The following is a 72,089-nucleotide window of genomic DNA, read 5'->3' as shown; positions in this document are numbered from 1 at the left end:
TTACTGGCGGAGTGATACGGTCAATATTTTATGGTATTCATGGTGCATACAGGGAGAGGAGTGGGAAAAAGGGAAATGAACGCTGCTTATGTACATCAATTTGTCTATTTTCCACAAGTGAGCCTATTTCTCTCAATACTGGATGGAGTTATAGGTGCAGACTGTTGCCCATAACTAAAGGAAAACAAGAAGGTACATAGAAGATAGTACAATTACTGTTTTGTTATTATGCGCTGTGTCCCTTAATACCCATTGTGACACTAAAGAATAATCAAAACAGAAAAAGCTGAAAAAACGCTTTTACAAAACATATGCTGCCTTTAGTAATGTAAAAAATCTTTCTCTAATATGGCTATATCAAAATAACAGATATGCATCTGAAAAACTCAGTTTGGTCTATCCAGAGCTCAAAAGGGCATTTTTTAGGCTTTTAAATTGATTTATATAGAACCCAGCAGACTTATTTAGATTGTGATTTTCCATAAGAAAAGTGATGCTAATATTGTGAAAATCTCAGTTGGATTAATCATATGCTTACAAGACATTATTTCGTTTTTTTTTTAAAGGAGTGTTTATATTGGGGATTACCTTAATTGAGGGGTTGTTATTAACCCCTGGGAAAACGAGAGGATAACAGCATGCAAATAAATGCCTGATGGTAAAGAGAATAACAAGCATTTGCAATGCAATCGGTCTCGTATTTGTGAAAGTTAGAGCCATTGGCGTTGTAACTGGCATTGCTTTCTACTAAAGGATTAAAGATGGATATTATCAAGAAACGGCGTTAACATTATCGCCGCTTTAGCAGCAGAAAACTGCTGCTAAAGCGGCGATAATGGGCTTGATAATACGCCCTTGTGAATTCCCATAGAAGCCAATGTTCTGGTGTGAACATGGGCTTCAATGGGAGTTCTCTACGGTGTATTATCAAGCCCATTATCGCCACTTTAGCAGCAGTTTTCTGCCGCTAAAGTGGCGATAATGTTAACGCCGTGCTTGATAATGTTCCCCGAAGATTTGCCACTGGGGAGAGCGACACAGCTGCAACACTGCATTAAGTATTTAGAATGAGGAATAGCCCTTCTGAAATGGAAGTTATATAACCTGGGCAGAGCCGAGTACCCTATTAGCTGCATGCCCTCCTCTGTCTGCACCCAAAAGAAGCAGAGTTCTTGTGGCCTGTCCAATACTTACACTAGCACCAGAAACAGGAACCTGCGTTAACAACCTCTCCCTAGCTACACATACGCTTAAGCTCAGTTTAATTAAAAATGTGTTTAAACAACACTCTATTTTCAGAATTCTTAGTTTAATAGTCACCATAAGGAGCAGAATGTCACCTTTGGGTTCCCATCATATAGTAAAGCTTGATACATGTTTTCCATGCACATATGATAATAGCTGAGTTAAAACTGTATATATATTTAAGAATGTAAAAAAAAAATTTTAAAAAAATAACTATTAACTAATAAGACAGCAACAACACGTGTTATGAAACAAAAAAAAATGAGTGTGAGGATGGTACAACAGCGACATGTTTTGCAGAGATCCGAGGCAATCTTAAGGTCACATAAAGCGCTAAACAGCTAACTAGCTGCCCATAACGTCCTGCCATAAAGAGGGGAAGGGCACATTTGCCCAGAACGAGCTTTTATCATATAAAACGTAATTCTCTTTTTAAAGTCTTGTTTTTGAGCCAAAACTCGCTGTCACTGTATTGTGAGCAGTGAAAGCAACGTAGTCGTCCTGCTGGAAAGAAAAATCACACTAAAAACTCAAGCTTAAATAGAGGTGGCCTCATCTTGCAAGAACCGGCTTTATAAGAAGCATTTACTGCAAAAAAAAAAATATGAAATGAACCCAAATGCGAAGAAAATGCATGGAGTCATTGCACAGTCTCGTCCTAGCCACCCTCTAGTGTGAGGTTTGAAAATGTGAGCTGATGTTTTCACTGCATCACAAATATGTTAAATGAAACGAGAGTGAGCTATACAAGAAGCATTTGGAAAGGGGCGACCGCTCGGTCCCCCCGAACGTATGGTGGAGTACCCCGATCCCCCCGGGAAACCATTTTTGGGCGGGAGGCGAGCCTCGGCTGGTATGCCCGAAGCGGCGTACCCGGGGCGTGCCTTTTTCCCGCCCAAGGAGGGGTTGTCCTAGACACCTACACCGTTGGCCACGCCCTGGAGGCGGATTGGAGGAGGGTCCACGCCCGCCCGAAGGAGGATAAGAGGAGCGACGATCCAAGGAAGCATCCTCTTGTTCTTGTGCTCAGAAGCTGCACCTCCCCGTTGCACGTGAGCTTGAGACAGAACAAAGAGCCAATTTTGAGAATTTGTAATTCTTGTGTTTTCTCTTCTAGCGCTTCGAACTCTGGTTCCAGGATCCTTCGATCGACTATCGTAAGAGAATGCCGGGCAAAAAGGTCGGAAAGAAGGTTAGCACCGACCAAATGCTCCGTATGCTGGTGAAGGACATGGCGGACATGAAGAAGCAGATGGCGGCCATGAACGGTACGGGCCGGCCTAAGAAAGTCATCGGACCAGCATTGCCGGGGTAGTCCCTGCCGGGAGAGGTAAAAGGGCCAGGAACAGGGCGGCAGGGGGTGAGGCTCCGGTTCCCGAGTCACCTCTGGCGAGCCCGGTCAGGCCAGTAGAGGCCCCAGTTCCGATTCCGGATGCAGGACAGCCAATCCCTGTCGTAGTTACACCTGTGAACGAGGGGGATATGCCACCCGAGTTGGCCGCACAGTTGGCAGCGTGGTTGGGCAAGAATAACGAGGGTGCCATAGCTCCAGGGGATACGGCCGAAGAGGCCAAACTAATAATGAAGCAGTTGCGGCAGTCTCGAGATGCTGCGAAGGCACCTTGTCCTTTTGTTCCTCCTCAGGTTCCCGCGGAACAGCCGTCTTCGGGCGTTGGAACAGCGGCAGCAGCGAGTTCAGCTACTGATTCGGGTAAGAAGGCGTTGCCAATGGCTGGGGAGGGGTCGGTACCCTCACGAAGGGAAAAGCTGGTACAACATATCCCGTTGGCCACAAAGGAAATGATATGGGCGGATAAATATGTAAATATATTTTCGCTATTAACTGATCATTATGAAATAGAGCACGTTAAAAATCAGAAGGAATTGTTGCATCCAAATGTATGGCGAGCAAAGATGGCGGGTTTCAGAGTTGATGAGACAATCGCTAATTGGGCCAGGGCTTTCGGGATGTTCACTGCAATCATGGGGGAACGTAGGCCCGAGGTATTGACTGAGTTGGCTTGTTACCAGACACGAATAATGGAGTTTTATGAATCTTACGATGGTGATCAATGGTTGGGTTATGATAACAAATTTCGTAAGGCCAAGGAGCACGACTCATCCCTGACGTGGGATTGTTTCGACTCCATTTCCTGGCAGAAACAGGTCAGGTCAAACCCGACAAAGCCGTCTTCATTTGGCGGGAATGGGACAGAGCCATTCCCCGGCGGTGCCCTTTCAAGCGGGCGCCGGTGGTGATCAGCACACAAGGAGTAATGGGAACTCTGGCAAAAAAGGGGTCTGTTGGAGCTTCAACAGGGGCAAGTGCACTAGGCCACAGGGGACGTGCAAATTTAGGCATGAGTGTGCAGGGTGCGGACAATCTTCACACCCCGAGAGTTCATGCAGAGTCAAGAATGGCGATTCAGGGGGCAGAGGCGGCGCCAAACAGGTCTAATGACGGCCGAGGGGCGCTGCTACCTACTCCCATCTACATCATGGCAATGATCCCTTGGCTGAACGAATACCCTGATCATGTCTCCGCTGGGGTGTTGAGGGACGGTTTCTCATGTGGTTTCCGCATCCCGGCGGGGGATTTTCGGGGGGAATCGCTGTGTGAGAATCAACTGTCGGTTCGTCAGAATGCGTTTGTAGTACAGGCAAAGATTGCAAAGGAGGTGGCCCGAGGTCGGGTTGCGGGTCCATATGCGAATCCGCCTGTCCAGAATTTTGTTTGTTCACGTTGGGTGTAGTCCCCAAGAAGGACCCAGGTGAGTTTCGGTTAATACATAATTTGTCCGCTCCTAAGGGTCTTTCCGTGAATGATGCGATTGACCCGGGAGTTTGTTCAGTGCGGTATGCTTCCTTTGATGAGGCTGTCGCCATGTTGAATCGCCTGGGGCCCGGAGCGCTGATGGCAAAGTCGGATATCGAGTCAGCGTTCCGGTTGCTCCCGGTACACCCGCAGGATCAGCGTCTGCTAGGTTTTGTGTTCCAGGGACGCTATTACATGGATAGATGTATGCCAATGGGTTGCTCCATCTCTTGTGCGTATTTTGAAAAATTCTGTAGTTTTTTACAATGGGCGTTCACCAGAGCCACAGGCTTTACGCAGGTTATGCATTACCTTGATGATTTTCTGTTTCTGGGGGCAGCTGGGGACACGGAATGTGCACAGGCTTTGAGTAAATTTTGTGATCTCATGAGAATATTTGGCGTGCCACTGGCACCGGGCAAAACAGTGGGGCCGTCTACTTCGCTCGAGTTTCTAGGAATTGAGCTCGAATCCGAAGAGGGGTGCTTCCGTTTGCCTAAGGAAAAGGTATTGAAATTTATGGCCTCACTTGAGGCATGTGTTGACCAGACGAAAGTAACATTGCATCAGTTGCAGCAGGTTGTGGGTCAGCTTAATTTTGCTCTTAGAGTGATACCAATGCTCGCCCCTTTTCTCGCTCTATTGCTCAAGCCATGGTTGGTATTAAGGAAGGGCATCACCGCACAAGACTCACGGCAGAGGTTCGCCAGGACATGCGCATATGGTTGGCATTCCTGGCGGAGTTTAACGGTCGTGTCCTGTGGAACAAACCAGCGGTTTCCTCCGAGGAGCTGGGTTTGTGGACCGACTCGGCAGGGAGTGTGGGTTTTGGCGCCATCTTTGGTAATCAATGGTCGGCACAAACATGGCCGGCATGGTGGCACGAGAGTGGACTCACAGGTAACATTGGGTTTCTTGAACTGTTCCCTATTCTAGTGGCCTTGAAGACATGGCCGGAGGGATTTCGTGATCGCACTGTGGTGTTCTAGTCGGATAATATGACTGTGGTAGAATGTGTCAATAATCAGGCAGCACGCTGCAAATTGATCTTGAGATTGATGAAAGAAATTGTCCTGCTATGTATGAAATTAAACGTCCACTTTAGAGCAAAACATGTGCCTGGGGTACTGAACCAGGCGGCTGATGCACTCTCTCGTTCCCACATGCAGGCCTTCCGGGGCTATCTGCCCTCTGCGGACTTGGTGGCGGCACCATTTCCCGAAGTTCTCTGGTCTCTCGGTGCCCCGGATTACAAAACCTCGTGGGAGAGAGTCTAGCCCCCAGGACGAGGAAAGCAAATGAAGGGGCGTTCCGTTCCTATTGGGTGTTTTTGGGTCCAGCTAGGGGGAGCATTGGGGGCAGGAGGAGTATGTCCTGAAATTTCTAGTCTCATTGCATCAGGCAGGCCGATCAGTGGCAACAGCCAATAGACACCGAGCCGCCATTGCATTCATGGCGCAGGCTCATGGCATTCAGGACCCCACAGCGTCCTTTCTAGTAAAGAAGGCGTTGCGCGGGTGGCAACACCTTGAGGGTCGTAGGGGGGACGAGAGGCGCCCGATAGGGCTAGCAATGTTGTCCCAGTTAATGTCCGTACTCCCTGCGACTTGTTCATCTCAGTCAGAGACAGTGCTGTTCCGGGGCGCCTTCGCATTAGCGTTCCATGGGGCGATGCGGATAAGCGAACTGGTAGCAAGGAACAAGTGAGATACGGGGGGAGGTCTGTGTCGAGAACACATCCAGATCAGAGGTGACGCGATGGTAGTAACCATAGCCAAGTCCAAAACCGATCAGGGAGCGATCGGAGACAGTGTGGTTGTTCAGCGCATGCTGGGATCCCACATGTGCCCAGTGAAATGCGTGGAAGAGTACTTAACGCAAAGGGCGGCATCATGGGGGGGGAGCTTGCTGAGACATACCGACGCCACCCCACTGACGAGGTTTCAGTTTCAGCGGGTGTTAACAATGGCAATCGCGGCAGCGGGCTTGAACCCGGGCGATTTTGGGACCCACTCATTCCGGATAGGTGCTGCTACAGAGGCTACAGCCAGGGGGTTGAGTGTGGATAAGGTGAAACAGTTGGGGCGTTGGTCCTCGAATTGTTATAAGAGGTATGTGCGGTTGCACATGTTGTGAAGCTAATGTCGTGCACTCACGCTTCTTGTTTTTGTTTGGTTTTCAGTTTCGTGAGCAGGCTTTGCGGGGCGGACTGTGCAGTTGACCCGACACCTGGGATCCAGCGGTCAAAGATCACCGGCTGAGAGAAGAGTGGTGTGGGTCGTCGGCCACTCATACGTGAGGCGTTCCGCAGACGTATATAAAGCAGGTGATATGATTCACATGGCTGGGGAATACGGGTACAGGGTGACCTTCTATGGAAGGGGCGGGCTCTGTATTGACCAGTTTCAAAATGTTATGGAGGGTTTGTTAGGGCGGACAAGGTTACCGCCATCTGTAATCATAGTGCATCTTGGGGGCAATGATTTGGTGACCACTGGTCGACGAATACTTCTCGAATTAGTCTTATCCACAGTGAGTTGGTTGGCGAGAAGGGTTCCGGGGTGCACGATTGCATGGTCACACATGATTCCGCGGAAGGTGTGGCGAGGGGCGATCTCGGTGTCAGCTTTAAATCAGTCGGTGAAGAAAGTAAATAACAAACTTGGTAGGTTGTTTCGTACAGGTACATTGCATTGTATTCCTCATGGGTGTATCCAGGGGGACCATATGTATCTGGAGGATGGGGTCCATTTGTCCCGGGAGGGGAATGTTTTACTCATAGGAGATTTTGTAGCTTGGTTAAAGAGTTTGTGCAGCCATGACCTTTAGGTAGGAGTTTTGTGGGGGAGTCCGGATAGCCGGTCAACTATCCTGCCTGTGGCGGTAAGGTCATGATCGGTGAGCAGTAATTGGAAGATCCCTAGAGGTGGGGGCGTCACCCATTATGGATGGGAGCGCCCGGGGGGAGGCGGCCATTGGCCCCTCAAACGGGGAGGCGGTCCCCTCTAAGGATGGGGCCGCCGAAAGGGAAGGCGGTCAAGGCCCCTCCCTGGGGAGGAGGGGCTATGGGCTCCTCCTGGGAATTTCCCGGGGCCAGGACATCTGCGACGGCAGATGTGGTAAGCAGTGTGGGGTGGGAGGGGGGTCTACGCTACCTTCTAGACACCTCACACGAGTCCTCGGACGACCACTAAAGATGGCGTTGAGTAAATATGGGGCCCCCGTTAAGACAAGGGAAATTGGAAGTTGGCACAGAGGAACAGTCCTCTGTGCGCCCGCCCCTCACAAGTGAGGGGGGAGTTCTGGTTTAGGGATCTGACACCGGTTACGACCTTGCCGTTGGCCCGTAATGTTAGGATGTACAATTTGAAGTTTTGAAATGCATTTACAGGATGTTTTAGAATCGGCTAGGAGAACCTTTGTATTAGAGATGTGTTAAGGTTAGCCCATGAAACATCGTAATGTGTAAATGAAATTGTACATGATATGAAACTGTTAATTTTAAATGTTTTAATTTTGTTTCATATTTTAATAAATACGGCCGGGAGGGTAACTCCCTCCCGCCTTCCAAAAGTTCAAGAAACGTTTCCGTCTTCCCATTCTTGAGGAGAGTGTTGGGAGGGGGTGACGGGTATCCCAACCATATGGAAAGGGGCGACCGCTCGGTCCCCCCGAACGTATGGTGGAGTACCCCGATCCCCCCGGGAAACCATTTTTGGGCGGGAGGCGAGCCTCGGCTGGTATGCCCGAAGCGGCGTTGCCGGGGCGCGCCTTTTTCCCGCCCAAGGAGGGGTTGTCCTAGACACCTACACCGTTGGCCACGCCCTGGAGGCGGATTGGAGGAGGGTCCACGCCCGCCCGAAGGAGGATAAGAGGAGCGACGATCCAAGGAAGCATCCTCTTGTTCTTGTGCTCAGAAGCTGCACCTCCCCGTTGCACGTGAGCTTGAGACAGAACAAAGAGCCAATTTTGACCCACCCACCAACCCCTGATGACAGCGATTTGTTTTGGAATAAAGTCGGGTGACACGATACTGTTTCCTTTTTAGGTTGTTTTCAAATAAAGTTCGTAATTGTGGTATATAAATAAAGTGGTTGCTCTTTCTGCATGTATGTCGTCAAAGCTTAGTAGGAGTTTATACTTTGAATGGCAGTATGTCTGTCTTTTTCCATCCTCTTTAGTTAAAAAATGTTGTATTTATTTTGGTCGGGCGGTAAGGTCATGATCGGTGAGCAGTAATTGGAAGATCCCTAGAGGTGGGGGGTCACCCATTATGGATGGGAGTGCCCGGGGGGAGGCGGCCATTGGCCCCTCAAACGGGGAGGCGGTCCCCTCTAAGGATGGGGCCGCCGAAAGGGAAGGCGGTCAAGGCCCCTCACTGGGGAGGAGGGGCTATGGGCTCCTCCTGGGAATTTCCCGGGGCCAGGACATCTGCGACGGCAGATGTGGTAAGCAGTGTGGGGTGGGAGGGGGGTCTACGCTACCTTCTAGACACCTCACACGAGTCCTCGGACGACCACTAAAGATGGCGTCGAGTAAATATGGGGCCCCCGTTAAAACAAGGGAAATTGGAAGTTGGCACAGAGGGACAGTCCTCTGTGCGCCCGCCCCTCACAAGTGAGGGGGGAGTTCTGGTTTAGGGATCTGACACCAGTTACGACCTTGCCGTTGGCCCGTAATGTTAGGATGTACAATTTGAAGTTTTGAAATGCATTTACAGGATGTTTTAGAATCGGCTAGGAGAACCTTTGTATTAGAGATGTGTTAAGGTTAGCCCATGAAACATCGTAATGTGTAAATGAAATTGTACATGATATGAAACTGTTAATTTTAAACGTTTTAATTTTGTTTCATATTTTAATAAATACGGCCGGGAGGGTAACTCCCTCCCGCCTTCCAAAAGTTCAAGAAACATTTCCGTCTTCCCATTCTTGAGGAGTGTGTTGGGAGGGGGTGACGGGTATCCCAACCATATATTGCACAGAAATATGAAAATGAACCCCAAAGCGAAGAAAGTGCATTGGGTCATTGCTTAGCCTTGTCCCAGCCACCCTCTAGTGTGAGGTTTGAAAATGTGAGCTGATGTTTTCACTGCATCACAAATATGTTAAATGAAACGAGAGTGAGCTATACAAGAAGCATTTATTGCACAGAAATATGAAAATGAACCCCAAACCGAAGAAAGTGCATTGGGAAATTGCTTAGCCTTGTCCCAGCCACCCTCTGGTGTGTGGTTTGAAAGTGTGAGCTAATGTTTTCACTGTATCACAAATATGTTAATCGTGACAAGAGTGCGCAATACAGATGTTCTGAAATATTCATGACCTACATTTTTCTATTATTCACCGCAAAACCAAAGTGAAAAATTAACAAGGTCCTTTAAAAGTAAGAGCAATTGTAAACAAAGTTTAGAAAAGTACATTTAATTTTTTTTCAGCAGAGACATAAGTATGAAGGCAAACATGAATGAAAATGGAGATTTTGCCGAAAAAAATGAAAATAAAGTGCACTGACTTTATTTAAAAAATTCCATGTGGTATCTTTTGTAGGGAGGAGGGGTTGAGGCCGAGGTTTGAGAGAGCATGAAAGGCGGCTGTTATAAGAGGGGCATTGTTTGAAGGCAGTGTGTTTATTTTAGCACCAGGTTTGAAGGCCGGGCCCAGGCGGCGATCAGATTGATATGTCACAGTCAGATAAATGAATGGGGCCACCTGGTGCCAATGTCTCTGCTGGTGCAGAGACAGAATATTGAGTTTAAAATACTGAGTTGCACTAATATCGAATCATTAATATTGTGGGTCAGAAATAGTGACAGCAAGAGTATTGGGGTTAAGAATATCGACTTAGGGTAAGTAATATCGATTTAAAAAATATCGAAGTGTTTAATATCGTTTCCAAGAATATAATTGTTAAAAATAGTTTTTTATCACTGTTATGTATTTTAGTATATATTTTATATATATGTGATGTATTTTTTTTGTATAGGAATTGTTTGTATTTTTATTATATTTGTTACATTTTATGTATTTAGTAACTTTTTTTTATTTGAATTTTGCACTTTTAGCTCCATATTGGGTTGTGGGTTTATAGGGGAATTGGGTGGAAAGTAATTTAATTATGCCCTGCTTAAAAACGCTGGAATCGAGCGTCTTGTGTTAGAATCTGTATCCTCCTGAGGCGGAAGCCGGGAGTTTTGTTGTCTAATTTTAAAACTTTATGTGTCACTGTTAAAATTGGTGATTTTACTAGCACTCACCTCTCTGGCACCACAGGACTCTGCTCACTAACTCGCCTGCACAGCTGATTTCAGCGCTGGCTGCAGAATCGAGTTGACAAACACATCACGCCACCATTGACGGCGAGCCGCGAGGCCACGCCCACTCGAGGCCCCGCCCCCCCCGCCCTGCCCTGCTTAAAAACGCTGGAATTGAGCGTCTTGTGTTAGAACCTGTATCCTCCTGAGGCGGAAGCCGGGAGTTTTGTTGTCTAATTTTAAAACTTTATGTGTCACTGTTAAACTTGCTGATTTTACTAGCACTCACCTCTCTGGCACCACAGGACTCTGCTCACTAACTCGCCTGCACAGCTGATTTCAGCGCTGGCTGCAGAATCGAGTTGACAAACACATCACGCCGCCATTGACGGCGAACCGCGAGGCCACGCCCACTCGAGGCCACGCTCCCCGCCCTGCCCTGCTTAAAAACGCTGGAATCGAGCGTCTTGTGTTAGAACCTGTATCCTCCTGAGGCGGAAGCCGGGAGTTTTGTTGTCTAATTTTAAAACTTTATGTGTCACTGTTAAACTTGCTGATTTTACTAGCACTCACCTCTCTGGCACCACAGGACTCTGCTCACTAACTCGCATGCACAGCTGATTTCAGCGCTGGCTGCAGAATCGAGTTGACAAACACACCACGCCGCCATTGACGGCAAGCCGCGAGGCCACGCCCACTCGAGGCCACGCCCCCCGCCCTGCTTAAAAACGCTGGAATGGAGCGTCTTGTGTTAGAATCTGTATCCTCCTGAGGCGGAAGCCGGGAGTTTTGTTGTCTAATTTTAAAACTTTATGTGTCACTGTTAAACTTGCCGATTTTACTAGCACTCACCTCTCTGGCACCACAGGACTCTGCTCACTAACTCGCCTGCACAGCTGATTTCAGCGCTGGCTGCAGAATCGAGTTGACAAACACATCAAGCCACCATTGACGGCGAGCCGCGAGGCCACGCCCGCTCGAGGCCCCGCCCCCCCCGCCCTGCCCTGGTTAAAAACGCTGGAATTGAGCGTCTTGTGTTAGAATCTGTATCCTCCCGAGGCGGAAGCCGGGAGTTTTGTTGTCTAATTTTAAAACTTTATGTGTCACTGTTAAACTTGCTGATTTTACTAGCACTCACCTCTCTGGCACCACAGGACTCTGCTCACTAACTCGCCTGCACAGCTGATTTCAGCGCTGGCTGCAGAATCGAGTTGACAAACACATCACACCGCCATTGACGGCGAGCCGCAAGGCCATGCCCACTCGAGGCCACGCTCCCCGCCCTGCCCTGCTTAAAAACGCTGGAATCGAGCGTCTTGTGTTAGAACCTATATCCTCCTGAGGCGGAAGCCGGGAGTTTTGTTGTCTATTTTAAAACTTTATGTGTCACTGTTAAACTTGCTGATTTTACTAGCACTCACCTCTCTGGCACCACAGGACTCTGCTCACTAACTCGCCTGCACAGCTGATTTCAGCGCTGGCTGCAGAATCGAGTTGACAAACACATCACGCCACCATTGACGGCGAGCCGCGAGGCCACGCCCACTCGAGGCCCCGCCCCCCCGCCCTGATCTGCTTAAAAACGCTGGAATTGAGCGTCTTGTGTTAGAATCTGTATCCTCCTGAGGCGGAAGCCGGGAGTTTTGTTGTCTAATTTTAAAACTTTATGTGTCACTGTTAAACTTGCTGATTTTACTAGCACTCACCTCTCTGGCACCACAGGACTCTGCTCACTAACTCGCCTGCACAGCTGATTTCAGCGCTGGCTGCAGAATCGAGTTGACAAACACATCACGCCGCCATTGACGGCGAGCCGCGAGGCCACGCCCACTCGAGGCCACGCTCCCCGCCCTGCCCTGCTTAAAAACGCTGAAATCGAGCGTCTTGTGTTAGAACCTGTATCCTCCTGAGGCGGAAGCCGGGAGTTTTGTTGTCTAATTTTAAAACTTTATGTGTCACTGTTAAACTTGCTGATTTTACTAGCACTCACCTCTCTGGCACCACAGGACTCTGCTCACTAACTCGCCTGCACCGTTGATTTCAGCGCTGGCTGCAGAATCGAGTTGACAAACACATCACGCCGCCATTGACTGCGAGCCGCGAGGCCACGCCCACTCGAGGCCACGCCCTGCCCTCTTTTCTCCCTTTATAATATGTGCTTACACCGTACGTGCAGCGGACGGGCGCAGCGGGCGCGCCTAAAGCAAGCCCGTCTTCGCCCGTCATCGCCAAGTCATCGCCTCTCGCCGGTCCCCCTGCTCAAAGTACACGGACAGCATACCACTACGATAAAAACTATCTCTTGCACTTAACCCGGGCCAACGCTATGACAAGCTAGTGGGTTGCATTGGGCAGACTGGTCTTCAGTGTAAACCCTGTAACTTTGTCATATCTGAGCCGAGCCTACTCCGACACAAAGCCAGCATAAGAAAACACACTCCGCTCACGATTTCTCAGCTTAATGTCAGGTCCCTGGTAAAGCACCATCTTGAGGTAAATACTCTATTGACCGATGAGAACCCAGACATACTATTCCTGTGTGAAACCTGGCTCAAGGACGAGTTAACCAGCATCCCTAACCTTACGTTACCTGATGGATTCTCTATGACATCTATTAATAGAGACTCTAGAGGGGGTGGCATTGCCGTTATGTACAGAACGCCATATTCTTGCTCCTTTTTGAAGGAAGACATCACAGGATGTGAGTGTGCCCGTTTTAAAATCACCACAAGCCCTCATTTCTCCCTCTCTGGCCTTTTCATTTACCGACCCCTGGGGCCTACCTCTGAATTCACGCAGGAACTCCTAGAGGTAGCCCACGCTCTGGTTATGAGCTCCGCCAACTTCACTATTTTGGGTGATTTAAACCTTCACTTTGACTCCACGTCGGATCCCACTATCAGCAATCTTCTAGCGGACCTAACAGCCTTACAACTGATCCCCCTTATACAGTCCACTACTCACTCTGCTGGTCATTTGCTAGACCCTGTATTCACCAACATCACGGAAGCCAGAGCTGATCCACCCAAACCTATGAGTTGGACTGACCACTTCCTCGTCAAATTTGTGATGTTGGCCGATATCCAAGCCAACAAAGTCTCGCCTTCCTCCTGTCTTAAACAGCCCTGGCACAAACTCCAAAACAAGGGTCTTTCCGCTATTTTAGGATAGCCTAACTTCGCAAGCAATAACGACATTAATACGTCGTATGCCGCCTTTCAGGATTGGATCACTAAGGGACTCGACACACTTATACCGGCCAAATGGACCAGAAGACATAGCACCCCCTCTAATCCCTAGTATGACGAGAACTTGAAACTTCTTAGAAGGGAATGCAAAGTAGCTGAACGTTACTGAAGAAAAGATTATAAGGACAAGGACAAAGCCTCTTACCTGTCTAAACTTAAACTGTATCATAAAGCGATACGCGCAGCTCGCGCATCCTATTATGCAAAGGAAATTGACTCCAGCTCCAACCCTACGAAAACTATTTTTAAACTGGTTCAAAAGCTGCAAAACTGTGGCAACTCTGCCTCATGTATCTCTTCTACTCAGCAGTGTGAGGACCTCGCCATTTTCTTTATTGAAAAGGTGAGGAAAATCTATAACACCTTCTCACAAAACCCCTCTGACGGCACTAGCTCCCCCAATTCCCCCCTGAAGGGCAACAGACTCACCTGTCTGCCTGCTATCTCCCACGAGGATCTGGCAAAAATCTGTAGAAAGGTGAAATCCGGTGCCCCTTCAGACCCCATGAGACCTGCTCACTTCTTAGAAACTCTGGACTTCTTTCTTCCATCCCTGGCCATGCTGCTTAACCTCTCTTTCTCATCGGCTACGGTGCCTACATGTTGGAAACTGGCATGGGTCACTCCTATTATTAAAAAGCCCACCTTGGACCCCACAAAACCGGAGAACTACAGGCCCATCTCACTACTCCCCTGGGTGTCCAAACTGGCAGAAGCCCATGCTAACACCGTACTATTGGACCACATGGCCCAAAACAACATCTTGGACCCCTCCCAACACGGGTTCAGGCCTGGGCATAATACATAGTCCGCCCTCCTATCCACCACCGAACACCTCCGGAGGGTACTGGATACCGGCCAAAGTGCTGCGCTGATATTACTCGATCTCAGCGCAGCCTTTGACACGGTCTCCCACAACATCCTACTGAGTCACCTGGAAAACATTGGGATCAGTGATCTGGCCCTTGAATGGTTCCACTCGTTCCTGATGAGCAGGTCCTTCCGTGTCTCAGCACCCCTGTTCACCTCCCAATCACACTCTATCGGCCAAGGAGTCCCGCAGGGTTCGGCCCTCAGTCCATCCCTTTTTAACTTGTATGTGCAACCTCTCGCGGCAGTGGCCAAAGAATGGGACCTCACGCTGGTGTCGTATGCCGACGACACATAGCTGGTAATCACCCTCACTGAGGCACCCTCAACCTCTGCCACAAGATTCAAGGATGGACTGGCTGCAGTCGCTCATTGCATGACGGCTAACTGTCTACAACTGAATACAGGGAAAACCGAGGTGCTGATCCTGGGTAAGAACCCCGGGTGCTGGAACGACCATTGGTGGCCCCCCCTGCTGGGCCCCACCCCTCCTTCTAAATCTCTGGTTAAAAACTTGGGAGTGTGGTTGGACTCCTCGCTGAGCTACCAAACCCACACCAAAAGAGTAGCAACAACGTGCATCGGGCTGCTGAGAAGCCTTAATTCCATTCTTGGGTTCTTCAACCCCAAAACTCGGCAGCTCATAGTCCAATCCACCATCCTTTCCCGGTTAGATTATGCTAGCGTACTCCTGCTGGGCGCTAACAAAGCCGAGACAACCAGGCTTCAGCGAATTCAGAATTCCGCAGCTAGGGCAATAGTTGACCTTCCCAGAAGATGCTCTGCTAGAGCCACCATCCATAAACTCCACTGGCTTCCAGTGGAAGCCCGTATACAATTTAAGGCCCTTACCATTGCCTTCAAAATCCTCAAAACTGATGGCCCTGAACTCCTCCGTCCGCTTCTAACACCTTACACCCCCCAGCGCAATCTTCGCTCCTCGGGTCAAAACTTAGTAGCGGTCCCTCGCACAAAACTCTGCCGTGTTGGGGGTCGCTCCTTTAGACTATTAGGAGCTAAACTCTGGAACTCCCTTCCCTTGAACATCCGCTGCCTTGACAACTTGTCTGCTTTTCGCAAAGCTATAAAAACTCACCTGTTCCCGCTACTATAAAGCCTCCGTCCCCCCCTTCACCTCCAAGCAGGTTGTGCTATGGATTCTTAGCGCCGGGACGCCCCATTGCTGGGGCAGCTGTTGCGCTCAACAAACCCGTAACATAACAACAAACCCGTAACATATTAAATGTATTACATTTTTTTATTTGAATTTTGAGATTTTAGTTCCGTAGTGGGTTTTGAGTTCATAGGGTGGGAAGTAATTTCATTAAAATTAATTCATAGATTTTTTTTATTTAAATGTTGCATTTTTAGTTCCGTGGCGAGTTGTGGGTTTATAGGGGATTAGGGTGGAAAGTAATTTAATTATATTAAATGAATTGATTAATTTTTATTTATTGATATTTGTTTAATGTAGATCATATAGTGTTATATGTGTAAACTATTGTTTTATGAATTAATTAATAACTGGTTGTTAATTAATTTTATTTAATTAAATGGTAATTAATCATGGTAATTGTGTAATTCATTTTAGGTGTGTGTTGTGGTGCTTATAGGTGTAAAGGGTGGCTAGTAATTTATTTTTTAATTTATGAAGTAATAATTGGTTGTTAATTAATATTGATTAATTAATTTCTAATTCATTTAGTAATTGTGTAATTCATTTTAGGTGTGTGCTGTGCTTTTTATAGGTGTAAAGGGTGGGAAGTAATTTATTTTAATTGATGAATTAATAACTAGTTAATTTGTATTAATTAATTGGTAATTATTCATAGTAATTGTGTAATTAATTTTAGGTGTGTGTACTAGTGTTTATAGGATAAAACGGTGGGAATTAATTTGTTTTCAAATAATTAAAATATTGTTTGGTAATTAATGTTCATTATTTGATATTTATTTTGGGTAATTGTTTATTTTTCTGTTTGGTATATTTACTTTTAAAGGGGTAGAGGGTGGGTATTGAATACATTGTAATTATTTAATCATTAGTTGTTAATAGTAATGGTTTATAGTTTTAAAATTAGTTTTAAGTGTACTTTATTATTTTATAGTTTCATTTAAGGTGTGTGTTGTGGATATTCTAGTGTTAAAGTGTGTGTAGTCAATTAATGTTTATTAGTTTTATTTTATGAAGAATATTTCTTTAATTGATTATTAATTATGTTAATTACATAAATACACTTAATTAAACATGTTGAAGTGTTTTGTTATTGGTATAGTGTTATAGGGTAGGAAATGAAATAAATACATTTATGTTTTAATACATTTTTTTGTTTGTAAATATTTTCTAGTTTAAAAGAATTATTTTATTGTAAATGTGTTTAATATTTTATTGTATATAATATTTGTAAGCTTTTTGTTATATGTAATTAATATTACAATATGTGTTCTTTTTATATGTTTAATATTTTTTAAATATTCTTTATGATTTTTTTATTTTACATTTTTATATATATATATTTTACGTGATTGATTGTGAATAGTCATTTTTTGTTTCTCTTGTAGCCAATACTTTCCCTACTGTTGCATTTACTGGAGTCGGAATAGTAATTTTTACCCCCCCGCCATCCAGCAATGTCCCTACTGTTGCACTCACTTGAGTGGGAATAGTAATTTTTATCTCCTTGCTATCCTGTACTTTTGCTACTATTGCACTCCCTGGAGTGGGAACAGTATTTTTTACCCCAGAATTATGCAACACTTTCCCTACTGTTGCACTCACTGGAGTGGGAGTACATTTTTTTACCCCTCCGCTATCCAACACTTATCCTACTGTAGCATTCAGTGGAGTGGGAATACTAATTTTTACCCCTCCACTATCCACCATTTTCCCTACTGTGGCACTCACTGGAGTTGGAATAGTAATTTTTACCCCTCCGATATCCAGCACTTTCCCTACTGTGGAGAAGTGTGGCTCAATGGTTAGAGCGGCAGACCCTGATGCAGTGGTCTAGCCCGGGACCAGGGTTCAATTCCCTGCCTCGGCGGGTCTTGGGCTCAAAATTCCACGCACCTGATAATTCTCGCCTCGGTGCCTATTCCAATCATGGAGTCCCACTCTGCAACTCTGGGCAATAGTTTGCTTAATCTCCACAACGGCCCCCACAACGCTAAGGATGCCTGGCCTCCACCTTGGGGGTGCCCAGGAGTGGACACCTCACAGGGAAAGCCATGATGGGTTCCACAGCGGTATTCGTACAAGCGCCTTGAGACCCTTGCGGGTGAGTAGTGCGCTATACAAGTATCAATTTACATTTACATTTTACAATTTACAATTTTACTATTGCACTCACTAGGGTGGGAATATTAATTTTTACCTGTCCGCTGTTCTACACTTATCCTACTATTGCACTCAGTGGAGTGGGAATAGTAATTTTTACCCTTCCGCTATCCAACACTTTCCCTACTATATCTCTCACAGGAGTGGGAATAGTAATTTTACCCCTCCGCTATTCAACACTTTCCCTACTGTTGCATTCACTGAAGTGGGAATAATAATTTTTTCATCTCTGCTATCCAACATTTTCCCTACTGTTGCACTGTTCGGAAGGGAGAATAGTAATTGTTGACCCTCCGCTATCCAACACTTTTCCTACTGTTGCACTCACTGGAGTTGGAATAGTAAATGTAATTATTTTGCTATCCAACACTTTTCCCACTGTTGCACTGATTGTATTAGGCAATTTAAGTTTAAATATTGTGTCATAGTTTAATGTTTTAATTTATTATAGAAAGTTTTTTTTATATTTTAGATGATATCTATATATATATATATATATTATTTTTATATAATTTCTAAAGTTTTTAAATAAATTAAAGTTAATAGTAAATTATCTTTGCATGCTTATTTTTTAAATTAAGTGTATTTTTGATACTTTGTAAAAATGTATATTAAATTCAATATAGTTTGGTAACATTAATATTTAATATATTTAATATATAATATTTTATTTTATCTATATTTAAATTGATATTCTTTGCATCTATATTTTTACATCAATATTTTAACTCAATATTTGTGTACTTACCTGTGTAGGTATGGGAGTCATTATTGTTTTATAGTCTATATTTTTTTGGGAAATTTTGAACATCAATATTTTGAATATCAATATTCTATCTATCGAGGTCCCTTGATTGTCTTGTTAGCCCAGGAGTGGTCCATGAAACTAACTTTATTGACCATAACCCCATAGAAATTGTACTAGGAATCAATGCTTGCCCAGGCGACATAGAGTGGAGTTGTGCAGAGAAAACTGGAGTTGCCTAAAATGGAGTGGTGTAGTGAGCAGCGGTGTAGAGAGCAGTGGTGTAGAGAAGAGTGGCATAGAATGCATTAGCCTTGAGTAGAGTGGTACAGAGGAGAGAGCTGTAAAGTGAATTGGCGGGTTTGTAGAAAAGAACTGTCACTGAAGTATACAGGGGGAGCTGGTGTGAAAAGGCTTTACTCCTTGGGAGGGACAAACCCATGCTGGACAGCCTATAACATATAAAGCCAGCACACAGAAGACCAGAAAATGTGAGTTATAAACCACAAAGCCAATGGTAATCAATGGGCCGAGTGCATTTCCAGGGAGGCTTTCTGAATGCCACCAAGATGTCTTTAGCAAACCATACAGCTGCGCTGTCTGGTAGGCTTCGACCTAAAAAAGGCACTCACTTATGTTGCAGTTGAAAACAACGCAGTCATCCCAGCAGCTTTAATTCAGCCTCACAAGTACATTATAAGTCAAGTACTATAATTACCTCATTTGGTCAAGAAGTGTCAGTCACAGAATCATAAACAGGAGAAGGGTGAACCACAAAATCGGCTAGTAAAGCACTTAAAGTTTAAATGTACTGAAACTATTTAAAATAGCGAGAGTAAGTGATTCTATGAATAAAAGATGAGAAACAGTCCCAAAAGGAAAGGAAACAAGAGAAAGTAAAGAAGATTTTCCTCTCAGTGCCTCAGTGGACATCCTTTGTGGGCTCAACCTATTTGTTTGACTGCCAATAGAAGAGTTCATTGTTATGATCCTCACCATGATTATAAATGTAATCAGCACCCTGTCTATTACATTATTATTATTATTATTAGTTATCATTATTGTTGTTGTTATTACTGTAATTGTTATTATTATTTGGTATTATTAGCATTATTGTTATTGCATTTAGAGTCATCAGTACCATTGTTATAAATATGTTTGCATTCTACCAGGTGAGTGAAGTGTAGGAGCTTAGGTGATTTGCCAATTACTACAATACTAGTACCCAAAGCATCACAGTGAAGGGAACAACCATTTCCTGCTTTGACTGGCGCCTACTGCTGCTTGCACAGTATTTGTCTTATACCGGAAGGGATTGTAACAGTACATGAACTCATCATCACCTGGAAAATACTTTTCTGGTGTAAGAACAAGATGCTTAGAGCTGTTGTGTGGTGGTGGGCATGCAGGAAAGGTCACACTTTGACCTTTGTCTCTCATACTCAATGGATTTATTTCTCCACATTCAAACTATGTTTTTCATATTTCTGTTTCCCACATAAATATTCTACAAAATTTACTCTAGGATATTTCATCATTTATGGTGTGTTGATTTCCTGTAACACACTGTCAGACAGACTTCTCCACAGCTGTCAGGATTAATGCGATCACCCAGCTGAAAACCAGAGTAAAAAGGTCAAAGAATCAGGGCTGGGGAACACAGAAGAAACGTCTTGGTAAAGTGTGGCAATATCAGGGTTCAATTCTGTTGCTTTGCCACTGTGTCAAAAGCATTTAGCGCTCCTACGCAGGAAAGACGGAGCGGACGCTACTGCCTACTTTCAGGCCAGCGGTCTAGTATTGCGGGCTTGCGATCAGTGGAGCTTGTTATGCGCACCTTCAGTGAAGGCAACTGTGCACTTCAATCCGACTTCGGGGCGAGGAGCAAGTGTCACCTCCTCCCACTGCGAACTTGTGAGGAGAATATTAATTTTCAGTCAAGACGCGAGTAGAGTCTCATAGTTTTCAGTTTAGTTGTAGTTGAAGAGCAAATAACCCATGCGCAACGTGGAAGTGACTTTCTGACATCGCGGAACATCGAGCTGTAGCCGTAGAGTTACCCAACTGGTGATTTGAGGTAACGCGTGCATTACAAGGCTGTTGAGTGAAGACAATCAATATCCTAGTGATGAAAAGGTAAAGAGAACTTTCCTATTATATATCTGGTACAACTTATCGTCTGTTGAAGAAAACTGCAAGGTTTAAAAGGAAGAGCAGTTGTTCACAATGTTTACAGTTTCAGAGAGAGAGAGTTGAAATAAAGAAATTAAAATAGTTACAGGGTAATAGGATGCAGAGCAAAATAATTAGTACATGTATTCTGTTAACAGATACCTGTGTTCAATACCCAATTAACCACAACAATAGAGAGCAGCAATAGCCCGGGTCTTTTAGGGTAAATATAAAAAAACAGACAACCTAATAAGTACTGTCAGGAAAGGTTACTGTGTATATGTATGCATGTTGTCTCCACAGGTGCAGTGACAATTCGCCCAGCTGAACAGACCTGAAGCGGACGTGTTCTTCTATGCGGAGGCTGTCTCTCTGTTTTCTTGCTTTCTCCCATTCCCCTTTCCCCCCGTGTTTTAGCTGGAACTCGGAATTGTTAAATTGTTCAGGTGACGGTTGAGACAAGGGGGTTTTGGGAAACATCATCTACTCCTGTGGCCTGGCTTTGAAATCTGACAACAGCATGCTGGAATAATGAGCTCCTCTGAAAGGAGAAAGTAGAAAGTCTCTTGTGACCAGTATCTAAGAGATCAAGGGGATCATTTAGAGATTGGCAGATCAGGATTGTTGCCAAATATTTATGGTAGTCCCATCCCACCAATTTTGCAGGCCCGCCTGGCACAAAGAGTCATATGACATTCCAGCACATGCCTTTCCCATTGCGCGAGCTTACGATATGGCTAGCTCAGGTAACCATAACTGCTGAACTTCTATGGTTTTGTACGAGTGAAATCTGAGCCTAACTATAACATCTCTATAACCTTTGTTTTATCAGTGAATTTCTATTCATTTGATTTTATTTCTTGGCTATAACGTACCTGTAACCTTTCAATGGTTTTAAATACTCTATTTCCTAACTATGACGTCCCAGTACCTTTGTTGTTTAAGTGAATTTCAATGTTTTTTTAACAAGTTTGCAGAATGGTAAAGAAAAGTGGCGGGACTCTGCCCAGCTCACAGCAGTCCTGCTATATGGGAACTACTGGAGGTGACAGGTGGGTTCTTGGCCCTCATGGACCCTCAGCATCCAAGGGGACATCACCCACCAACTAGTAGTGTGGCAGGAGATGCATTTTCAGAGTGGTGGAGAAATGGGCAGGGTTTCTGATTAGCTCTCAGCAATCCTGTTGTGTAGGATCTACTAGAGGTAACAGAAGGGGTTTTGGGCCCCAAGGACCATCAGCATTCAAGGGAATGTCATCCACCAACCAGTAGGGCCCCAGGAGGATGTTTATAGAGTGGTGGAGAAAATGGGCATGGCTTCCGAAGACCTGTCAGCAATCCCACTGTGTGGGAATTACTGAAGGTAACAGGAGGGGTTTCCTGACTCCCAAGGACCCTCAGCATTTAAGTGGACTTCCTCCCCAACCAGTAGTGTAACCAGGAGGTGGGTTTTCAGGGTGGAGTTTCCAATGACCTCTCAGAAATCCCGCTCTTTGGGACTTGCTGGAGATAACAGGAGGGGTTGCTGGCCCCCAAGGACCATCAGGAGCCAAGTGCATTTCATCTCCCAACTAGTAGTGTGCCAGAGGGTGCGTTTGTAGAGTGGTGGTGAAAGGGTACAGGGCCTCTGATGATCTCTCGGCAATCCCACTATGTGGGATTTACTGTAAGTAACAGACATGGTTTTTGGACCACAGCGGAGATGGTTTCAAAGGAAGCTGACTGGTCCAGGAGGATGAGGGCTGCAGTTTCGCCACATTCCTGGAGGGCCTTGAAGTCTTTGGTAGCTACAATCATGGCTGTGTCAGTGCTGTGGTTTGCTCAGAATCTGTATTGAGAGGGGTACAGGAGATTGTTCTGTTCCTGGTGTTCGATGAGTTGCTGGTTGATAGCTTTCTCAATAGCCTTTGCAGGGAAGGGAAGCAGGGAGAGTGGCTGATAATTCTTTGGTTCTGCTGGGTCGGCGAATGGTTTCTTTGGAATGGGGCCTCACTTCGGCATTTTTCTGGTCTTCAGAGAATGAGGTGATGGAGGTGTTCAGGACTTTCTTCAGCTCTTCGCTAATGATTTTGCTCCCAAGGTTAAAGATGTGGTAGGGACAGGAGTTTGATGGAGATTGTGGCTTGAGGTGTGAGAGAGACTCACTGGGTGAGCAGTTGTTCAGTGTTTGTGGGTGTGAGCAGGCTGATGACGTTAGCGGTGGGGGTTGGGGTTTGAGGTTTTTGTACATGACTGAGATCTTGTTGTGAAAGTAGTCTACCAGGTTGTCACAAGGTTTTTGGGAGGGGGTGATGTCATTCTTTGTAACTGTGGGGTTGGAAAACTCCTTCACAATAGCAAAGAGCTCATTTATGCAGTTTATGCTGAATTGCATGCAGTCTGCTAAGGAGTTCTTTTTTGTTTCTTTCAGGAGGTGGAGGTACTGGTTGAGTTGAGTGCTGTCTCGAAGGTGGTATGGTCTTCTATCTCTTTGCTGCTATGTCACTTCCATTGTAGTTGCTGGCAGATGCATTTGGTGGATTCCAGCTCCAGAGTGAACCAGCTGGCTCTTCTGGAAGGTCTTTTGGATTTAGCTGGCTTGGCAGGGGCGATTAAGTCAGCATATTCTGTAATTGACTGGGAGAATTTCTGTGCAGCCTGTTCTAGGTTGGATATTGTGTCTGGGACGTGGGAGTTGGGAACTGTAGTGATTGATCCAGGTGAGCTGTGAGACATGGTTGTACTTGACTCTGTCAGGGGACATAAAGATAAGGACGAGCATGTGTCCTGCAATGTGGGTAGGATTAGTACAAAGTGGCTTGAGGTCGGCGATGTTGCTCATGTTTTCCAGGAGGTCGGATCTGTTGGTGTTGCTGGGATCTTCGATGTGAAAATTGAGATCCCCTAGAAAGATGTAGTGTTTGAAGTAGATGGTGATCTGGATGATGAGGTCAGGGACTGTGTTGCAGAAGATGGGGTGTGGTCCTAGTGGTCTGTAGGTGAGGGTGACTCTGATGGCGCTTTTTTCATCTGGGTGAAGTTTGAAGTTGAGATGCTCTATTATCAGGCTGAAGTCATCTGAGGAGGTCATGCAGCAGATGATGACCTTATAGATGATGGCAATTCTACCCAGTGTTTTTTGGTGCGGACCCAGTGTATTATCTTGTATCCTTTGTGGGTGGCAATGGTGAGGACTGGCATGGAGGCAGGGTTCAGCCAGGTCTTTGTGAGGAACATGATGTCCGGGGTGAGGAATTAGATTGGGTCCCAGATCTCCGTGGCGTATTTGTCGAGTGATCGTACATTGAGTAGAATGCCCTGGAGCTGTGCTGTGGTGATCTTGGGCGGATAATGGATGCAGACATGTTTACAGTGTCTCAGGTGTTAGTGGGTTCTTCGGTGCTGCAGGTGAATTGGGAGTGGTGGCAAGACAATGGTCAACTAGGGGTGTGTGGAGATGTGTGTAAGCAGTTGTTGTTGTTGCACCAGGGATCTAGGGCTCGGAGATCTGTAGTGGTGTACCTTTTGTGGGATTGAAGAACCAGGGTTCCTGGCTGTGGGCATGGTCAAGGCATAGACAAGCGCAGACTGGCTTGTCTTTGACTTGCCGGCGATACGGTCACGCTGTGACCTCCATTAAGTTAGTTGTAGGAGGGTTGCTATGAGGTGGTAGGTGGGACCGGTGGGGTGCAGGAGGGACCAACGGGATTCAAGCAGTAGTCGAAACACACAAAGCCCTCAAAACAAGCCAAAGAAGGGCACAACAATCAGGGTATGGAAAAAACAACCAGGAGAAGGGCACCACAGCAAAATATGGTTGGGGACCTGCTCAATGGGGTTGCGCTGAAACCTCCATTAAGTAGCTCCAGGGAGGTGGGAGGGTCCCAAATTGCAATAGTGACGAGACCATCAACACAATTACATGTACCTAAGGGCTCAGATACATGTATATTATCATTTGCAAAGTCAAGATATGGATTGCAAACATAAGAGCTGTATCCAATGCGTGAAACTGATGACAAAACTAAAATTCCACTGTTCTGAAGTGAATGTCTCCATCATAGTATATGGGGATGAATTCATGCACTGCGTGTCCAACTATAAGTGTATTCGATATCTTGACTTTTAATTATCCCCCCAACGTCATACTAATCTAGAGATTGTGAAGAGGCATAGGTCTGTCCTTGACTATGCAAGGTACAGGGTATATGACTAGATCCTTTAGTGTAAAGACCCACTTTTATGTGAAACCATGAAGTTTGCACTGACTTATTGTGTGTATGGTGAGTGCCTTTTCATGTATAGTGTGTGCATAGTGTTTGTAATCAATTAGATTCTATCAATTTCTTATTTTTTATTTTATGTAGATAAATAGCAAGATACAATTATAGTGGGTGTTGCTGATCCTTGTATTTGACAAGAAAAAGCACTATGTGTTTTTAATATACCCCTCACACACTATGAATCCCATAGTGTCATGCTGCCTCTATCATGGGGGTCTTCCCGTCCCTCTATGGGGGGGGGGGGGTGCTACTACCTACGGAATACGCAGCAAGAGCACTTGTTGTTGTGGAGTCAGGCTACGTGTGATGTGAAGAAAATGTGTGAGTGGTAGGGGGTGAGACATATGTGAGAGATTAAGATATTAAACATTCCCTGGCTAGTAGAAAAAACAATGTATTCACTTCTCTAGCTGAGAATGTTAAAATGGGGTTGTGGAAGGGGTATCTACTATGCCCTAATTGGTCGACATGTTTCATATAGCAGTCCCCACTGCTTTACTCATCAGGACCTAAGTTGATCCCTACTACACTCAAAATATATTCTAAGTATTTGTATCAAATGCCTACTTTCCTAAAACAGACTTGCAAAAATAGGCTAGTCTGCTATTTCTAGGGCTTGAATGAGCCTCTCCGTCGGCACTGAGGCATAACAATGGAGAGGTTGTATCTTTGGTGAATGACCATCAGTATAAACATTACCTCTGATGCCAGGCTCATGGGGCTCTATCACAAATAGAAAATAGACCACATTGGGTTATTTTTATCTCAAAACGGCTCATTCAAGCCCTACAAAAAAACAGACTAGCCTATTTTTGCAAGTCTGTTTTAGGAGCAACAACAAGTGCTCCTGCGTATTCCGTAGAAATTGATAGAATCTCATTGATTGCAAACACTTCTACTGGAGGTTGATTCTATCTGACATACCTCTACCCTCCCCCTCTTGTTTATTTTGATAGTGTGTGCATAGCACACGTTTGGTAGTAGCGGTCTGTGTGTGTATGCATCAGACCACTTAAGCCATTGGGATCTGCTTGGGATGCCACTTGGTCATCGTGGCTCAAGGTGGAGAATGAGGGCAACTTCCCTGCATAATGGAAGTATATTGCCTGCCTTCTAGTGGCTGAGAGTGGAGATTCAGATACTTGAGTCAGGAGGATGGAGAGCTACTTTTACAAATTCATTGAATGCTTTGTTAGCAAGAAACTGCTGCTTAGTTCTTCCTGAGCACTGTCATTTGAATGATAATAGGCACAGGGTAAGACTGAAGTTTCTGCTGTTCTATTGGAGAATGTTTCTGGGACATGTCCGCACTTTTAGGTGTCCCCATTTACTTCTTCAGAGATGATGATAACAGTCAGTTGTAGAAACCTCCCACTACTTTGAGCCTGTGTTTTAGGTACTACAGTTTGGAAGCAGCAGAAGTGATACCTGCTGTGAGGAGTATCAGTTTACACAAAGAATGTGACTTGAGAGTAGCCTGAGAAGGACAACTGAAAGACCAAACCAGCTCTGAAGTATGAGACAGTGGATCCACATAACTTTTCAAGAAATTGCGAATAGAGGTGGAAACCGAACTGATCGACTTTACTCCAATTCTATGTTCTTCATGACAAAGGATGAGAGTGCTCCACAGGGCACTCGAAAGACCACTGAGTGACCAAGACCGGTGTCTGTCTGACAGCTATTCGCCCAGTGGTAAGGGAATATCAACTGAGATCTGCACTTTCTGCTGAAGGAACTGAGGGTCTGCCTAGTGCCTCAAAGTATGCATTCCAGCTCAGAGAGGGAAAGGTTCTAAGAGCACCCAGAGAAATTGGACTGCCTGAGAGAGAGAAGCCAAATCAAATCTAATCTAATCAGGCGTTTGCGGATGTGAGGGGGTTCGTAGATTGCAGTTCATCAAGGAGGGGGTCTGTCGAATATTCAGGTTTTGAGGTTTCTTGCAAAGATGGGGAGCAATGTTATCTGTCTGTGGTGTAGTGGAAGGTCGTTCAAGGCTCTGGCCTTGCTGAAGGAGAAAGAGCCGCCTCCTGATCTGGTCTTTGAGGTACAGGGGACCATGGCGTAGGAGAGGTGGGCTGATCGCAGGGTTGTTTGGGGTGCGTGGAATTTGAGTCGGCTGTTCAGGTATGCTGGTCTGGTGTCGTGGAGGACATTGTGAGGTGGGTTAGCATCTTGAAGGTGACTAGCTTCGATGGGGAGCCAGTGAAGTGTGCGCAGGTGCTGGAAGATGTGGCTGTGTCTTGGCAGGTTGAGGACCAGTCTTGCAGCAGCATTTTGGATGCTCTGTAGCTTGCGGGTGAGGTTTTTGTTTATTCCAGCATAGTGTGTTGCCGTAGTTGAGCCTGCTGGTGACCAGGGCGTGAGTGATGCCAAGAATGACCTGTACTACAAATGTTTACCAAGTTTCTCTCTACAGTTCCTGTCAAGAACTGAAAAATGCTAAATATCTCAGGATACTGGCCTAAGGCATGCTACAGGTTGCATCTATCCTGCTATGAGCATCGGCCCTTGTTGGTACTCTACAAACCTCCTGCAGTGTGTAACGGCATGAGGTGGGCTCATATTCCTTGCTATGCTTATCTGCCTTGGCCACAACTTCAATGGAGTGCCTTGTGTATTTGCCTGGGGTGGGTCTCATCTTCCTTGCTTTGTTTGTTGTACAGGTCAGAGATGCAACTGCTAGACTGTGTGTACCAGCCAGGGGTGGGCTGCAACTGCCTCATTGTGTGCAGCAGTGAAGGTTGGTCTACAGCTGATTTGCTGTGCTTATGCAACAGTCAAAACAAAAAAGGTGGTATACTTTTGGGATAAATTAACAGAAAGGCACTGATGCTGTAATGAAATAATTAATTTCCACTGGGATTTAGATTATATCATCATCAATTGCTGTATCACTTAATTACGTGAGTCAGTCTGCATAAATTAATGGCTATGTCTATCCTCACACTATCCTCAACATTGAGGCCTTCATTATGATGTTGGTCAGAGTTGCCCCTGACCGACACTGTTTCGTGAGGGAACAGTCAAACCATATGTCAGCGAGCGGTTGTAAACACCTAATTACAATGCGACCACACATAGTGCGGCTGGAAACTTCCATTTCTCTATGGGAGCTTGGGCAGTGGGTGGACCCTGCCCACAGTACAAGCTCCCATTGAGAAATGGAAGTTTTTGAACATCCCTTGACTTTGTGGCAGGCAACCCCTGTGTCTGTCACTAGGTCCAGGGATGTTTAGGGGGAACCATTGGTGCCCTTAAGGCCAGAATGTGGACGCCACAGAGGGAAAGTAGCTTTGCTAGGGGCTGCCAATGTTGCTTTCTGACAGCCTTTCCATGTCGGAAAGGCCACCATGGAATGGTTTCTCCGGCATTTAATAAAAGGCGATTCACTAGCTCCCAACTCGAGAATCCAACACGGATCTCGGAGAAATTAATCTTTGCATCAATGCCTATTAAGAGCAAAACCGTGAGCTCTATCACTATAAATAAGCCCTTGGTAGAATACCTCCCAGGCGCAGAATAATATGGGCCCCATTTTTACCTCTCAATACCACATTAATTACCAGATTTAGATACCTAAAGTTGAGGTTACTTCTCACCATATTCACAAGCTGGTTTTTGTGCTCAGTCCTGATGAAGACCCGGGGTGGTGTTTTTGAATTATACACATAAAGGGTTGAAATATCAATGATAATTATTGGTGCTCCTTATTCCTGTCAAAGCGATACCAAAGGTGTTGATGGCTGGAGCGTTGGAGCAAATCAAACACTCACCCCCAGTCAAATGATCTGGGTTTAATCTATCATCATTCTGTAGCTCACTCCACCACCCCAGTTAAGACATGGCCATATGCAAATCAGTCTGACCCTGTGCCTCATGGGAACAGTCCAGCCCGAACTGCCAAGCCAGGTCTTCCCTGGACCGGAAACAAGCATCCTGGGACTGGTTTCTGGCTAATCAGCCGTCATCAACCTGGCCTGCTTGAAACCACTGGCAAAGTGAGCAAGAGACCCACGTCTGGGCATACCCTACCAACATAGGGTGAACAAAGCGATACCAAAGGGGATGATGGACGGAGCGTTGGAGCCAATCAAACACTCACCCCAGTCAGCTGATCTGGCTTTAATCCATCCTCATTCTTTAGCTCACTCCACCACCCCAGTTCGGACATGGCCATATGCAAATCAGTCTAACCCTCTGCCTCATGTAACAGTCCAGCCCGAACTGCCAAGCCATGTCTTCCCTGGACCGGAAACAAGCACTCTGGGACCGGTTTCTGGCTAATCAGCCATCATCAGCCTGGCTAGCTTGAATCCAGTGGCAAAGTGAGCAAGGGACCCACGTCTGGGCATCCCCTGCCAACTTAGGGTGAACAAAGCGATACCAAAGGGGATGATGGATGGAGTGTTGGAGCAAATCAAACACTCTCCCCAAGTCAATTGATTAGGGTATAATCCATCATCATTCTTTATCTCACTCCACCATCCCAGTTCAGAGCTGACCATATGCAAATCAGTCTGACCCTGTTCCTCATGGGAACAGTCCAGCCGGAACTGCCATACCCTGTCTTCCCTGGACTGGAAACAAGCATCCTGGGACCGGTTTCTGGCTAATCAGCTGTCATCAGCCAGGCTAGCTTGAAACCACTGGCAAAGTGAGCAAGAGACCCAGGTCTGGGCGTACCCTACCAACCTAGGGCAAACAAAGCAATACCAAAGGGGATGATGGACAGCGCGTTGGAGCAAATCAAACACTCACCCCCAGTCAACTGATCTGGGTTTAATCCATCATCATTCTTTAGCTCACTCCACCACCCCTGTTCGGACATGGCCATATGCAAATCAGTCTGACCCTCTGGGAACAGTCCAGACCGAACTGCCAAGCCATGTCTCCCCTGGACCGGAAACCTGCACTCTTGGGACCTGTTTCTGTCAAGCCAATTTTATTTCCAAGTTAAAAAGGACATATTCTTGTGCAGTCACCTGTTTCTTTGGGACACCCTAAATAGAATAATTTATGTAACCTTTGCATTATTGTGTGAGTTTATTCTGTTTTAGTCTTCATTTTTGTTCGTTCCTGTAGTTTAACTTCCAATATTGTATATGTTTCATAACAGCCCTGTGTGTTTCTGCGACATGTTATTATTTACATCACTTCGCGATATATGATTGATAATATACTGTTCTCTCTCTCTTTGGTGTCCTAAAGAATGTTTGGGATTAATTAATGTTTTTGTAAAAGAATGATAACTTCACAGACAGAACCAATTGTTGTTGCATACTACTAGATTTCCCAGGTTCTGAGGGATACTGGGTCACTCCAATACACTTAATGATCATAATCCCGATGGCGGAAACACCGTCCTTAAGGGATTATAGTGAGTTTCGGACTGACAACCCATTGGAATGCATTGATCGGTCCCTCCGACTGCTGTCTCCAACTGTGCACATTGTAATATGTTGGTCGTATCGCAGCAGTAGAAGCCGGTCGGACTGCAATCGAAGAACCGTCAGTTGCGTCCAACTTGTATAGTAATGCGGCTCAGAATGTTTGCATGTTGTGACGCACGCAACTCCTTGCTTGGAGTTCATCTCTGGACCTCATGGACCTCAATCAACATCTTCTATATAGGGCATACTGCATCCAATACCCTACCAACAATGCCTTTCTAAAAGGAGCAGTAATAAATCAATGGACATTGGATAGATGTGTGGCATCAGCAAGGATATGAAGTGCTATACATATGCTTCAATATTTATTTATTTTATTTATTGAATTTATATATGGCGCACAGCTACCCGGAGGTTTCCCGGTGCCAGGGACAATGCTGGACAGGAGGCAAAAGCTCACAGAAAGATAGGAGTATTACTGATTGAAAAGCCATGTTTTCAAATGTTTAGGAAATTTGAGGTATTGCTTTTCAAGGCGCAGATAAGTAGGAAGGGAATTCCAGAGGGAAGGAGCCAAGAACGCAAACAAGCATCCTCCCATTCTGGCTTGTTTGATTCTAGGCACCTGAAATTTTAATTGATTCGAGGATCGAAGTAGGCGTGAAGGACGATAATGTTGCACCAAGGCCTTTAGGTAGTGGGGAGCAGAGCCCATGTTAATTCTATACGTGTAGCAGAGGGCTTTAAATTTAGAGCGGTTGTCAATTCTCAGCCAGTGTACTTCACGAAGTGCACTCGAAGTGGGAGCAGTTCTAGGAATTTGACAAAGAAGTCTTGCAGCGGAGTTTTGAATAACTTGAAGCTTGCTGAGCACTTCCTTTCCGGCGCCCAGTTAGAGTGCTTTGCCTTAATCCAATCTGGAAACTACTAGGGCCTGGATGACCGTTTTTGAGTGGCAGAAGGAAGCATCCAGAGGATTTTCCTGAGCCACTTTAAAATGGCGAAGCAACTTGAAGCAACTTTAATCACTTGCTACTTCATCGACAGTTGGTGGTCAATAATGATGCCAAGGTTACGTGCCGATTGAGATGGGAGCGTTAGTAAACGTCAGAACTTTTCTTATGGGGAGAAGAGTGGTAAGCTTTTAGCCTGGAAGGCTAAAACAGATAGAGTCCGAAATCAAATCTGAGGGAGGGCGCTACGGGTCAGATTTTACTCACCAATGTTGAAATTGGAGCGGAAGTCTGGGGATATATGGCTAAATTATATAACGAGGAGATGGAACCTGGGGCAGAAAAAATTAAGGAATTTTTGGAAAGCATTGAGCTTCCATCTCTTAGTGATGATCAGACCTCTTCTTTAGTTTCTTGAATAAGGGAGGAAGCACTTTGGGCACAGCTGAGAAGGATGGCAAGAGGAAAGGCAGCGGGCCCAGATGGCCTTCCAACAGAGTTATATTTATTATTAGAGGAGAACTTAATATCAGTATTTAAGGAACTCTTTGATACCATATTGAGGGACGGGGATGATACCCCGGCATCATGGGATGTGATTACGATAGTTTTCGTTTTAAAACCAAATAGGGACCTGCTCGCAGCCGAATCCTACAGGGCTACATCCCTTTTGAACACGGACTACAAGGTGTTTCATGGGGATATTGGCAACCAGGGTGGCCAAAATTATAAAAAACATTATCCATACTGATCAGAGGGGATTCATTCCTGGAAGGCATCTCAATGACCTCACTGCTATAATGTTGGGAATAATAGATTTGGCAGAATGCCATAATCTTCCAGTAACTATGGTGGCAATCGATGCTGCCAAAGCGTTTGATCAAGTCCACTGGCCATACCTATGGGCATCCTTGCAAAAGTTTGGTTTAGCTAAGAATCTAATAAATTCCCTCCAGGTAATTTATAGAGCACCTAGAGCTGCAGCGTTAGTCAATGGGGAACTAACTGAGTTGTTTAAGATTATGTGAGGAACTAGGCTGGGGTGTCCGATGTCTTCACTGTTATTTAATATTTATGACACACAGGACAAAAGGTCAAGGCACTAAAGACTTGCACTAGTATGTATGTACTTCCATTAATTTAAGCAAAATTGGTAGTGCAGGAGCTGGGAACCTGACCTTCCTAATTCCCTGGACTTTTGGACAACTCGAAAAGGGCTTACGTACTGTACTCATAGAGCCCGTTTTTTTAATTAATTGTAAGCATATAGAAGCTATTCCAATATGGCCGACATTGCAGCATCATTGCGTAAACACATTACGTCTAAATCGTTCAATTGGAGGGATTTACTTGTTTTGAATATATTTATTTATGAGGATATACACGTAATTAAGCACAGACTACTTAATCGTTAGTAATAGCCATTAAATTCAAATTCAAATTTTTATTATGTTTTGGCTCTCAACGAGGGCCACATAAAATACATACTACAAATTCAAAAACAAGTACAAACAAAAGCATAATATTCAATAAACCCATTTAAATCAAATACCATCCATTGACAGAAATACAACAAAAAGCCAGGTCAGACCACTCCAATAACATATTAATAAATAGCTAAAAAACCTTTAAAAAAATTAAAAATGTGGGAGCAGAACATTTCATTCGGAGGCCAATATAAGGATTGAACAAAGATATTCACATTAGAAATACCTAAACGGAGGCATATAGGTTTTACCCATTTGAGTCGCAATGTACGGAGTGCAGGGCAAATCAGCAAGACATGCATACGGTCCTGTATACTCAGATTACAGAGATTACACATTTGAGACGATCCATACCATTTGGATAAAAGTACATTTAAGGGTAATAAGTCATAGCGTAAAAGGAACCATAATCTTCGAATGCCATGGGGCAAATTCCATATAGCATAGGGTTGGGCCCTCTTAATGACATATGAATTAAGGAGAAAATCACAACCCCCTTTTCCTTGTATTGTAATCTTATCTGTCAGAAAGCATAGTTCCCACGAAGCCTGTTTTAACAGGAATTTTAGTTGAGTTGGTGAGTGCAGGAACAAAACACTTTCATCTAACTTTAAAACAGTCACGGCTCTTCTAAAGTTCCTTACAAGTTGTGAAAACTCTTTAAAATTGCCCAGTAATTCATTTTTAAGTAGGGCTCTCATCGTCCCCGGTTCCGCTCTAGCCAGGGAAACCACCCATCTTACTAGGGCACATACAGCCTTATTCATGAAGGCTAAATCGGCTCGCAAAGGGCCGGATTCTGAGAATCCGGCCCTTTGCGAGTGCGATTTTTGCTTTTGGGATTCAGCATCCCAAAAGCAAAAATCGCTAATAGCGATGTCGCAAATGTGCGAGGAAATGACATTTAAGGAATCTCTATTTGAGATTCCTTAAATGCTATTCAACAACCTATTACAATTTGGGATTTCGCTATTTCTAGGCGCAATTTACCGCGAGGTCAGACCTCGCGGTAAATTGCGAAAACTCAGAAAAATGCATTTAAATGCATTTTTCTGAGTTGCATGTTACACACACACATGTCCTTTGGACATGTGTGTGTGCAACACCTGTGCCACAGATCATTTGAGGGGTGCTACAGGGTGTCCTGTGGACACCCCTGGCACCCTTCAAATCGCAATCTTATTTGCGATTAGCTAATTGCTAATCGCAAATAAGGAATACTCCCCATTCATTCCTATGGGGCTTTTGGCCCATAGGAATGAATGGCGAGTTATTCCTTATTTGTGATTAGCAATTTGCTAATCGCAAATAAGGAATCAGTAGGAATCGCATTTTATTATGCGATTCCTACATGATTACCGTTTTGCGAGTCCTTAATAGCGAATCGCTATGATTCGCTATTAGGGGCTCGCAAAACGGCCCCTTCATGAATAAGGCTGATAGTCCCTGTACCCAGCTGCTCCTGAGAACAAAATCGACTCTACAAGCGGCCAGAGAGCAAGAAGTGTTTAGTGAAGATAAGGATCTTAGGAGTTTCCCTTCAATTTTATGACAGAAGTCCCAATGTTTCAAATTTACAAGTTCGATGCCATAAAGTAACGTAGCGGAGATCTTCGCCCTATAGACCTCTAGCAAGCAGGCAAAGTGCCTTTTTCCAGTCGCAAGGTAAAGGGAATTTAAACCTTTACCATGGGCGAGGGCTTTCCATGAGCTATGTTCGATGTGAGGCCTCTCACTCAGATTAGCCGCAATGATTTTCCCCAAAAAAGTGTAAGATTTAACAACCTCTAGTTTTTGGCCACCAATATACCATCCAAAGTTTTCAGAGCGGCACTTCTTTTTCCCAACTATGCACATAATTTTACTTTTAGATATGTTGATCTTCATAGAGTGGGAAACAGCAAAAGCATAAAGAGCTTGCAGCCTATTTGCAAGACCTTTTGGCGTTAGATCTAAAACAAGAATGTCATCGGCATACATCAAACAAGAGATAGGGGCCCTCCCTATCACTGGAGCAATACCCTCACAGACAGACAAGGCGGCAGGCAGGTCCTGCGTGTATAGGGAGAACAAAAGAGGTGCCAAAAGACAGCCTTGTTTGAGGCCGTTTAAAGAGGGAATTCGGTCGGAGAGACCCCTTTCGCCCCCTTGAAGCACCCTACACCAAGTTTCCGTATGAAGTGTACGAACAAGGTCTAATAAGTAAGATGGTACCCCAAGGGCTGCTAATTTTCTCCACAGCGATCTACGATCCACTTTATCGAACGCCGTGGAGAAATCAATAAAAGCAGCGTACACCACCCCCCCTCACTTGCGTGTATTTATCCGATATCACATGTAGGGCGGTGAGATTATCTAGGGTGCCGTGGTCCCTACGAAATCCAGTTTGTTCGAGTGGCAAAATATTGTTCTCTTCAACCCAGTCAGAAAGTAGATTTAAAAGACATTTCGCAAAAACCTTACCGATTGAGTCGAGGAGAGCAATCAAACGGTAATTACTGGGGCTATCCCTCGTTCCCTTCTTAAAAATGGGGACCAGAATACTTCCCCTCCAGGATGCTGGTACCTTTTTAGAATAAAAACAGGATTTAAACAATGGGTGAAGAATTTTACTCCACAGAGAGGGATCCTGCTTCAAAACCGTCATAGGGAGTTTGTCAGGACCCATTGCGCCGGAGGAGCGCATATTCTTTATGGCCATTTCTATTGTTTCCTCCGATGGATACTTAATCACTCCTTCAGATGTTAAATCAGGGGCACTATCATCCCCAGAAATGCCATTCCCTCCATAAAGCTCCCGAATATAAGAGGTCCATACCTCTTCAGCTATAGGAATTGGGCAAGGATTTAATCTAGTGCCACATCCCTTCCCAATTATGGACCAAAATTCACGAATCTTGCCATGCACTACTGATTCCCTCAGGTTAATCCAAACTGTATCTTCCTTCTCCTTTTTTATTTTCGCTTTTAGTCTAGGTCTCTTTCTTTTTAACCTAGCTATTTCTTTTTCCCGTTCACCAGATCTACCTAGGAATTGCTCTCGGACTAATTTATTTATTTCTTTATTCAAGGTGCGCAAGGCACTAGGCAGAACTACCCTTTTCATGGGACAGTTAACCTTTTTCACATCCAGGATAATGTTCCGCATAAATCTTTCAAATTTAACAATTTCCAAACCGTGCCAAGCATTTAGTTCTAGTATGGTTTTACATAGAATGGTATGCACCCCAGAAATGGCAGATGGGTTCCAAAAGCATCTTCCAGAGGATGCATGGAAAGTAGCATCATTACTATTAAGGGGCCATGATGCTGTAGGCGGCGGTTTTAGAGAAATAGTTAGGAGGATTATGTTATGATCACTCAACGTTGTGAGGACTATCATGAGATCCTGGATGCAAGGGAAAATGTCATAGTCCGAGATCGCATAATCAAGAATAGAGGGCCTAAAAGGGGACTTATGAGTAAATTCCGCAGGCACGTCTGAGGGGAATCTCCCATTTAAAATAAGCCCCTCAACTGCCGATAATTCTTCTAGCAGAATCTTCCCTCTTTTATTGGTTACTATTTTATCTGGAAAGAGGGGTTGTGGTATAAAATGCGCCTCTTCTTTGGCTTTATTTCTAAAGAGATTCAAACTAGTATTAGATATTTTACAGTTTAAATCTCCTACTAGGATAACTTCTGGTGAAGGTGAAGTATTTTTGATCTGGCCGATATATTGGATGACATGCTTCAATAAACCGTTAAAACGCTCTTCTGGAGGAATATACACATTAATGATTACGACAGAGGGCTTCTTTAAATATGTAGGGAGATTTGCTATTGTTATAGCTTGAAAGAGGTTACTTGGGTCAATATAGTGGGAGAATTTCCAGTGAAATTTATTAGATAATAAACAAGCGATGCCCCCTTTAGCATGACCTGTCTTGGATGGGGCAGCCGGCACTTCCAACACATAGCAGTCCTTTCTGACATCAATATTATCGGTACACCAAGTTTCTTGTATGCAAATCACGTTTGCTCCCAGCGTAAATAGAAACTCAAGTTTCTCTGGACTACTATGTATCCCAGCTGCGTTCCAAGAAATGATTTTCAATTGATTGTTAAAGATGATGAAACAATTTGGGGTTATCTGAGGTCTTAGACGATAAGGCATTATGCAGCCAATTCCACCGATTAGTGTCCTCTATTAGAGAAGAGTTCTGAGTCAGTGGAAGTGGCTTTACCTGGGAGACCAAACGTTTCCCTTTAGAAACCCAAATCTTTAGATCTTTGAGTGGTAAGGATACCCCATTTTGTCTATCACCCTTTTGAGACATCCTATGGGGAGAGTGGATGTAACCAAAGCTAAGAATAGGCAGGACATCAATACCTGTACATTGGAAATTCTCTGCTTGCTGTAAAATAGCCATTATAATTTATCATTATGGCTTTGGTGATGTTTGTGGCTCAGACATGAGATTAATATCAAACAATTTTCTAGTACAATTATTGTTCTTATAACTTAAGTGCATTATATGCAGATGATCTAATTTTAATGTCAGTCTACATACTTAGTGTGCGATGCCTGGGCAAGGTTCACTATAAGATGGTCACCATGCATATAAAAAGTGTAATTGAGCATTTGATAAAAAACTATGTAGTTTAAGCAGACAAAGCAAATAGAATCATCATATAAGTGTATGCATCTCATAGTAAAAGATGCATGTTACAATGGACGGTAGTTCTAATATCTGTACCGAGAGAATGCCCAAGCTTTCTACTAGTGGTTTGCGATTCCATGGAGGAGAACAATAATATAAGATAAAAATTCGGATAGCCTAGCCGTTTTTAATATTTGTGTAGAGAAAAATTAACGGTAAAAACCATAGCGCATACTTACAAGGCAAGGCAAGATGAAAATGCCAAACAGCCAAAAACAAAGGGGCAGATTTATAATAACTGGCACATCCCCAGGGATGCGCCAGGTATTTTGCGCCGCTGCTCCGCCACCCATGGTGCAACGGGCAAAAACGGCACAGATGCGTGATGCATCTGTGCCGTAAAGGTGCCGCATTGCTGGAGTTGCATCACAAGCGCGACGCAGCTCCAGCAAGGCTCGGGGGTGCCCCATCTTTACAATGCTGCATCAAGACCTACGCCTGCTTCAAGCAGGCGCAGGGTTTTGACGCAGCATTTGCCTGAAAGTGACTGAGTGAAATCTTATAGATTTCACTCAGCCACTTTTGCGAGGCGCACCTTCCCCGGAACGCCCACCCTGCGCCGGAACGCCCACAAGTGGCGCAGGGCTTTACAATGTGACGCATCTGCCTAGATGCGTCACGTTGTAAATGGGTCGTAGGGATGCGCCACGTTTACGCCGCAGTTGCGTGACGCAAACGTGGCGCATTCCCAACATAAATATGCCCCAAAGTGCTATGTAAAAAAGTTTATTTAGACAAGAGCCATAGTAAAAGCTACTCTTGCCTACTCTCCATTCAATATACACTCGAAGAATATCGCCATATTGGCATGTGCCATAAAAAGTGAGTGAACAATAAATATAGCGCATTTTAAGCTACCTAATTTGTGAAGCCGCAAGCAATACGGTTTCAAATTTCGAAAACGAAAAAAAGAACCAAATGCTCTGCACCGAACAGACGTTAGTTAGAAATCCGAGCAGTGATATCAAAACAATATACGATTGCATCCTCTTCAAATGCGGCTTTAATCAATATGGACTTACTTCTATTCAAAACAGCGTTCAATGACTCGTCCGAATCTGTGAATGCAGCAGTAAAATTTAGCTGCATCCAAACCATATATTTATACTGAAATCACATCGCCAAACACCTGTGTTGGCTGCAGCGATCATCAACATCAAGGACGGTTCCATAATGAAGCCACCGATGTGATAGTAAACGGTCAGCCATTTTATAGTTAGCTCGAGAAGCAAGAGATATATTTGTATATACCAATCAATTACGCATACATATCGATATTTCAAAAATGCACTTATTGGCTTTATTTTTTTTTTTTTTACAGAATAGGGGTTACTATACCCCCGTGAGAGGAGTTTCGCAAAATTAGGCAATACTTTGGCCTTTATAAAACACAACAGTATGAGATTTTTTATTGATATAGTAACTCACAGCCCAGTTGTGCATAATATGAAGACTAAATATATTTGCGGATTTAGGATAGCGATTACAATTTAGTACATATTCTTGTTTCAGATTTAAATCATAAAAGGACAATTATATTTCACTACCGAAGCTCTTCTTGCTGTTGGTTTACCCTCTTTTTGTGGATTTGATCAGGAAGCAGATTTAATTACACGAAGGTATGCAAGGTGACATTACATATTTGACTTTATCGGTGGCAACAATGCTGAGATTGCCTAATTCTGAACAAATAACAATGCACTAATGTTGTGTTAATTTGTGTAATGTTGCTTAGCATATTACTAAATGAGGTCTATAAAAAATGTAATTGGTCTTCTGTGTATCTCACATTACAGAATAATTTTAAGCACTTTTTTTCCCTTTAAATGGGGACAAAATAAACTAAACCCCGTTCAAATTGATGCTAGTCACTGTTCATGCTAAGTAACGTGTCACTATACTTATAATGTATAGTACTGTATAGGTATTCTGTCAATAGGTCTCCCTGGATGTTAACATATTTTCTCTCCACATATGTTAACAGTGACATCAAAAAGAAGACACATTTGAATTATGTATATATTAGCTAGAATGACAAATCCCTGTGTATATTTAAAAGTGTTTTTCTATTGATCATGCCAATATAGTTTTGAATGTCATAAAAACATTTAAAAATTGTATGAATATTGGTTAATGAAATTTTCTTATATATGTTTTATGTATGTTTTTATAGCCTTGAAGAAGTCTCATGGAGACGAAACACGTCGGCAATGATGCCTATGACTATGTATTCTATTTTAAATGAATGATTGTCTGTCCAACAATTGAAATAAGAAGAAAACAAATATTTTGATGTACAAATTTGGAGCTTCATATATTTTCTCCGGGGAATTTGTTTATATTTGTGAATAGGATTGAACTTGTGATTACTTAATTCACGATATATATTATGAATAGATAACATGGTCGTATATGCTGAGCTTATATGGATTTTTATTTAATATTTACATTGAACCATTTTCGGCATCAATTAGACAAGATCTTACTATTTCCCCATTTAAATATAATAATTTCGAGGCTAAATTGGCATTATATGCGGATGTTCTAATTTTATACACATAAAACCCTGCAGACTCTATTGGTAAGCTCCTGGCAAGAGCAGAGATTTTTGGGAACGTCTCTGGCTATAGTGTGAATAGAGACAAAACAGAAATAATGGAGTGGAATCAAACATCTGAGACCCATCCCAGATGCAATACTTGGGCATTCAAATTATTCCAAAGTTAGTAGATGTTCCAAAGCTTACTCGTGAAACAGTTGAGAACTTACTTGATAGAGTTAAGTCAGGGTCGCCCCTCGATCCCTGTCCCTTAAAAGTTCTGAAAATGGCTACGGCGGCGCTGATCCCGCATCTCACCACGGTTCTAAATTTTTCCATTCACAAGGCCAGTATCCTCTGATTTGGAAGGCGGCAGTTGTTAGGCCACTTTAAAAAAAGCCTGATTAGACCCGTAAAATTTGAAGAATTTCCATCCCATCTCCCTTCTACTGGTCCCGGCAAAAATCTTAGAATCCCACCTGAACTTTCACTTGAGTACTTACCTGAGGGAGTATCAGATTCTGGATGGCTCTCAACAAGGATTCAGAAGGTCTCCCAGCATGGAGACTGCCCTCATTGCGGTTTTGGATAACATACGAGTCCAGGTGGATGAGGGTCATACCACCCTCTTGATCTTACTCGATCTCACCGCAGCATTCGATACCCTGTCTCCCCAGAGATTGGTGGAGCGTCTTAGGGAGATAGGGGTTGGGGGCTTGGCCCTGGACTTACTGGCTTCCATTCTGGGTGAGCGGTCTCAAACAGTCAAACTGGGAAGCTCCTCCCTGAGCCCTACTTTATTCAATATCTATGTGGCCCCGCTTGCAAGGGTAGTTAAGTCATTTGGGCTGGAAGTGCTGTCCTATGCGGACGACACCCAGCAGTGAGCAGTCTCGTTATGGATGGTACAAAACTGAATGGCGAGAAGATGGAAGTACTGATTTTTGGGGACAAGTCTGACATTTGGTCTTGGGAGTGGTGGCCTGACTCCCTGAACACCTGTCCACCTCCGTCTCCCATGGTAAAAATTTGGGAGTGGTTGTGGATGACTCCTTATCCATGAATTTGCAGGTCTCTAGGACAGTGGCCACCTGCTTTGGCTTATTCGGATTATAAGGAGCATTTCTCAGTTCCTTTCATTCGAAGCACGCAAAAGAGTGGTGGTTGCATTAATATTGTCTAGATTGAACTATTGCAACGCCCTCTATTTAGGCATCAACAAAGGCCAGCTGCGCCGCCTGCAGTTGGTGCTAAATGCTGCTGCAAGGCTGGTGATGGATCTACCCAAACATCATTTGTCTTGTCTTCCCTTGGTTCGTTGCACTGGCTCCTGGTGGATCGCAGAATTGTGTTTAAGACCCTCTGCCTCACTCACAACGCATACTATGGCCTGGGCCCTTTGGGCATTAAGACCTTATTCCAACAGTATGTGCCCTCCTGGAACCTGAGGTCCACAAAAAAGAATCTCCTAGTGGTTCCTAGGGTCAAAGAAATGAGATGGGGTGGAAGGGCCTTTTCATTTGCTGCTGCCAATGTTTCAAACTCTCTCCTGGATTTTCTTTCGGGGCAATGAGTACACTCAATCTTTCAAAAGACTCTGATGACGTGGCTGTTTCCTGAGAGATGGGTTTGAGCAGGAAATCAGTTTTGCTCGCATGTTGGTCTGTATTGCAGTGCCTTAATGTCCTTGGGCTAAGTCTGCGCTTTAAAACAATTCACATTCTTTCTTCAGACAGTCACTGAGGGGGCAAGGTGTGTCCTGGCTTTCCTGGGTGAGTCAGGGTTGAACTGAGTAGACCTGGCTGCATTCAGATTAGTTGGGAGGTGATTTCCTTGCACCTCAATGGGCCTGGTCTGCCTTGGACATTGCTGTCTCCACCTCCTGCATGGAAGCTGGACCAGAGAGGACAGACCTGATTTGGCTGAGCACAGACAATCTCTCCCCAAAAGAACTAAGAGAAGCTGAGTATAAATATTGGAGCCCAGGCCCCAGAACATTAGAACTCGCTTGGATGAAGGAACCTGCCAAGAGGAAGAGCTGGAAGATCTGCCAGGAGGAGTACTTCCCATTTGCTTTGTTAATGCTAAGCTGGGTTCGCCTGCAGTCGCTCCTTCTACTTCGGGTAGTGAAATGACTGGAATTAACTTTTTTCACTTATCGCTGAGTATCTCCAAGATTGTGAAATAGAGCTTGCCTTCTGTACACGAAGTCTCAGGGACAGCCAAGACTTCACTTACCGGTGGGTTCCAGTTGCCAGAGAGGGTGAAAGCAGCCTACACCGCCACCAACTCCGCTCCTGGCTCTGTGTCCTGAAGGCACCAGAGAGGGCACCATTGCAATTTGCACTACATCCCTGGCCTCAATGACGACGACCATCACCAGCGCCACTGAGCTGCTGCTTGCACTATGACCTGTGGGCACTGATCTTAAGTCACACATGCACTGCCCCATCCCACACTGCAGTCTGGGCCGATCGATGCCTGCTTCCATTAACCGGCACTGCCGCTTGCACCGTGACCTGTCAGCACTGCAATGAGCACCGCCTCACCGATGCTGCTGGGTGACCGTCACCGAGAGCTGCCTGCACCCCGATTTGAGGGCACAGCACTGCTTCACTTCACATTGCAACTGCAACGGTTGCTGCGACTGGCCCGCACCAACGCGATCGGCCACAACCTAAGGTACTGTTTATGAGTCTGCTTACACTGATACCAGTCAGAACCATCGTGGTCAGCGGCTACTGTTGGATTCTGTTGTTTTCAGCACTACGGAGGCCCTGGACTAAGCTGCAGGCTTTAAGGAACTGCATTTTAAAGTCATTCTTGCAAAGTGCATATTTTTGATAACTGTATGTTGGTCTTTTATAATTTTGGTCTTGTTTGCACAGATAAATATTGGTTATTTTTCTAAAACTGGTGAGGTGTCCGTTTGTAGTGCTTTCACTGCATTACTGTGTGTTATGTGCAAATGCTTTACACATTGCCTCTGAAATAAACCTGACAGCTTGTGCCAAGCTACCAAGAGGGTGAGTGAGGGGGCCAAGGAGAGGTCAGCATTTTCAACCCCAGAGGGGCAATACCAGTTTCGGGGGATGCCCTTTGGAATGAAGAATGCTCCTGCCACCTTTCAAAGTTTGGTCAACCAGGTGTTGACTGGGCTGGAGGATTTCAATGCCGCCTACTTGGATGACATTGCAGTGTTCAGTTCAAGTTGTGAAGAATACTTGCAACATCTCAAGAAAGTATTGAAGGCTCTGCAAAGGGCAGGCCTCAGGGTCAAGGCCAGTAAGTGCCAAACTGGGCAGGGATCTGTGCTCGACTCAGGGCAGCAGGTAAGAAGCGGCCAGGTGGTGCCTCGATAGCCTAAGATTGACACCATTGTGGCTTGGGAGTCATCCAAGACCCAGACAAAGGTGAGGGCCCTTTTAGAACTCACTGGCTACTATAGGAGGTCTATCAAGGGTTATGGCATCATTGCTGCTCACTTGACAGAGCTGACTTCCTGGAATCAGCCCTGGAAGGTGATTTGGACTGATGCCTGCCAGACAGATGTTGATGCCTCGAAGGCAGCCATGCACACTATGCCCGTGATTAAGGCACCTGGCTTCTCCAAGAAATTTGTAGTGCAGACTGACGCTTCGGGCATGTAAAGCTAAATCACGATTGTGTTGGTTGAAGAGTTGCAATGATTTAAACTAATCTTGCATTAAACTTATTTATGTATTCGTTCTGTTAACATTTTCAATGTTTTACTGACACTTTTCAAAATAGCAATTAAAATACAATGTAAGCCAAGTGCATATGATTTCAAAGATTGTCTTTGACGACAGTCATCTTACTTAACTCATAGGTACATTTTTAAACATTAAAAAAAATATTGATTACAGTATAACAATAATGTAATGACAATTGCAAGCCCTTGCCGGAAAGCATCAAGAGAACCACTTTCCCAATTCCATTTCTATTATTTGATCCCATTGAGAATGTTATAATTTTTGCCATGTTTTAATTATCAGGTGATATTGATATCAATGCCAAGTACTGTTTAATTGAAACTTAAATGTGATGAGTGAAATGCTCAACAAAGTTGTATCTGCTGAGATTTTCTTGGGCTGTATTTAATTTGCCCACTATATTAATTCAAATAGGGACAAGCCATGTGCAAATAAGACTTGGTAAAGCCAAAATAAGAACAGTCCAGAGAGAAATGCCAGGTCAGATCCTCTATAGACAGAACCCAATCTACAGCATGGTGGTTTTAGTGTTATTGTGCCACGTCAGTAAAGTATAGCTTGAGGTCTGGGGCACAGACCCCACATCGGGCATACCTGTCAAATTTAAGGTATTACACTAAGACCTTGTAGATATCGGTTTATTTCCCATGCTCAATAGAATCAGAGATCAGGCACCCACATCCTAAGCCTCATTAATGCTGTTAGTTTCAAACACTTACAAAGTCATATTGACCAATTTGTTAACAAGCATTTCCTCCAAATGCACTCAGACTGACTGTTAGATATGATAAAAAATGTATTTCAATATTTTTGACTGGGTTTCAGGGGTTAAGATCTCCATAGAAATGGTTCTTGATAAGTCTGAAAAGATCTGATTCACTAAAAGAGTTAATCCACAGAAAAATCTCAAATAGAATACACCATATGCTGGGTCAAAGATTTTGTAAAATATTTAAAGGTGGTAATATTTAGAGATACCGATTAAGTCTGGGTTGTGAACTACACTCCCCTCGCCGAGTTTGCAGAATTTTCCGCACTCTGCAATATGCAGAACTCGCAGAATTCTGAAAAACTCAGCCCCACAGAGCGGAGTTTTTTACCTCGCTCGCGCTCATCAACATCAAGTTAGCGAGCGCAAGGGAGGAAAATCAACTGCCAGGCGAGATTTCTCAACGCAGGTGGTCGGATTTTTCAGTGCGAGTGGCCGGGTATGCTCTCGACTGCTCACATTGAGAAACAATCTGTTCACGATGGCGTTTAAGCGCGCGCAATGTAATTCTTTTTTTTATTTTTTTTATTTGGTTACTTAACTACGTTCGGCCGTATGCAGAGTTCACTACCCCCCACCCTGCCCCTCCCCTGCCCCACTGCCCCGCAGCACTCACTCGAGGAGGCGCCACTGCAAAAGCAGCTGAACTATGCTTTGCAAGGGGCACCACATTCCTTGGAGCTCCAAGCAAGCGTGGAGCACATCTGCTTCACAACTCTTGCTCCCAATTGTTCATTCCTTGTATGCTGTGCAGGGGCATAACACAGTACCCCACACCCCTAGCTCCATGGGGCCCCCTAGGCACAGTACTCTCACCGAGTGCTTCTGATAAAATCCGGAGCTAGCCCCTCCATGCACCTTGCCGGGGGGCCATCTCAAATTTCGTTATGCCACTGATGATGCATATCCTTTTAATAGTGACAGCCCTGTGTTATGCCTCTGATTGCCAACCTGTACCTTGATGCCTGCCGGAACTGCTATAGGCAGTGTATTCTTGAATTATCATTGTTGTTGATCCCACTTAAGGGGTAAGGGTAATAGTACTCGCCTCTGTGGCCACCTATTTTACACTTGTATTACAGAATAATGAATTAATTTTATACTACTTTTTACATGCCTAAAATGCACCCCTAACATAGTGGGCACATAATTTGTTTCCAACTGGGCATCCATTCCACATAAGGAACCTTTCAAGCTTACATTTCTGGTTTATCATCTTGTGATAGAGTGTAAAATGTCACTGTTAAGTCCAGGCAAAATGTAGCATTGGTTACTACCCCAAATTTAATGTTTTTGAGCTCACAACACACTATAGCTAATCTCCAATTATCTATTTCTTGTAGATGTCCCACCTAATTTTCTTTCCCTAATGAGACCTGGCTATCCTTACAGGTTGAAATGTTGTTGATACAGAGAATAGGCAAACGTAGCCAACATTGAAAATCAATGTTGTTTGTTAAAAGTAACCAACATGTATCTTTTCCTTTATGCACTGATTGATTTTCTGATATTTTGTTCACTGGGGTCACTATGCACATAGTTTGGTTTGAAACAAAATGATAAGAAATGATTTGCTGAATTTATTTATATGAATGATGATGATATAAATGTGTATAAACGAGTATGCAGCTCTTCATATTGATTGTAGGAGAATTGCATTAGATGCTGTGTGTTTCTTTAGCACATTCCTTCTTTATTGATGTTTGAATGATACCTAGAAGTGCCCTTGTTGAGTTAATGCAAAAACAACAATTAATGGACAGAATGCAGAACAATGTCATACATTCACCCCAGTACAGAGATCTGGGCCTACATCCATCGTTTTTTTGCACTCCACACCACCGCAGTTCAGACACGGCCATATGCAAATCAGCCTTGACCCGAACTTCCAAGCCATGTCTTCCCTGGACCGAAATCAAGCATCCTAGGACCGGTTTCTGGCTATCAGACGTCTTCAGCCAGGATAGCTTGACTCCAGTGGTGTTGAGTTAAAGCATTGGATGTAGAGAGGCAGAGAGGAGAGAGGTTGACATAAAAAACAGAGGTGTGGGAGAAAGTGAGAGCGAGGCAGAGAGAGATGTAAAGTTCACTCTTCCAGGGGGTCCTCCGGAAGGTGGGTGGCCCAGGGCTATTGTCCACTTTGCTCATGCCTTAAAACCTCTCAGCTAGCGCCGGACTGGCTACGGGGCCTTGGCATGCTGCCAAGCTGTGGGCTGATGTCACTGCGGTGAAGGCCTGCGTGTGCTTTGAAATAAACAAGGATTAATGGACAATTAGCTGCTGTCTCCTTGATTCGAAGCCTGACTCTGCCTGGCGCTCCTAAGCCCCGCTGAATTTTGAATTTTGAACCCCAGGTGCAGACCCTTCGCAGCTATCATTCGGTAAGAACGCTGCCCACACCCTCATTCCTTAGCCGTTATACTATTCATGTATTCAGTCACAACAGGTCCCTTACGTGCACCTCCCTTTCTATTTAGTTTGATTTTCTACACCTTCGCCGATTGTTGATCCAGTTGTTGCACTTTTCTCACTGGTAAGTACAACCGCCCCCCCATTTTCCCTACTCCCCCCCACTCCGCTACAACGACCCCGCCCGAGCGTCCCATCATTGGCTACCTTCAGAACTAATTTCACCTCCTTTCCTCCTTCCCCCCCCCCTCTACCCCCTTCTTGTATCCCATAGATTAGTTCTTGGATTGACTTCCTCCCAATACGTGGTCGTTAGATTCGAGACGCGGAACCCTCCTACCTATTTGAAAGGTAGTACCCTCTCTTCTTTCCACCCCTCCTCCCTCAATGATATTCCTTTCCTTTGTATATGGGCTCTAATTCTATTCAATTCCCCTTCCCTCTCTCCCTTATCTATAGAGCACAGACTACATTCATGTAACCATTGTCCTGATGATGACCTCAAGTCATAGAGGTTGAAACGCCGTCGACCCTGCAACGCCATTTGCGGCATTCTTTTGGTCAAATTGCAAATAATGAAACTTTGTATATAACTATTAATATCGTATATTGGCCATCACAGAATATCTTTTCACCCTGCGCCGCCTCACGTTGTCTTATAATTACTTGTGTCACTGCGCCGTTTATTCACTTACACTTTGCCAGTACACTTTTGGTTGTTATGGTTACTGCGATTTACTTGTGCCAGTATGCTTCTATATCTGAATAACAACTTTGAATTATCCCTTGGTCTCCCTTGTTCTCTTTTCCCTGTGCTATGTGATTTATTCACGCCCTTATTTGTCTGCCTACGTGATATTCCTGTTGACACACTGTATTATCGTTATTGAAATAAACAAAGCAAATGGAATTTCTTTCAGCACACGCATGTCCCCATCAACGAAATCAGTCCCCAGCTCGGCAGCATGCCAAAGCACCTGGTAGGCAGTCCGGCCCTGATCTGAGCTCCCTACACCCACCCAGTCCTGGCACAACCTCAGTAGTCAACTCACAAAAAACCCAGCGGAACCCAAACCGATTGCATTAGGAGTAATGTTCTGCCACAGGAGACCTCTTGGTGAGTCATTTTACACAATGCCAATATCCCTGTTTTAAATTGACCTCATAGAATGTGTTGCATTTACAACTATTGTGTTTATAAGCAGGCCATTGTACCAGCAAGAAATTAGCATATGTATCCAACAGCATTGTTATGACTAGAAAACAATGTTTGTTCTTATTCTCATGCTATGACATGGATGGTTGTTTTCTGAACAATAAAATCAATTAAATAAAGAACGCCATTGTCCTCATTTTTTCCCTAAATATCTGAATGTAGTGCAACCATAATACAGAAAAATCTTTTGCAAAGTAAAATTGAATTTTCAGGTGTTTCAAGGGAAAATTCCTGAATTTTTTTATACTAATTACAATATTTGTTCGGCTAAGTTGAACTAGGAGAAGAGGTCCAATATTTCTGATGAACTCACCCCTCTGAGAGAACCAACCACAACAATATTAGAAATTATAACTGCTTTTGTTTAATCTAATCATTTGTTTGTATGGTGTGTCACATATATTGCTCTGTGTTGCAGAGGCACAGGGTATTTAGTGCTTAATATCAGTGGAGTACTAAATTGTGCCTGCAATATACAATGTGCATTCTTTACTCCACAATATGTGCATATACAAGTGAAGAGAATATAAGCTTTTAACATTTTTCAAGGAATAATAAACATAACTTGAAGGTTGTGTTTACTGTGAAAAATTCCATTCACTATTGCACATAGGGAACAATGCAATATTGGGGAGAAGATGTAGCCTTACTGCTGGAGTGGTCGACGTAGAAGCCGGCAAACTGGGTTTGAGTCTCGGCAACGTCGCTCAACATCCTGTGATTCTGGGCAAATCACTTAATCTCCCAGTGCCTAATAAAAATTAATATATCCTCATGTAACAAAACTGGTGCTATGTAAAGCGCTGTGATACCCAATATCTTCAGGTCTAATCCACGCTAAGTAAAACTCAACATTTTTTTTTTTTTTTAAATATACAGAGAATGTTAGGAGATAATAGTTTCAGGCACACATTCGGCAGTGTTGGAGGGCTCTGTATCAAAGGAAGGTACGGTAAGGACAGCATGGGGAGGGGAGAGAGAGAAAGTAGAGGCGTATTGATTAAAGATTTCTTAGCTTTATATTCTATGCCCCCAAACATCCATCTAGTAGTGCAAGGAGCTTGCCGAACAGTTGGATGTCCAGTGAGTATAGATTTCCATAATTAAATCATGAGATCACAAACGTGGTTACTTCCTGTTTAAAACCTTTCCCCCTGGGGTGTGGCTTTGCTGCCAAGGAAGATGACCGCCTCTCCGTGAAGCTCCACAGCAGTGCCAGGAAGAAGAAACTTTTGGAACGGCACCACTCAACATGCAGTGAGTGAAGATTAAGTCTTCCTCTGTCTTTTCGACGTTCCCCTTTATTTGGAGTGAGCTCTTTGTCTTCTTTTTTTGCCACCTTTCAATCCAGTCAGCTCGCGGCCTCCATTTTGATGTTCAGTTTTCAATTCAATAACTAACGCCCCTACGAACTTTGTTTAATAAGCGCTCTGGCTAATTTTTGAATGCCCTCGCCCCCTTTTGCTGTTTTTGCTGTCTTTGGAGATATTACTGCTACCTGGAACCCTGGAACAAATATAGCTTAATTTATGTCCAGCTGTGATTTTTACTGGCAATACTGAACGCCATAATCTCTTCTCACTTGAAGAAGAGCATCTTTAACTTCCAGCTATACTTCGATGCATGGCAGCCTTGGGGTACCAAGTTAATTACTGTCCACGAAGATGCTCCCTCTCTTCTTGGCTGAAAATCCTTTGTTTGCATACTACTTCTACTCAGCTCTTATGTAACAAATGGGGCCAAAACATCAAATTGACATCTTGGGACCTCCGGTGGCCTGTTTAGTGGGTGGACCGCTTTCAGAAAAATGTCATAAACTCTACTGACTGACTTGAGGAGAATTTCTTCCTATTTCCTGTTTTCCTTCATTACATTTTTAACACTTCTCTTACTATATACACATGGGCGTTAGCGTTATTGGTGTAGGGTTTATGGCAAAAACACGAGTTACACGTGGCAGAGCTCCTCCGCCTGATCATGCTACCTTGATGGATTATAACCCTTTCAGCATTCTACAAGACATCATGGACGAGATGGAATCAAGCTCCACTTCCTCCACCACAAATGGTGAAGCATCTGCTACCACACGAATTATGCCTAAACCAATCTCTAAATTACCCTATGTATCCTCATCAGCAACAGGTAAACGTGTGTGACGCGGAGGACCTGGACTCGGGCCCTCCTGGCTTACCTTTACCTGTGTCCCCTCTTTTTGCACAGCATACAGATACCTGGAAACCGGCGACCGACTGGCTGCATCCCTCACAAGACCCGGAGGAGCCGTGTTTCTTTAACTGGGCCGAGTTGGACCCGGAACCCGCCCACCAGCTGGAGGTAAAGGAACGCCCGACCGGGACACAGGTGTGTATTACACCCGGAGGAAGTGGAGAGTGGTGGCGTGAGAGAGGAGCGGAGTGGAGGAGAACGGAAGACAGCGAACCGAGGATTGCGATCGAGGAGGATGCGTGTGAGCAGTGGAGGAGGAAGGTAGACGAGTCAAGGGAGGAACATCGGCTGGAGGAGGCGTGTGAGCAGTGGAGGAGGAAGGGAGACGAGTCAAGCGAGGAACATCGGCTGGAGGAGGCGTGTGAGCAGTGGAGGAGGAAGGGAGACGAGTCAAGCGAGGAACAGCGGCTGGAGGAGACGGGTGAGCAGAGGAGGAGATCGGGAGAAGAGTGGAGAGCGGACCATCGGAGGGAGGAGGCGGTAGACGAGCAACGGAGGACGGAGGCAGGTGTCAAGGGAGACAGCGGAACACGGACCTGGGAAACCGAGGGAAGACAGACCCGAGACGACCGCGACAAGCCGGGAGGCCAACGGGGAGGCGCATCGCCCAGCCACACTTCACACGAAGTGTGGCTCGAGCAGGCGAAAATGGCGGAAGCAAGACCTACAATGCCCAGAAGGCACCGGGAGAGTTGGAGATTGGGAGCGTCAAAACAAGCTGCCGAGGACATTGACAACCCCTTACCATTCTACCGAGTGCCTGTACAAAAGAGGAGGCAATACAAAACAATAAAGCCCTCATTGCCTAGAACCCCTTGTCAGTGAGTTTGTTTGACAGCCCAACCGAAAGCTCACAAGTGGTGGAGAATGCAGGCATAGAAGAAGCCATCCAGGACACAAAGATGGAAGCAATACTACAAGCATTGGTGAAGGGACAGGAACAGCTGGGGTGGGCTGTGGAGCAACAGCTCGCCTCTGCCCAACTAGACCGGGATACGTTCCGTAACACGGTAGTGACACAACTAGAGAGGTTGCAGCAACCCGCTGACCCAGCTAGTAACCCCGTGCGTGACACCCGACCACCTCCTACACCGGCCGGCATATCCCTACAAAAATACATCACTGGTGAGGATCCGGACGCCTTCCTATTGAATTTTGAAAGGGTGGCACTGGCATGTGGATGGCCGTTAGAGAAGTGGCCTTTCTTTTTGGCTCCCCTATTGACAGGAGAAGCCCAGGCTGCCTATCAGGTGGCCAATAGCAGTGGACAGACTCCCTATGGACAGATCAAAGCTATAATATTGGACCACCTCGGTTTGGATGCAGAAGCCTACCGAGTTCGGTTTCGTAAGGAAAGGGGGCAGGCGGGGGACAACCCTAAAACGTTGTTCTTCCGCTTGAAAGCTGCAGCTGATAAATGGTTAACCCCCACAACCAGCTCCAAAGAGGACATTATGGACAAAATCTATCTGGAGCAATTCCTCGAGGCGCTGCCATACGGGACACAGCGGTGGTTGCGCCAGCACTCCAACTTAACCACCAAGCAAGCCATGGAGATGGCCGACACATTCGTTCGGGCTCAGCCCCGCCTACACCCCAGTGAACCCGAAAAAACCAACAAAGCTCCCTCTAGACCAGAACGCAGACCTAGAGCACCTCCCGGATTGCCAAATCCTCGCTTCATGAATCCGGATGGTCCCCCGTTCCGGGGACCTCAATGTTTTGATTGCGGGACCTGGGGCCACATCGCTCGCTTCTGCCCACAGAAACTCAATCATGAAGAGCCTATGGAAGTAGGATACATGCCGAAAGCTGTCCTGTACTCCGCCAAACTGGGAGGCGCCTATCACGTGAGTGTGACCGTCAATGGGGCTGTACTCAGGGCCCTGTTGGATTCAGGGTGTAAACAGTCGGTAATGCGGGATGTATATGTCTTGCCTCCCCAGGTAATGCCCAACGACCAAGTGTTTATAAAATGTGTCCATGGAGATGTGAAGGGGTATCCGGTGGCATATGTCCCCATAGACATAGAGGACAGGGGTTCATTGGTAGTGAAAGTGGGGGTGATGGGTTCCCTCCCTGAACCACTCATACTGGGTACCGATAATCCCTATTTCCTAGAACTGTTCGAAGGCCAGCTACTGAAGAACAAAACCTCGAGTAAACCCCCTGTCCCTGCCTTACTGTCCCCAGATCCATGGGAAGGTGACAGGAGCTTCAAGTTCGCACAAGCTAACGATTCCAATCTGTTCAATGCTTGGGAAAAGGCCCATGCGGAACAAGATAGCCTCCCTGCGAGATACCCCAGATTTCTAATAAAAGACGACCTCTTGTATCGGCAAGCTAAAGCAGAAGACCCAATACAGCTTCTGGTACCAACATGTTTTCGCGAACAGATCATGTTCTATGCTCATACACACTTACTGGCAGGACACACCGGCAGTGAGAAAACAACCCAAAATGTGCTCCGCAACTTCTACTGGCCGGGTGTGTATCAAGACATAAAAGCCCACTGCCAGACTTGTGACGTATGCCAGAGAAAAAACACCCACAGACCAGCCGCAGTACCCCTACAACCCCTCCCCATCATTGGAACCCCTTTTGAGAGGGTCGGGATGGATCTCATCGGACCTCTACCCAAAACACGGTAGGGACATCAATACGCTCTGGTGATTGTGGATTATGCCACGCGATTCCCAGAAGCATTTCCCCTGAAAGCCCCCACCTCGAAAAACATCGCTGAGAAGTTCCTAGAATTATTCTCCAGGGTAGGGTTTCCTAAAGAAGTCATAACGGACCAGGGCACCCCATTCATGTCAAGAGTCATGAAGGAAGTATGCCAAATTCTGAACCTCCACCAGATCCGAACGTCTGTGTATCACCCCCAGACCGACGGACTGGTGGAGAGGTACAATGGGACCATGAAAACATTGTTGAAGAAGATGCTCACTGTTAACGGGAGTGAATGGGACCTCTTGCTGCCGTTGGCGTTATACGTCATCAGAGGACAAACTCAGAGCAGTTTAGGCTGTTCCTCTTTTGAGATGTTATATGGTCGCCAACCCCACAGCCTTCTGGAGATGACCAAAGAGGTATGGGAGAATGAGAGTGACGGTGACACGAGATCCTTGCTGGAATACAGTCAGAACTTGAAAAATAAACTTGGGAAAATACGAGAGCTGGCCTTTACCCAGCTAGAAACCAGTCAACAGAGACAACAGGCCCATTACAACAAAGGAAAGAAGTGGCGACACCTCGTGGTCGACGACTGGGCTTTGGTGTTGCTGCCTTCTATGTCAAAAAAATTCCAAAATGAAAGGCAAGGACCATTTAGGGTCATTGAGACTATTGGGAAAACCACTTATCGGCTGCAATTGAGTAGGAAGAAAACCCAGGTTTTCCATATCAATCTTCTTAAAAAGTGGATGGGACAAACCCCTCTGGTATCAATGGTGACCACCACGGAAGAAAACAATCAAGGAACCACACTGGGTGACCTAGTAGTAAGCGATGAATTATATGAGACAGAACAAGACGGACTACAGAGAACCCTGCGACCCTTCAAGCCGATCTTCTCTAACCTCCCGGGGGCGACTACACTAACAGAACACCGGATAGAAACACCAGAGGGCGTTACAGTGAAACAAAGACCCTATAGAATACCAGCAGCTAAGAGGAACGCCATAAGCAACGAAGTAAAGGAGATGTTGAAGTTGGGGGTCATACGCCCCTCGCGCAGTGAATGGTCCTCACCCATAGTGATGGTGCCCAAACCAGATGGTAGCAGCAGATTCTGCATGGACTTTAGAGCCTTGAATGCGGTGTCATCATTTGACGCCTATCCAATACCCCGCATCGACGAACTGATCGAGAAACTGGGAAATGCAAAATACATCAGTACCCTTGATCTAACGAAAGAGTACTGGCAGGTCCCTCTGAGAGAGGAAGACCGGAAGAAGATGGCCTTCGCCACCCCGGACGGACTCTACGAGTTCAACGTCCTTCCATTCGTCCTCCATGGTGCTCCGGCCACCTTCCAGAGACTTATGAATGAGGTCCTAAGAAAGCATCAAGACTATAGCTCGGCCTACCTGGACGACATCATTATTTTCAGCCCCTCTTGGGAGGAACACCTGACGCATCTACATAACGTACTGCAGCAACTGATGGAAGCAGGGCTTCACATCAACTCCAAAAAGTCCCGAGTGGGCTTTCGAAAGGTCAAATATCTAGGATATGTCCTGGGGCATGGGGTCATCGAGCCACGAATAGAGAAGGTCAGGGCAATTGCAGACACCCCTTTTCCCACCAGTCAGAAGGAAATGAGGGCCTTTCTTGGCCTAGTAGGATATTATAGGAGGTTTATCCCTTCCTTCTCAGATATAGCTGCCCCCTTAACAGACACCTTGAAAAATCATACCAAAAGCCAGGTCCTACACAATCCAACCCACGCTATGTGGAACGCCTTTCAAACTCTGAAGCGTGCCATCACCACTAGCCCAGTCCTTACATCCCCGGATTTCGGTAAACCGTTTCTCCTACACACGGACGCATCTGATTTTGGCATTGGGGCGGTGTTGTCACAGGAGACGGAAGCCGGCATAGAGCGCCCCATACTGTATATCAGCCGCAAACTATTCCCAAGGGAGGTGAAATACCCAACCATAAAGAAAGAATGTCTAGCGATCAGATGGGCTATAGATAAGTTGCGATATTACCTGGAGGGGCATTCATTCATCCTCTATACTGATCACGCCCCGCTCACGTGGATGAGCCGGAACATCTCGAACAACCCGCGAGTCCTGCGGTGGTTCCTGGCCCTACAACCGTTCCGGTTCCAGGTCCGTCACCGTAAAGGGAAGGACAACGCCAACGCAGACTATTTATCCCGTTATCCTCTCCCCGATCGGGAGAATCGTAGGGGGGGGGATGTGACGAGGAGGACCCGGACTCGGGACCTCCTGGCTTACCTTTACCTGTGTCCCCTCTTTTTGCACAGCATACAGATACCTGGAAACCGGCGACCGACTGGCTGCATCCCTCACAAGACCCGGAGGAGCCGTGTTTCTTTAACTGGGCGGAGTTGGACCCGGAACCCGCCCACCAGCTGGAGGTAAAGGAACGCCCAACCAGGACACAGGTGTGTATTACACCCGGAGGGAGTGGAGAGTGGTGGCGTGAGAGAGGAGCGGAGTGGAGGAGAATGGAAGACAGCGAACCGAGGATTGAGATCGAGGAGGAGGCGTGTGAGCAGTGGAGGAGGAAGGGAGACGAGTCAAGCGAGGAACATCGGCTGGAGGAGGCGTGTGAGCAGTGGAGGAGGAAGGGAGACGAGTCAAGCGAGGAACAGCGGCTGGAGGAGACGGGTGAGCAGAGGAGGAGATCGGGAGAAGAGTGGAGAGCGGACCATCGGAGGGAGGAGGCGGTAGACGAGCAACGGAGGACGGAGGCAGGTGTCAAGGGAGACAGCGGAACACGGACCTGGGAAACCGAGGGAAGACAGACCCGAGACGACCGCGACAAGCCGGGAGGCCAACGGGGAGGCGCATCACCCAGCCACACTTCACACGAAGTGTGGCTCGAGCAGGCGAAAACGGCGGAAGCAAGACCTACAACGCCCAGAAGGCACCGGGAGAGTTGGAGATTGGGAGCGTCAAAACAAGCTGCCGAGGACATTGACAACCCCTTACCATTCTACCGAGTGCCTGTACAAAAGAGGAGGCAATACAAAACAATAAAGCCCTCATTGCCTAGAACCCCCTTGTCAGTGAGTTTGTTTGACAGCCCAACCATAAGCTCACAAGTGGTGGAGAATGCAGGCATAGAAGAAGCCATCCAGGACACAAAGATGGAAGCAATACTACAAGCATTGGTGAAGGGACAGGAACAGCTGGGGTGGGCTGTGGAGCAACAGCTCTCCTCTGCCCAACTAGACCGGGATACGTTCCGTAACACGGTAGTGACACAACTAGAGGGGTTGCAGCAACCCGCTGACCCAGCTAGTAACCCCGTGCGTGAAACCGGACCACCTCCTACACCGGCCGGCATATCCCTACAAAAATACATCACTGGCGAGGATCCGGACGCCTTCCTATTGAATTTTGAAAGGGTGGCACTGGCATGTGGATGGCCGTTAGAGAAGTGGCCTTTCTTTTTGGCTCCCCTATTGACAGGAGAAGCCCAGGCTGCCTATCAGGTGGCCAATAGCAGTGGACAGACTCCCTATGGACAGATCAAAGCTATAATATTGGACCACCTCGGTTTGGATGCAGAAGCCTACCGAGTTCGGTTTCGTAAGGAAAGGGGGCAGGCGGGGGACAACCCTAAAACGTTGTTCTTCCGCTTGAAAGCTGCAGCTGATAAATGGTTAACCCCCACAACCAGCTCCAAAGAGGACATTATGGACAAATTCTATCTGGAGCAATTCCTCGAGGCGCTGCCATACGGGACACAGCGGTGGTTGCGCCAGCACTCCAACTTAACTACCAAGCAAGCCCTCATTGCCTAGAACCCCCTTGTCAGTGAGTTTGTTTGACAGCCCAACCGAAAGCTCACAACGTGTCAAAAAAGACACGCCTTCTCCTACCAGTTCCCCTGAATCTATATCTATGGAATTACTTCTCAAAGAAATTTGTGCTCTCAAACTTTACATGACAGAAACAAATGCACGCCTCCAAAGTCTCATAGACAATTGGTCTCGTACTGATCAAAACGTTACTTATTTGGAAAATCAAGTTGATTCGGTTCAAGTTGTTGTCAATCAATTGCCTTCTATGCATCAGGAAATTTCCCGCCTAAAACAACAATTGGAAAATTTGGGGAAAAAAAATAGGTTCAACAATTTACACATCTATGGCCTTGTGGAGGTACTTGAGGGCTCTGACCCTCTTATCTTGTTCCAATCTTTTCTCCCAAATCTTAATATTTCAGAATTGCCACCACTGTCTATCCAAAAAGCACACCGTCTGGGTCATGTCCTACAAGCTTCTTCTTCATCAACTAAGCCAAGCAGCATTATTCTATATTTTCTTGAATATACTGGCTTACTTAAGGTCTTAAAGTCGGCCAAACTTAAGGGAAAAATTTCTTGGCAAGGATCAAACTTGTTTTGTGCTCAAGATTATGCAAAAGCGACAGCAGACCGTCGGAAGCAATTTCTTGATATGAGACCTGCACTTTGGAGTTTGAATGCCAGATATGCTTTGTTTCACCCATGTCTCATTAAGGTGACTTACAAAAATAGAACCTCTAACTATGGGGATCCTGTTCTATTACAGTGTTTTTTAGATACTTGTAGGGAAGAAGATGTGGAAATTGATCGTTCTTGGGTGATTTGACTGTTGTGTTAACTTTGTTGTTATCTACTTTTTCTCTTTCCCTGTCATATTTTTCAGATTATGTGGGTATGTTTTTTATATAATGTATTTTCTTTCTTTTTACCACTAGGTAACGTTTTTGTGGTCCCCAGATTTGTGACTATTACTCAGTCTGGATGTCCTCCTCCTTTACCTGTCTTCGTCCTGGAGTTTTCTGATTGGCTGTGCCTTCTTTCTTATGTAGCTCCACCAACCCCTTTTTCATTGTATGTTTGTGATATGTTTTTTTGTTTTTTCTTTATTTTCTCTCTCTATTATTCCCTTTTGGTCTCTCTATTTGACTATATATTTATTCCATGTTTCTTTTCCCTATCTATTTCTACATGTTCTAATTTTTTCTTCCTTTCCATTCTCCTCTTTCTTTCACTCTTTCCAGACTCATTATCTTACTTCTCACATTAGTTATTGAATGATCTTTTGGAATTATGTACCTCTTTGTTTCTTACTCATCAACATTATTATTTTCTTGCTAGTTTTTTTCTGGTTACTTGTTCTATTTTACCCTACTGTGAACTTTGATTTATCGTTAGGGAAATTAAGATGTTGTTAAAAAATGTATCTTGCAATGTTAAAGGTTGCATCACATATTGCTGGCTTAAAAGGTGAAAATGTTTTATTGCAGGAGATTCATATAATTCAAAAAGAAATATCCAAACTTCAGCGACAATGGGTGGGCCACGTTTTTGCTTCTCCTAGTTCGGGGGAACGTAATGGGGTAGCTATTCTCTGTCATAAATGTTTAGATATTCATTTTGCTGCTCAAGATGCGGAGACCGAAGGTAGATGGGTCTCGGTTTCTTTGTTAATTAACAACATTCATTTGACTTTTTTTACATGCACCCGCTAACCCTGATAAACTTTTGTCCCCAGTTTTATCCAAACTAATGACAGACAGTGATGAATATTTGATTGTTGGTGGCGATTGTAATGTGATTGTTGATCCCCTTTATTGATAGACGATCACAATCTAGATATATCCCCTCTAATATCCATTCTCAATTCACGTCTACTATTGCCCGACGGTCCCTTGTTGATTCCTGGAGATTATGCCACGCTACCCTTCAAGAATATACCTTTTTCTCTCCTGTTCATTCCTCTCAATCCCGCATAGATTGCCTGTTTATTTCTAAGGCCCTTATGCAACATATTACCTATTCCGATATAGGTTCTTTTTTACTTTCAGACTACTCTCCCATATCTCTTAATTTAGACTTACTCCCTCCCACAGTGCGATCTAAATGATGGAGATTTAATAACTCCCTTTTAGTAGACCCCAGCCTTTCAACATTTTTCAAATACATTTTTTCTAGAAAATTAATCCCTGCATACCTCCCAACACTACTTTGTGATACCTTCAAACTGCTTCTAGAGACTTCATTTTTTCTTATGTAGCTCAGAAATGAAAATTCCCTTCCAAAAAATTACAAACACTTATTTCACATATTCAACAGTTAGAACATTCCTTTCACTCTACTAAATGCCAGTCTGATTTAGACGCGCTTCTTAAAGCCACATTTTCATTTAATGTACTTTCAACCAAATCTGCTAATCTAATTTTGCTTAAGTCCAGTGCTAAATATTATGGTTGACAGAACAAAGCTGGTAAAATTCTTGGTAATTATCTTCAGATTAAAAAAGAACAAACTAAAATTGACTCAATTTTAACTTTGGCTAACACTAGAGTTCATAAACACGAAGATATTCTTTTAGAATTTACCACATTTTATACACCTGAATCTCCTTCTCACCAAGAAGATATCCTTCATTACTTATCTTCTATCACTCCACCTTCTTCCCCTGAAGTAGGTTTTTCTTCCCTAGAAGAAGATATTTAACGTAAGGATATTTTGACCGCCATTCAGTCAATTAAAAAAGGTAAAGCTCCAGGACCTGATGGGTTTGCAAATGAATTCTACACTAATTTCTCCCAGATCCTTCTTCCTAAACTATATCAATTATTCCACCATTTTATCTCTACCCATAAATCGGAGGGATCCTTTCAAGATGAAGTCCTCCCTAAAGAAAACAAAGACCATACTTTATGTAAAAATCTCTTTGATCAATTTAGATTATAAGATTTTTGCGAAAATACTTGCCCTTCGCTTACACTCTCTATTACCCCCATTTGATTAGGAAAGAACAATGTGGTTTCATTAAAGGGTGACATTTATCTGAGTACACTCGTCTGTTTTATAATGTTCTAAGCAAATCTAATTCATTAGCAGCAATTTCATTGGATGCAGAAAAGGCATTTGATAGAGTCAGTTGGCCTTTTATTTTTTCACCGCTTGTTTGGTTTGGTTTTGGGCCTAAATTGATCAATTATGTTTCTTTATTTTACTCCTCGCCCAAATCCTTTATTTTAGCCAATGGTCTTGTATCCCCTTCCATTGTATTATAAAGTGGAGTCCAGCAAGGTTGTCCCCTTTCTCCATTATCATTTATTCTTGCCCTGGAATTTTTCTTAATCAAAATGAGATTAAATAAAATTATTACAGGATTCCCATTTGGTGACATTTTTTTTTTTACTTTCAGTGTATGCAGATTACATTTTATTATTTATTTCTAATCCACAAACTTCCTTACCAGCTTTTCTCTCAGACGTAGATGATTTTGCCCTTGTCTCCGGTTATAAATGAAATGCTGATAAATGCAAAATCCTTCCTTTAAATAGTTTATGATTCCATGCTGATTTTTCTGCTTCATATTTTCATTGGAATTCCAATAAGATTAAATATCTTGGTTTATGGTTCACTACGTCTTTTAGAAGATACTATCGATCTAAATTTGAAAGAATTACTATCAGTAGTATCTGTGTCCACTTTGTAATGGCACCCCCTGTACTTATCATGGTGGGCTCCACTAGATACTATAAAAATTATATCAGTCCCAATCATATTGTTTTATTTATCTAATATCCCAATCAATATTCCTAAATCTTTTTATAAAACGCTGTCCGCTATTCTATCCAAATTCTTATGGTACAACAAAACAGCCTGAATGCCCCTTTGTTAACCTTAAAAAACGAAATATATGGGAATAGTTAATTTCCCAGATTTTCATTCCTATCATTCTGCATTCTTTCTTAAACAATCTGCGTTTCTATTATCTGACAATCAATCTGACATTATACTTTACCCCTTATGGGAGGATGTTGAAAATTCTCTTTTTCATATGTTTTCTTTTGAAGAATGTACCTCATTTTCGCACACTCCCCCTCTCTATGTTTCCCATTTTTAAAAATGTTCGAAACATTTTCTATCCACTCTTTACCTCTTCACAAGATGACCGTTCCCAATTTTTAAACTCATCACTTTGGTATAATAAACATATCAAATTTAATAATAAATGTATCTTTTGGAAAGATTGGTTTGCTTGTGGTCTTAAATGGACTCATCAGCTCTTTCAAGATGGCCTTTGTATCCCATTCCTAATAATGCAATCTCATTTTGTCCTTACCTCATCATATCAACCCAGATACATATCTTTGATTGCAACAGCTCAATCTTCTTATAATGATTTATCCTCTAACCTTTCACTTGTCCCTCCACCTTCTAAAATAACTTTAATTTTATGCAATAGGCCCTCTGCCTCTCAAGTCTATACATTTTTAACTAACATTCCTCTTCTGCTAGATAATTAGACGTAGTACATAGTTGGGAATCTGATTTAGGTGAATCTGTCTCAATTTCACTCTGGAATAAGATCTTGGCTAAATACGGAAGTCTTCTAGAGCAGCCAACACACCACAGACCCTATTTTTTGTTTATAATAGACTTCTCATCACCCCTGCTAAGCTTCACAAGATTGACCCTAGCATTCTTTTTACTTGTTGGTCTTGTACTAACTCATCCGCAGACCTCAAGCACATGTTATTTAATTGTCCACTCATTCATGCTTTTTGGACTAAAGTCTGGCAACACATTAACAATATTTTCCATACCCATATTACATTTTCTCTCACTCATGTTTTTCTGGAGAGCATTTCTGAAGATTGGTAGTCCCAAATCACTGAAGTACATATTATTGATTTACCCCTTGCTGTTGCCTTTCAGCAAATTACTAAATAATGGAAAGATACCTCTACAGTTTCTTTTCAGGCCTGGTGGTACGGAGTCTGCTATAATCATAGATTGGATAGAGCCTACGTATATCCCATTTTGCTTACAATTAAAAGAGACTTACTTTGGTTACCTGTCACAAACTTTTTAAATGTATCTGCCCAAAAGAAGTCCTTACGTGAACCCTCCATTGAAGAAGTACTCAAACCACCTTGACTTTGTTACCTTTTGTTGTGTACTTGTTATTGTTATATGCTTGTATGATGCATTATGAACATTTTTACTGTAATATTGTTGGCTTATACCCCTATTATATATTTCCCTTTTCTTGCTCTTTCTTTCCACCCTCCATTTTTTATTCTTTTCCTTTCCACTTCCTCTTTCTAATAAGATGTATTATTCTCTTTTTCTAGTTTATGATATTCATTTTGTATTATCTGTAATATGTTATACTTATTTTTCATTCATCAAATAAAAACTTTTAAAACTTTTTTTTTTTTAACTTTCCCCCAGGTGGAAGGTTTGACAGTCCTAAGCAATCACAATTGCTAGTATGCACTTTTCATTGTGGAGTTAATATGTGTGTCATGCAATGCACCATGAAATAATGGTAAAGAGAACAGTAGCACTCCCCTGATATGCCTTCTGCTTCGCAAGTTGAAACAAAAGAAAGTCAAAAGCAGTCTTTTTCATCTTATGTTAAAACATGTGATTCCTTTTATTCATCTGCTGGCATGCAATCAAGTGGATATAGCCTTGATCTCTTCCACGCAGGACTATTGCAATGCATTCTGCCTTGATATTAAACAGCTAAGCTACAGTTGGTACAGAATGCGGCCGCAAGACTGATACTTGTTTATATAAACAGCAGTTCACAAAGAACTGAATCTCTTTTAAGGTTTCACCAGGCATAAAACAGATGTGGTCTATTCAGATTTTTTATTTGTTTGCAGAAATTTAATGTAGCAGGGTCACAGACACATATTTGTTTGAAAAATGTATTATTTTATTGTTTAAAGCATCTTTAGTTTTTTATGATAATCAGAAAAAAAATGTGTTTATATAAACATATTACCACAGGTTCCCTAAATTTATGGGGTCACTCTTGTTCTTATATATTTGTCAAGACTGAAACTTGGCATCCCTAAATATCAATCAGTCTCAGCAGGGATATCCAAACTTCATTGGTTACCAGTGAACAAACGCATCATCTTTAAAGCACTATGCATAGTATATGAGGCTTTACAAAACACCGGGCTCAGAGGAATTAGAACCATGTTCCAGTGGTACATTCCTGCTAGACTGCTCTGGTCTGCTATCCATAATCTGGTGGTTGTTCATAAATTTCATTAGGGGACGGGGGGATGCAGAGACTTTTCAGTGACTGCAGCAAAACTCTGGAACTCCCTCCCTCGTTTGATCACTAGCCTTCAAAGTCAAAGCCGAAGTCAGAGTAAGTTATTTAGCGCACAAATCACCTGAAAGGTCCCACGGCTCTTGCGAAGACTCCATATGGGCTAGTAGTCAGAACTGGACAACATTATTGATGGTTAAATAACCACGGGGCATATTATCAAGGGGGTTTATCTCCGCTTTTTTGGCTTTAAAAGCCAAGAAAGCGAAGATAAAATTATCTCCCTATTACCAAGCTATCGCTAACACCAGTTAGCGACAGCTAGTAGGAGATAGCGACCATCTTGGGCCCCACTTTGCATGTCAGTGATATTTATCACTAATGAGATGCAAAGTGGGCGTGCCAAGATGTTAGAGACTGAAAACAGTCGCTAACATCGCTATCTCCTATTACCAACTTTTGGAGATATTCGCGCTAAGCGGGAATATCTCCTAAAGCTAACACCTGCCCTGAGCAGTTCTTAGCCATGTTATCCAATGGGAGGTGGATAACATGGCTAAGAGCATTTGCTCGATAATGCATGAATATCGCTGACTTTTCAGCGATATTCATGCATTTCGGCCGTTTTTTATCGCATTTGCGATAAACCTTGTTAATAGCAAGGTTTATCTGCGATAAAAATCGCCGATGTGCGGCGATAATTTTTGTCTCTAAACAAGTTAGAGACAAAAATTATCGCTAGTTGTTGGTAATATGCCCCCACGTTTTTAGTTCCTTCCGAAAAAGCTTGTAATCCAAAATGGTAAGAAGATGAGACCGTTACTTACAGTGCGAATTCATCACGGGGTGAGGATATGTTTTGTGCTGGATCTTAAAAGTCTACCTGGCTGATACCAGTTTTGTTTTTTAGCTAAGTAACTAGGTCCGGTTCCATGTATGCTCTTGTGGGTAAGGCATAGAATTTTAAAACAACCTCTCTTTATTACCGGGAGCCAGTGCAAAATCCTCACACTAGGAGCTGATGGAGATCTCAATGGAAGATTCAAAATGAGTCTGGCAGCCGTATTCTGCAAGATCTGAAGTTTTGTGTATAGATCTTCATTCATGGCGGCTTGCAAGGCATTCCAATAGTCCAGAAGACTTACAGTCAGTCCCTGTACTAATGGTTTCCTGAGTTCAATTGGAATCCACTTGAAGATTTTTCGTAATTTCCGCAAAATACCATAGCGAGTGCCTATTACAAGATTTACATGATATTTCATTTAAAACTTTTTGTCAATTGTTATTAAACTGCTTGTTTAGGAGATGGGCATGGGCCCAACACTTGGGGCCACCAATCATTGTGTAGTGTACTTCCTATATTCCCAATAGGCTCTGCACATTGGAATAATATATCCTATAGATATGACGTAGGGCTTAGGTCAGTAGGTCTCTATCGAATATACTAAACTTAATTGTGAGTGCCAGCTAGCTCAGAGGTCACTAGAAACTTTCTCGAATTCACTAGAAGGGATTTGTTTCTGACAACCACATAAACATGACAACTTTGTTTCCCTATGATTGAGCAATATCTTCAGAGTCGTAGAAACAATAGATAAGTATTTCACTCAGTCAATTGTACATGCTTCATTTCTACAGAGTTTGCAGAGAAATAGTGAGATGGGCGTTTTCAATAAAAGGTTTATTGAACAGTCTTCTTTCTTATGCAAAAGAGGTGAACTGCTACAATAATTAGACAAAATGCAAAGTATAATGCGTGCAGCAAGAATAGTATTATGAAATAATACTGTAATAGCATTGTATGGTTTCTACGCCATATAAAAATACATACATAAATAACACAGGCTAAAATACTCAACTGGTGCTTCTAAAATACGCCTACCCTAATGTACCTAACCTAGGTCTAGTACAAGGGAAGAGGTAAGTATGGTCTATGGCAAAGGTTTAGTTTTTGCCAAGAATCTACCAAAGGTTTCTCTAGGTTCTTATCAGCTCCATATCTTAGAATGAAGGAGGTCTGGTATCTCTGTCTTGGGACTCGATTTCCCAACAGCCCCGCAAGGGGAGTCAGAAACACTGGAGCTGGAGTCTCGGCAAGAGAGGGCATCTTCCTGATCAGTGTGTCAACTGGAGAGTCGGCTTCCTTCGGAACTTGCTATAGCGAGCTGCGTCGGTCAAGAAGGTCGTCGAACTACTCCGAACCACCGTGCTGAGCTATAACAAGTGAAGGTATATTTATTCTTTGAAGGTGTTTAGGAATGCCATGTTTGACGTAAAGTCGGGCATATGAAAGTCATGAATGAACCCATAAGGAATAGTTGTTCATTGTAAAACTAACTGAGTTCTTGGACAAATCAATATTCAAGCAAGGGAAAGTCCTGAACGGCTTAAGCTAGTTTTCCAAGAAATCGTTGTGACGTTTGCTGAACAGATGGAAGTAGCCATGCCTGTATTTGGGTTGCATGGGCTATGCCTAAATAAGGTGCTTGATTTCTATGCCTATATATAGAGCAACATGAATTGTACCTATATAAGGGCATGAATCTGGAATAACCATTCGGAATCTAAAACGCCATACAACAATTGGACCAGTACTCTTCGGCCCTACCAAACAGGATGACTTTGGTCTTACCACCTTTGAGCTGTAAATTGTTATTGCCTATCCAGTTGTTGATGTGGATAATATAGTTTTTTAAGCGGATCATTGTGTCTGTAGGGTCAGGACCAAACATGATTAACATCTGAGTGTCATCAGCACATGACACTGCCTCAAAGCCATAGGACCTGATTACCCTCGCCAGAGGTGTTACATAGAGGTTGAAAAGCATTGTGCTCAGGATGGAGCCCTGAGGGACTCCAATGCTTACCGACCTACTACGTGAGGCCAGGGTACCTATTTGTGCTGCAGTTGTACGGTTCATTAGATGGTTCTTTAACCAGTCCAGGGCCTTTCCCCTGACTCCTATCTCCCAGAGCCGTTGTTCTAAAATTCTGTGGGTGATGGTGTCGAAGGCGGCTGACAGATCCAAAATGACCAGCATGGCTGATTCCCTGTTGTTCAATGCCAGCCTGATATTAACAACCACCTCTACTACTGCTGTTTCGGTACTATGTGCCATCCTGAACCCTGATTGCGATGGGTTGAGAAGTCTGTGGTTTCCCAAGTGGGCGCTAAGCTGTTTATTGACCAAGGGTTCAAGTACCTTCCCAAAATATGGCAGCAGCGAGATAGGATGGTAGTTGCCAGGTACCTTTGGATCTGAAGTGGGCTTATTTTAAATTGGCTTTACTTGCGCTGCTTTCCATCTCATGGGGACCGTGGCCTGATCTAGTAACATATTAAATATCTCTGTAATTTTAGTTATGAGAAGAGAGGCTATGTTTGTGCAGGAACGGGATGGAAGAGGGTCTGTTGGGGATCCTGATTTGATTTTGACTAGGGCTGCAGAAACTTCTTTTTGAGTAACTGCTATAAATTCCGATAATAAATGCAAAGTGAGATGCCTGTTAATGACCAAATGGGAGTCTACATTATTGATGTCATTAGTAGGGAAAGACCTATATATATCTTTAATCTTTTCATCAAAGAAGGAGGACAATGTATCTACCCATTCTTGAGTGGGGTTATGAATGTGCTGGTATGGGATGGTACACTCCTTCAATATTTTATAGAGCTCTCTATTGGAGTTTATGTCATTGTTGATCCGATTAGTCAGATACAGCTGTTTAGCCTGTTTTATGTTATTTAAATAGATACGATGAATATGATATTTTATACGGTCGTAATTTGTCTTAGCTTTCCTCCATTGATGTTCCGCAGTCCTGCTGGACAGTTTGTCCATTTTTAATGCTGAAGTAAACCAAGGCGATGCTTTGACCTTGACCTTAACCTTTGACAAAGGTGCCACTTTGTTCAGTGTCAGAGTGATTGCGTCTTCATAACTGGTACTACCTGGTCTATATTTTCTGTATGGGAAACGGACTGGTAGTTAAAGTGAGCTGAGAATGCTGCTTGAGTGACTCTACGCCATGGCCTGATCCAGGTAAAGTCCTTGTTAGGACGGTTGTTTAAAGTATTCGTGGGAATACAGAATTTTAATAGATTGTGGTCAGACCAGAGTAGTGGTAAAGATTACTCTACTCTAAGTTTAGAGGAACTAGTAAATAACACATCCAAAGTGTGGCCGGCCTGATGAGTGGTTCCCACCACCATCTGGACCAGACCCAATGTCTCCAGAGTAGTTACCAATTGATTGGTATCAGGGTCCAAAGATAACTCTGCATGGTAGTTAAAATCACCAATTAGAATAAAGTTACCTGCAGCTAATACATGTGGGGCGATTTGCAAAGCCATACTGTGTTCCGATAAGCCTTAAAAACCTGGCTTTATGCCCTGTAACTGAAGGCAGGTCTTTCATTTCTCACTGATCTCAGAACCTCTTTTCTGCTGATGTCATAGTCATCTTTTTCTGGGCATCTCCCTTCCATAGTGCTCTGATGCCTTTGAGTATAAGCTACACTCTATAAATGCTAATCATTTCATTTCATTAAGATATCCCCTTACTCCATAAGTTGATTTGCAACTTGTTGAGAAGACCAAAAATGTATTCAGGCTACCCTGGCTGATGAGGTGCCAATGACCACCTGCTCTATGCAGGTGGCCATTGGTAGAAAGGGGGCCATTATGAACCACGTGTCAAGGGGTTGGGCTTTGAAGGAGTTATTTTAGGCATGGTAGTCTCTGGTGTTGAAGGCCTGGCTGTGTCCTTGAACGTAGTCCCGTCACTGGAGTCTGTAGATATGTAAACGAGTCCAGAAATGCACGTAGTAAACCTAGAATTTTGGGTGCAGGCTTTTCTGGCCACATGGAATCGGCTGCAATATGCACCCTTGGGGAAAACACAAAATACAACTCATAATCAGTTCCATAGTACAAATTACACTATTATTTGATAAATTAAATATTTAATATGTGGATACATTTTAGTGACCCTCAATAGATATAGCATTAAAAATGCAACATCGTTTTTAAACAATGATGAGCAGATGCAATGTGCTACGGAGACGATAAAATTGTATAAATTGTACAGAGTTCATTTGTGAAATACATTGGTCACAGAATGAAGGAATAGAATGCGAAACTTTTTTTTTTTAATGGTAGGATTAAAAGAATTGCTTTGAAAGGCTGGAATTCTTCTAGTCAGATCATCAAAGAAGTTTATAATTGTAAGGAACCCCTTTTTTTCTTATGTATTTTAAGAACTCCCCAGGGGGAGATGATTCCCAGTCCTAAGTGCTTTGCCGAATTGAGAGAGCAGATTCGTGAGAAGGCGGATTTCACTGGCCATAATCACAATTGACAATGGCTAATCTGTGCTGAAGTGAAGGCCCGGTAATGAGACCGCTCTGACAGGGAATTGTCTTTCAAACTTGGGAGATATCTTCCCAGTGGCCAGGGCGGCCGGGTCAGGGCGAGAGGGCAGCGCCCGGGACAAAGTGCATGCTTCTTACAGTATCCCCAGCTCCACGGACAAGTGGGGGTGGCCTGCACAACTGCCAAAGCGCTCCCCAGGGCATAGTGTGCTGGGATTTGTTACAGAGGTCGAAAAGCATTAGAATCTGTGGATGTTTCTTTTGTCCCCTTCAGCTCCGCATGACAATTTGAAGAGAATACAATTCGTTGTTTTTTTTGCTCTCAAGAAAATTGGTATTTAAAATTTGACAATTAATGTGCCAAAGATGTTTATTGTTGAGAAATCTGTACTAGTGGAAGGTGGCTCAAAGCACCCCTATATGAACTCGTGTTTGGCAAATCTACTCCCATGTATTATGCATAATGTGTTTTGCATGTGTAGCAAAGATTCTTCCATTAATTTCTTCTCGTGGCGCTATGAACAATTGATTCCCTGTTCATTGGGTTTCGAGGATAACACTTACATAAAATATCTGCTAAAGAGATAAATGTAAATGTGTGTATTAAAACTAAGTGCAACGCTTCACATGACAATTTAAACAGAATACAGGGGCATATTACCAACAACTAGCGATAATTTTTGTCTCTAACTTGTTTAGAGACAAAAATTATAGCCGCACATCGGCGATTTTTATCGCAGATAAACCTTGCTATTAGCAAGGTTTATCGCAAATGCGATAAAAAACGGCCGCAATGCATGAATATCGCTGAAAAGTCAGCGATATTCATGCATTATCGAGCAAATGCTCTTAGCCATGTTATCCACCTCCCATTGGATAACATGGCTAAGAACTGCTCAGGGCAGGTGTTAGCTTTTGGAGATATTCACGCTTAGCGCGAATATCTCCAAAAGTTGGTAATAGGATATAGCGATGTTAGGGACTGTTTCCAGTCGCTAACATCTTGGCACGCCCACTTTGCATGTCATTAGTGATAAATATCACTGACATGCAAAGCGGGGCCCAAGATGGTCGCTATCTCCTTTTAGCTGTCACTAACTGGTCTTAGCGACAGCTTGGTAATAGGGAGATAATTTTATCTCTGCTTTCCTGGCTTTTAAAGCCAAAAAAGCGGAGATAAACCCCCTTGATAATATGCCCCACAGTTCGGTTTTTTTTGCTATCAAGAAAATTGGTATTTAAAATATGACAATTAATGTGCCAAAGATGTTTCTTGTTGAGAAGTCTGTAATAGTGGAAGCACGCCTATATAAACTCGTATTTGCCAAATCTACACCCATTTATTATGCATAATGTATTTTGCATGTGTAGCAAAGATTCTTCCATTAATTTATTCTTGTGGCGCTATGAGCATTCCATCCACTTTTTTTTGGGTTTCGACGATAGCATATACATAAAATATCTGCTAAAGAGATACATGCAAATGTGTGCACTAAAACTTAGTGCAACGCCAATTCAAGGTTTTCCACCCAGGATTTACAATTTCCTTCCGTGGAACAAAGTACCGTTTTCAAAATGGCCCCACGTTTTTCTCGAACTCTGAAGATGTTTTTGTTCGATAGCATATAATGCCTGTTAAATGCCTTCTAGCGATAAGTGGTCAAAGTAAGGGCAGCCCTGGGGATTATATGTTCGTGTGTATGTGTTCGTGGGTTTAGTTTATTTTGTCATGTGCTGTGCTTGTGATCTAATCGTGTGTGGCGCCTGTTTTAGTGTGGGGTGTGTGTGGTGTGTTTGGGGTGTGTATGGTGTTTGGTGTGTCTCTACTATGTGTATGGTATATATAGTGTGCAAGGTGTGTGCATATGGTAGCGTGGTAATGTGGTAATGTGAACTGCATATTTCCTGTAATGTTTTAGTATAGTAAAGTGAGTATTTTGCAAAGTTTTTATGCCAGAAGTATGCAAGTGGATACGTTAGAACAGTACATATAGAGGTGACATCTTTGCAGCCCACGGGTGGCAACAGTGTGTGCGGGTCTATTCAAAGTCACCAAAGTTGCTCAGGAGGTGGCAAGGGTAGCTCAGATACATATTCTTTCAGTCCTCCGTCTCCGCAGAGAGTGGGCTCAAAACGCAGAATCGTGTTTGTTTGAAGGTATGACGTGTTGGTATCGTGAAATGATCTTCAGGTATTTTCACATAGGCCAAAGCGCTCGTGACTGGGGTCACGTCATACTAACTTAGCACATCGCGAGCCAATCACTTCACCAAGGAGGGGGTGTTAGAACTACAATGACGTATTGTGTTATGTGAACTCGCATCCGGAACTGCAAATATTTTGTCTGACATGCTAATATGAAAAAGTTACTGATCCATACGTAAAATTTAGATGTCCATATTATGAAAAGGGTTAGTGGAACAAGCTCGTACATTGGAACGTAACATGCAGCTTCTAAGGAAACCCCACCTATAGCAAATGAGATGTTATGATCAACGAGCATCCGTCTATTTCATATGTTTGCCTAAAATTGTTTAGCCCGCCTCTGTGCAATGCCCCCACTACAAAGATGGAAGATGATTAAAGCCAACTACGTAATGATGTTCGGCACAATTATTTTTAATGACCAGAGTCTATTAAGCTTTGCATTTCACATTTGCATAATTATTTCGCAGCCTCGGGCCAGTACACCGTGGCACTGTTGACTTCTACATAGTTCTGTATAACCCAGCTATGTCCACCTTAAGGCTTCCATGTCAATACAGACACATTGCTTATCCTCGTGGCGCTTTTTAAAGACGCACACGTCGCTCTGCAGGTAGCCTTTGTACTCAGTGCCGCGTTCCCTTGCAGCAAAATTGATCTAAAAAAAAAAACAGACAGGCCACATTTCTGCAAAATCTAAGAAAATATATTTTTGCTTCAGCACAGTTAAATATTTGAAACTTGCTTTTGCATTGGATTTCGCAGGTTTTTGAAGCACCTTTTTTGTGTTAAAGGGAAAGAAAAATAGAGGCATCTGTTGAGCCACAGGCACACATTAAAGTTCTCATTTATGTGACCACCAGGCACAAAAACTTGCCACTACACATAACATTTGCGATACGCCTTTTGAACGAATGAAAGAAAGAATGTATTGTTCAGTTAATGAAAACTTACAATATAAGACAATTATACACATTTCATACGTATACCATCACTAAACATGTTTTTAAAGCATACAATTAAAATAAGTTAGTCCCGCAGAAAGCACCCAATTCATCAAATTAAAACGTGTAAAAACCTACGCTTTTACAAGCCAGCGCATAATATTTATTGCCAAAAAACTGTGAATCATTTTCTAAAAAGTTTATTTTATCAATTTACGCCCTTTATTTCTGCTTTTTGCCTGCTTTGTGTTTGCATTTTTACCCCAGCAAAAAGTACGAGTTCAAACAGGGAATAAGAGCTCTAAATATCCGATACTGCATTGATACAGAACCTTTTCCCATTCCCCCGACTTTGTTTACAATATCCCACACTTTGCAGGTTTAAAATGTTTGCATGTAT

Source organism: Lissotriton vulgaris, chromosome 3_1 (assembly GCF_964263255.1).
Source record: "Lissotriton vulgaris chromosome 3_1, aLisVul1.2, whole genome shotgun sequence".
Lineage (NCBI taxonomy): Eukaryota > Metazoa > Chordata > Amphibia > Caudata > Salamandridae > Lissotriton > Lissotriton vulgaris.
The sequence above is the reverse complement of the archived record's forward strand: the minus strand, read 5'-3'. Positions refer to the sequence as shown.